Source organism: Chenopodium album, chromosome 22 (assembly GCF_948465745.1).
Source record: "Chenopodium album chromosome 22, dcCheAlbu1.1, whole genome shotgun sequence".
NCBI lineage: Eukaryota > Viridiplantae > Streptophyta > Magnoliopsida > Caryophyllales > Amaranthaceae > Chenopodium > Chenopodium album.
Window position 1 is genome coordinate 35,582,869 of NC_137855.1, and position 70,744 is coordinate 35,653,612.

The 70,744-nt window shown below is 34.8% G+C and overlaps 7 protein-coding genes across 14 annotated transcripts in view; 4 read left to right on the plus strand and 3 right to left on the minus strand.

Annotated features, from left to right (window-relative positions):
• Nucleotides 1-4,401: 4,401 nt before the first annotated feature.
• On the minus strand, nucleotides 4,402-14,373 carry LOC145604777 (peptidyl-prolyl cis-trans isomerase CYP37, chloroplastic-like). 2 transcript variants are annotated; one of them, XM_081660728.1, is made up of 12 exons: nucleotides 14,147-14,373; nucleotides 12,504-12,752; nucleotides 12,303-12,392; nucleotides 10,867-10,962; nucleotides 8,803-8,910; nucleotides 8,077-8,126; nucleotides 7,767-7,869; nucleotides 7,229-7,282; nucleotides 5,887-6,045; nucleotides 5,678-5,800; nucleotides 4,930-4,979; nucleotides 4,402-4,812 (listed from the first exon to the last, which is right to left on the minus strand). In XM_081660728.1, exons 1-12 carry the CDS (start codon nucleotides 14,318-14,320, stop codon nucleotides 4,692-4,694), a joined length of 1,377 nt encoding a protein of 458 aa, XP_081516854.1. In that variant the 5' UTR covers nucleotides 14,321-14,373; the 3' UTR covers nucleotides 4,402-4,691. The 2 variants fall into 2 exon arrangements, with proteins under 2 accessions (XP_081516854.1, XP_081516855.1); XM_081660729.1 differs by having other exon boundaries at nucleotides 12,504-12,760; nucleotides 14,147-14,281.
• A 4,512-nt stretch (nucleotides 14,374-18,885) lies between these two features.
• Nucleotides 18,886-44,708, plus strand: LOC145603754 (trafficking protein particle complex II-specific subunit 130 homolog). 2 transcript variants are annotated; one of them, XM_081659733.1, is made up of 21 exons: nucleotides 18,886-19,031; nucleotides 20,261-20,490; nucleotides 21,593-21,774; nucleotides 23,015-23,198; nucleotides 23,564-23,654; nucleotides 24,203-24,363; nucleotides 32,478-32,567; nucleotides 32,657-32,818; nucleotides 33,129-33,190; nucleotides 33,297-33,387; nucleotides 34,288-34,451; nucleotides 34,613-34,820; nucleotides 36,375-36,920; nucleotides 37,002-37,214; nucleotides 37,351-37,726; nucleotides 38,030-38,120; nucleotides 38,184-38,268; nucleotides 41,111-41,300; nucleotides 42,383-42,678; nucleotides 43,950-44,043; nucleotides 44,146-44,708. In XM_081659733.1, exons 1-21 carry the CDS (start codon nucleotides 18,968-18,970, stop codon nucleotides 44,319-44,321), a joined length of 3,756 nt encoding a protein of 1,251 aa, XP_081515859.1. In that variant the 5' UTR covers nucleotides 18,886-18,967; the 3' UTR covers nucleotides 44,322-44,708. The 2 variants fall into 2 exon arrangements, with proteins under 2 accessions (XP_081515859.1, XP_081515860.1); XM_081659734.1 differs by having other exon boundaries at nucleotides 43,953-44,043; nucleotides 44,146-44,706.
• Nucleotides 44,709-49,317: 4,609 nt separating this feature from the next.
• LOC145605173 (norajmaline N-methyltransferase-like) lies at nucleotides 49,318-51,561 on the minus strand. The gene is made up of 2 exons (XM_081661208.1): nucleotides 50,911-51,561; nucleotides 49,318-50,142 (listed from the first exon to the last, which is right to left on the minus strand). Exons 1-2 carry the CDS (start codon nucleotides 51,284-51,286, stop codon nucleotides 49,628-49,630), a joined length of 891 nt encoding a protein of 296 aa, XP_081517334.1. The 5' UTR covers nucleotides 51,287-51,561; the 3' UTR covers nucleotides 49,318-49,627.
• Nucleotides 51,562-61,513: 9,952 nt separating this feature from the next.
• LOC145605862 (upstream activation factor subunit UAF30-like) lies at nucleotides 61,514-64,198 on the plus strand. Its single transcript, XM_081661925.1, has 3 exons — nucleotides 61,514-61,631; nucleotides 61,744-62,028; nucleotides 63,835-64,198. Exons 2-3 carry the CDS (start codon nucleotides 61,762-61,764, stop codon nucleotides 63,958-63,960), a joined length of 393 nt encoding a protein of 130 aa, XP_081518051.1. The 5' UTR covers nucleotides 61,514-61,631; nucleotides 61,744-61,761; the 3' UTR covers nucleotides 63,961-64,198.
• Nucleotides 64,199-64,584: 386 nt separating this feature from the next.
• Nucleotides 64,585-67,007, plus strand: LOC145605171 (putative disease resistance protein At1g12290). Of its 5 annotated transcripts, none has more exons than XM_081661203.1 (3): nucleotides 64,585-64,752; nucleotides 65,027-65,089; nucleotides 65,710-67,007. In XM_081661203.1, the coding sequence occupies exon 3, from the start codon at nucleotides 65,730-65,732 to the stop codon at nucleotides 66,882-66,884; it is 1,155 nt and encodes a 384-aa protein (XP_081517329.1). In that variant the 5' UTR covers nucleotides 64,585-64,752; nucleotides 65,027-65,089; nucleotides 65,710-65,729; the 3' UTR covers nucleotides 66,885-67,007. The 5 variants fall into 5 exon arrangements, with proteins under 5 accessions (XP_081517329.1, XP_081517331.1, XP_081517330.1 ...); XM_081661205.1 differs by having other exon boundaries at nucleotides 65,722-67,007; XM_081661204.1 differs by lacking the exon at nucleotides 65,027-65,089.
• Nucleotides 67,008-67,513: 506 nt separating this feature from the next.
• On the plus strand, nucleotides 67,514-69,808 carry LOC145605490 (putative disease resistance protein At5g05400). Its single transcript, XM_081661553.1, has 2 exons — nucleotides 67,514-67,665; nucleotides 68,412-69,808. Exons 1-2 carry the CDS (start codon nucleotides 67,653-67,655, stop codon nucleotides 69,572-69,574), a joined length of 1,176 nt encoding a protein of 391 aa, XP_081517679.1. The 5' UTR covers nucleotides 67,514-67,652; the 3' UTR covers nucleotides 69,575-69,808.
• A 108-nt stretch (nucleotides 69,809-69,916) lies between these two features.
• Nucleotides 69,917-70,744, minus strand: part of LOC145605028 (3',5'-bisphosphate nucleotidase AHL-like) — a 4,049-nt gene continuing 3,221 nt past the window's right edge. Inside the window, exons 3-4 of one of the 2 annotated variants that reach the window (XM_081661035.1) lie at nucleotide 70,744; nucleotides 69,917-70,262 (exon numbers count right to left, since the gene is read on the minus strand). The exon at nucleotide 70,744 is cut by the window's right edge and continues 331 nt beyond it. The gene's annotated coding sequence lies outside the window, so the exon portion shown is untranslated. The remainder of the gene's footprint in view (nucleotides 70,263-70,743) is intronic. The other variant, XM_081661036.1, reaches the window with a different exon arrangement.

The window sequence follows — 70,744 nt, forward strand, 5'->3', positions numbered from 1 at the left end:
AGGGATAATAATAATAATGTAAGTTAAAGGTTTTACTTGATAGAGTAGTTGATAAACGTTAATACGTATCTTACTTTGATCGGCTTGTTTTTCACATTCTCAAATAAGTAAGTTTAATCTATATAAATTATATTAGATAACTTAATTTTTTTGAGTTAATTTCACTTGACTACGAAGGCAAGACGTTTTTTAAACCTTTAACTGCCGACTTGATAACTAGTTTGATTTCAAAATTTGTCTTACAATATTTGTGGGCATCAAAAAGGCAAATGCCACGTAAAACATCTTCCACCAAATTCTAGAGGAGCACCTAAGTAGATGCTGACTTGGTTGATTATGTCACATTCATTTAAAACTAAATTCTTGATTTTTCGAGTCATTTGATTTTTTTTTTTTTTTTTTTTTTTTTTTTTTTTTTTGTTGTCAAGTCATTTGATTGGTTGGGGATGAAAAAAGGTTTGATGTGTAAAAGTTTCAATAGGGTGTACTTCTTTCTTCATTCCAATTTTCTTAAATTTTTGAAAAAGAACTTAGATTCGATGAAAGAAATGTATGGTTGATAATTACACACATCATGCCATGTAGAATTGGCCGTCATTGTCGAGAGCTAGCTAACTAATCAATTTAAACAATGAAAATGAGTTTTGTTTGTCTAGACAAACACCGTATACAAAGAATTAGTTATAAAATTTTGAAAACAATTCATCCATGTATAATGTTCATAATACTCTTCTTTTTAAAGACTCTTTTTATTACTTCTTTGTGTTTTGATGGTTTCTTCATTGAAAATTGATAATATGTATATGAACATTAATCAACATTTTAATACTTTGGAGATTTATTCCGATTTGTTAAGACAATTATTTTATATTTCTAGATAGAGTGTACAATTGTCAGAATAATTGTTCAGCTCTCTACGATAGTAAATGTGTAGAATATTCCATCGTGATGATATTATTGTGTTATAATGTAAGTTAAGATTATCATTATAATAAATAAATAAATAAATAATTAAATAAAGTGTGTAACATCTTCTATAGTTCACCTTATTTAGGACTTTCCAATTAGGGGTGCAAGTTAAGAGACGCATGAAAATTCGTGCGTGTTCATATAAGTAATCTATCAAAATCATTTCTCTGTTTTTTTGTCAAAAGGAATTTTTTTAGATGGTGGTTTTTTTTAATGATGGTAGTTTTTTTAAGGATGGTAGTTGTTTTCTAGATAAAAAAAATGAAAGGGGTAGTTATGAATAATTGTAAAATAGTTTTTTTTATTATTTTTTTTAATTGCACTTATTTTTGGTAAAAATGTAATTTTTAAAATGTAGAAGGGTATTTTAGGAAAAGCAAAATTTATCAACCAAAAGGTTCTTTCTCTTTATATACTACTATAGACAAGTTAAGAGACGCACGAAAATTCGTGCGTGTTCATATAAGTAATCTATTAAAATCAATTCTTTGTTTGTTTTTTTTTTTTTGATCAAAAGGAATTTTTTTAGATGGTGGTTTTTTTTTTTTAAAGATGGTAGTTTTTTTGAAAGATGGCTAGTTGTTTTCTAGACAAAAAATGAGAGGGGTAGTTATGAATAATTATAGGATAGTTTTTTTTTTTTTTTTTTTTTTTTTTTTTTTTGGTAAAAATGTAATTTTTAAAATGTTGAAGGGTATTTTAGGAAAAGCAAAATTTTTCAACCAAAAGGTCCTTTCACTTTATATAGTACTATAGATATATTCCGTTTGTACATGTGTGTTAGTATAAAACACTACCGAGTACATGTTATGTATATGTTGTACACAGGAATGCCATTGAGTCATCGAATATTAACCTATTCGAGCTAGGCTTGATAAAAAAAATTCAAGTTTGGTGAGAAGCTTAAGTAGAAATTTAAATTGCTTGTTTAACTTTTGTTTGTTGAATTATTTTGTAGTTCAATCTTGGATCACAAGTATACTACAAGAAAACACGGTATTTCCGATGGATAGTATAAATTCAAGCTTAAGCCCTATTGATTCAAAATAAACAAGCTAAGCTTGAGATCCTTCATAAACAAACAAGATCAAATTTAAAGGAATGACCGATATGAATTGAGAGAGATATTAATTGTCATCTTCCTAAATAATGTCTTGACAAAATTATGTAACTATTGAGGAACAAGTCAAACAACAAAGAGAAGCTACAATTTGGTACTTCTGCTTCTTGGGCTTCTTGAAAAGTGTTTTCTATTTTATGAATTTCCCTCATTTGGCCCAGCTTCTATTTTTTAACTTGAGAAACAGTTTCAAAAATTAGGCCTAACACTACCTAACAAACAAGGGAAGAATGTACTTCGTATTTGGGTATTCCTGTGATTTTTTGAGCTTGTTCAGTGTATTGGCTCAATGGAATCCCTAATTTTGTATTGCACGAAATAATTGATTTTATGTATAACATATTAATACACTTTCCAAACCAAATGCTAACCATTTATTTATTTTTTATTTTTTTGGTATAATGTACAAGTGATGTGTACATATGAAGTATTCCACATTGAACAATCAATCTTGTTAAGAGCAAATCTAGAGAAGCCTAAGTTTGAACCTTAGGAATGCCGGTCAAGAGACAGCGACACCAGCTACATACCAAACACCGGCGAAGATTATCTGATAAAAACACCGAGCTTTCACCGCTGTAGGCAGGCACTCATATGATGTTATAGTTGCAGTCGTAGCCTTGTACTCTTGTAGGTAGTCCAAAACATAGTTGTTCAATATTTAACCAGAAAAGACACACATTTGGGATCCAAATGAAATGTTTACTTAAATTCCCACTATACCACAAAACAAACTAGACAGAAAAAAGTCATGAAATTAACACCAGTAAAAAGTAATTAACAATACATTATACATAGAGTAGTATAAAATAAAGTTCACATGCATGTAAATTGGATATAACAATTTCCAAAATCCACAACTTGATCATCATCAACCCCAACATGAGAACAGAAATCAACCTAATCTGCAACGGTCATAAATCACACAGTACATGCATCCAATAAGCATATAACCAAATTTAATCATACTTTATTTTCATAAATTAGTATCAAAATCAAGAATTACCATCTATAAATACCCCTTAACTTCTATCACCAAATCACATAATTAACATACAAATTAAAACAAGTTGTATTTCATTTTCACACATCATAATGGCAATAAGTTTGATTAGCAAAAATAATCATGTTTTCGTTTTCGCTATGATTTTCGGTCTAATTGGAGCTTATTATGGAAACATTAAGGTAGGAAATGGGCAATGCAATGGTGATTTGCAAGGGCTAATAACACAATGTGCAGTGTTTGTTCAAAAACCAGGTCCACCAATGGATCCATCTTCAGCATGTTGTAATGTGTTAAAAAATATTGATGTTGCATGCATGTGTACGCATATTACTTCACAGGTTGAGCAGCTCATTAGCATGCCTAAAGCTATGCATTGTCTTCAGAGTTGTGGCAAGTCCATGGCTCATGGCGCCAAGTGCGGAAGTAAGTTTTTAATTCATCACGTACTTTACCTCCGTTCAGATTTAGTTGTCATGTTACTGGTTCAAATTATATGTTCAATTTGATTAATGGTTTTGAATAAAATATAAGTGGTGTTAAATTAACACGTGGTAACTTTGTTCTGATTTAGGTGTCACGTCACAATTGAAAGTTAGTTTGAACATAACTGCTAATTAATGTTGTTTTTTTTTTGCTTGTTTTTGGCAGGTTATACAGTTCCATAAGCAGGAAATGAAGGGCAACTAGCTGATTCATCTATGACAGTTTGCTGTTGTAGCATCTTTCCACATGGTTTAGGCTTGTTATGGTTTACTTAACTAGTTTGTCGTAAGTTTGAGTAGTTACCCTAGTTAATTTTTCTTAGCACTTTAGATTTTTTTTTCACCCTTTAGGTGTTAGTGTTAGTTTGTTACTTCAGAATTTCAGATGTATGAACTTCCATTATCTCTTGTGTTGTTGAGTTGGTTTTTATTACATCTTCAACTAACGTCATTTCACAAAATGCGTATTAATTAGACGAATACGGATTAATGGGTTTCTAACAATGAATTATCAGTTGAGGTACTTCCATAAAAGAATCAGATGAGGTGGTTTTATAGAGCTGGTTAGATTATCTTAAGTTTGAGTTTGGCTACATTGTCAAGTGAAAAACTTTCATGCCTACTAAATTTTTGTTAGTAGGATTGTTTTGACTTAAACTATCTCATCTCATGGCTTTTAGTATTTGGACGATACAATTTGCTATTCTAAGCATTCGATATAGCAGTGTCTATGAAAGAACTGGCCACACCTGACTGAAGAGCTCACACAGGCCAAGTGGACATTACAAACGATTTACGCCATACTTGACAAATAAGAGCCTGGATTAGGAATCTGAAACCCATGCTCAATTCAACAGTCTTGGATACATAATTCAAACAATTAACCTAGACACTATACATAAGCCAGGTTGCTAAAATATGAGTTTTCCACCAGCTATGCCAGAAAGAATATGACCTTGAAGCGGAATATTGAGGTAATATCATTGTACACAGATCTGGAATAATGAGCTAGGAAGCTGTAAGCGTTTATAGTTCTCTATCAAGGTAAAAGAACAAATAGCATGCCGCAATTTTAAGAAATGCCATCAGAGCAGAGTCTAATGAGAGAGCACTTTCAAGTTGAATTTGGGTTACTTGGCAGTATGAGGCGATCTTGGCCTTCCACTAGCTTTGCAGATCTAATGATATCACCAGTTTTGATTTGAGGAAGAATATCTCGACCCACTATCGTGTAACTACAGCATAAAATACCAGTGATGAAAATCCACAATCACATGATAATGTTGAATGTAAAACAGCGATATAAAAGAAAAATATTATATTCAGAGTACAATAAAGCTTAGAAGACATACCCAAACACAGAGAATTGACCTTCATCAAATGACAGTCCTCCTAAGCCGGCCTGAAAAAGTGAAAGGGTCATAACGTATTCACATTATCATATTCTCTGTACCACTTGAATGATTATTGTATAATAATAGGTTATATATTCAAGAGGACATGCCCAAGGGAGAATCCCTATCAAAAGAGCTAAAGAAAATTCCTATACTAAATTATTGGAAAAAGTTCCCTACTTCGGGTATATGCTACCACCAAAACTACTTAATTATGTAAGTACAACGCCCTCTAACAAAGCACCTAAATTCAACCTACTCCACCCCCAACCCCCTGCCCTGAATGAGCTTTGAGCATGAGGCCTCAAATTCTAGAGTGGAAGCTCTAACCAACAGAGCTTCCCTCACATGGTTGAAGATCAAATCTTACAATGGGAACAAAAGAACTTTTTTCAAATGCTGAGTGATAATTTTGGGTCAGCAATGTGTTGTAGAAATCATCAATAGAATAGAAGTATGATATATTTTCTCAGCCTTACTGGAAACAAAAATGCTATCTTGATCCAAATAAAAAGATGCTCTGCTAATTTAAGATAATGCCCACTTTTGTTTAGAAAACTACTGTGAGTCCTGTGACATTATTACTCGCATTATTAATTGTTCCAAATTAACATTAAGCAGAGATTATTGTAATACTAGTAGCCATCATTTAGTAATACAGCAATGTAATATTAAGGTAAGTTCAACAAGGTTGGGGTAGACTTACATTTCTCTTGTCATACAAATAAAAGAAAAACTGATTCGGTGATGAGTATTCCTCAGAAGAATCACTGTGAGCCATAACAACCGCCCCATAAACAGATAATGGCAAAACTGGCAGCTCACCATCCTGTAATGCAAAGAGAGATTATACATTGCAAAATGACATCAGCAGGCTTGGCAAGTTCTCAGATGGGAATGAAAATGAACACCAACCTGTACACTCAAAGTTGTCTTGTAGAGTGGCTCAAATTGCCCAGATGGCATTAATTCTAGAGGAACACTATAACCTTTGTTTGCATCAAGTTTGTTATCAGAAAGAACAGCTTGAGTGGTGCAATTTAGCTTTGTACCATCATATGTTCCATCCATTACCTGATAATTTTGTGTTAGTATGCCATTTTATACAGAAGAGTTAATCAACATAACTTGATCTTGTATAGAATGAAGAAAAGTTGACAACCTCTTGATTCATTAACCACAGTTGAATGTCAATGGTTTGCCACGTATTTTCATCAGGAAATCATTGGTGATTTAATGACAGCAGTATAATTATGTAGACATGAGGCCATTACTTAATAATTTATTGCTCATCGAGGGTTAGCCAATGCAGTCTATGATACATATAAACCATTTGAGCCATTCAAAGAACAAAGAACAAAAGTAATCAAAACCACTCTATTTCACAAGATCAAAATGTTCTTCCACCTCACAATACCATTCAATTTCTTCAGGTAGAAAACTCAGAGGTTTCAGCAGATCAAGCACCTCACCAGCCTTTTTCAAAATACTCAGAGCCATGCTAACAACAACCCAATTAACCCTTTCCTAGGCAGCATCTTGGACCAAGCTCTCTCCAAGTAAGCCTTGATGCTTCTCTCTGTCAGAACTCTCACTATGTAGGTATGGTGAATAGCACAGAAGTTCAACGGACCATTGGATACATAGTTTCCAGAAGAAATCCAGATTTCCCAGTGCTGAGTTGGAAGAACTCCCGTGCCTAATTGCAGTAATTCTAAAGGATGGCGCAGTGCCATCCTTGATTCAAATTGTAAAATCTTGGTGGAATAAAAAAATGACTACTTAGATCGGTGGAGCCATGAAGTTATCTAACTATCCAAAATGAAAATCCTTTGCAAATCTTGGTTACCAAAGTGGAAATATACAAATATAGGATTATAGGTCACAAAAGTAAAATTTAGCCTAACATCTAGAGCCGTAAGTGGAACTTCTTCCAAAAGCTTCTTTTAGAGAAGGCTTGGTTCTACTAAGCAGCGGAGAGGCTGGCCTGACTACCTAGCAAGCGTCATTCCGTTAGGACTTAGCCTTTAATCAGCTCTTCGAATAATTTCCTCCTAAGCTTCTCTAACTTTTAGGTGACCTACTTTCCTCCAGGAAATGTAAAATTAATTTGTGTCCATACATCAAAGTGATGCAATAATGAGATTTGAACACTGAGAATCTAGTTCTCAAATTAGTGATTTTGAACAGATGATGAAATCAATGTGCATAACAGTATTGAAATTTATCAAGGAAAAGATCTGTTCAAGTACCTTACCAATTTAGCGAAATTCCCAGCAGTCAATGGTGCCGAATATCCATCTATTACAACCTGAATGCATGCATCATTGATACGCTAAGTATGATAGTAACAAAAAGAAACAACTCATAAGCAAATAATTTATTTACATGGCATAGAAGTCAAATTCTCAACTATTCAAATTGAAATCCTACAGTTCCTAATTCAACAATCCATATGATAATAGCCCCTTAAAAAGAGGCAGATAATTATACAGAAGGCATTATAAGTTGGATCCCTCAGCAAGAAAGAGCACCGGGAGTTTCAAACTTTAATAGATGCTTTCACCCTATATAAGTTGATAGTTCCTTTCACTGATCAAAAATTGCGGGTTTCAAGAAGTTCAAAGGAAACAGTTTGGAGTGTACTAAATTGTTGATCAATTGTCTGACTTTTAGGCGCACACAAGTCCAAAAATGTTAAATGAGCAGAATACACGAACTGAACTAGATAATCAGGTTGCATTATTGGATTCTTATTAGTGCTTTACAAGAGAGATTTAGTCCAGAGTTAGTACCTGAATGGTAGCTGTATTTTTGGCTTCACCTCCAGCTTGAGGAGTAAACGTAGAACCATCTCCTTTCTCAATAGTAAATTCAACTGTCCCTCGCCCATTTAGCCTAAAGACCAAATAAGCACAGATATAATACAGAAGAGAATGTAAAATGCCAACTATAAATCCATTGCTTCAAAAGCAGCGGATCAAATTCAATTGTAAAAAACTGAGTTTATTAATTAAGTAGGAGGAGCACTAATCAATAAAAATTCTTCCTCTTTCCTTCCACCAACAATGAAAAAGGCAAAAAGCTGACAAATAGAAAACATGCCTTGGATACTGTGAATATTGTTGAGGTAATAAAAACGATATTCCTGGAGCCTGTTGCAATTGAAACATGTTAAATTTTTGCCATCTAGTTGTTGAAGCCTCCCCATGGAGTATAGAATACAGCTCACAATCAAGTAAAATCAGAAGAAATATAATATACAGTCATTTTATGTGACGGAATGAGAACAGCACAGATAGCATGAATGCATGATGAGATCTCGCTCACTAAAGGCTATGGCATGCTTTTAATAGAATCTGTTGCACAATGAAACTACAAAGGTTGGTACTAGAACCCAAGCAGTGAAAGAGGTGGCAACTAGCAGAAGAGCTTCTTCAAGTCTTAAAAAGCATTTGATCTTGAAGCATTCAGATAATCATGGATATTATGATTGATTTGAATTGCAATCTCCCAAGAGGCCAAGAAACAGAATAGAACAAAAGCTGTTTCTCTCTGTATCATCAAAATCATAAGCTTAGATCTCTAAATATCTGAGCAAATTAATTAGTCCCTTGTGGCTTCTCTCATGAATTTTAGATGACTAAGTTTTTGGAATGCATTCAAGAGTATACAGCAGCTTTATTTACAGAAGTGACCTTTCCAGCCAAACACTATTATTTCTCACTTTCAAAGTTCTATGAAATATAAAAGAGCAAATGGAAAAACTTAAAAATGCATTCCAAGATGTTTCGACTTTTCAGTAGAATAACTATCAAAACTCAATGATACCTGTAGCAGCTCCAATTCTGCAACTGTATCCAATGAAGATGCGAGGCCCACTGATACTCTATCAGCATCCTTTTCTTTTATGCAATCGAGAAGTGATCGCAAGCCCCCCTACAAGAAAAAGCTGAAGAAAGTTGTAAACTAGTATTTTCATGACATAAACTAGAAGAAGAAGCCAGCTACAGAGCAGCGGTTAGAGCATGGCCGTGCACCCCTATTTGGACTGTGAGGCCAAGCAACACAAATGCTCAACTTCGGTGGAACAATAAAGGAACAGCCATTCCTGATGTTGTGCATACTGGCCAAACACAACTATGCTCAGGAGGAGCAATTGTGCCTTATCTACAATTGGTTGGAGTCTTAAGGCATGAACAAACTGTGATGAATCTGGCACGACAACCCTCCCCCCAGCCCACCCCACCCCCCCTCCCCCCTGCTCTAACAAGTGACAACTATTTTTAAGTATTTGGGAATTTCCTCTTCATATATTAAGCCTTGCCACCATTCAATTGAAAACAAATTATTATTTTTTTTTTTTACTTTTCTAGGTTAGCCAAAAGATATTTTCATCTTTTGTAGCCATTTTTTAGATAGAAGAAAGTTTTCTTCTCTATAATCTAGTTTTTCAAGTACTTTAAGTTGCTTAGTCTACTCTCAACACTAGCACACTTACTCTTGGAATTTTTTTTTACTTTTCTAGGTTAGCCAAAAGATATTTTCATCTTTTGTAGCCATTTTTTAGATAGAAGAAAGTTTTCTTCTCTATAATCTAGTTTTTCAAGTACTTTAAGTTGCTTAGTCTACTCTCAACACTAGCACACTTACTCTTGGAAATTATTAATTTCTTCTTTCACTTCCTCTTCCAAAGGGTTATAATTTCTAATCTCTCTCTCCCCATTACAGTTAGTGTGCATGATTGACTCCTTAGTCCTTACGTTCTTGTTATTAATTATTCTTCTCTCTTATTATTTCTTTTAGCATCACAAGATTCATGTCTATTAGTTCTTCATGTTTAGTAGAGTTTTTTTTTACCAGTGATCGCGTTTTGCTAGTTTGTTTTTCCCAGAAATCAGGTAATTTTAACAGACAGTTCGGGGGGGGGGGGGGGGGATATGTGAAACTTGTTTATGTGGCTGTGAATATAGGAGGATTGTTTTGTAGAATAGGACTTGTTTGTCATAGGTTTGTTCTTCATTACTTGAAAAAAAAATCCATGATGCAATCCAAGGAGGATTTGAATATATGATAGGCATCTTCACTTGCTCTAGGGGGTTAGATCTCATACTATAATAACAATGTGAGTCAGGGTTAATTAGGGTTTCAAGCCACACTACAGATTTTAATTCATTAGCCTGGATGGGAATGGGCTAGGTTTTATCCCTACTTATTCACATTGGTAAACTAGTCATAGGTGTGAATGAAGGGTGGTCATTACAAGTTTACAACTCACAAGTCATAACATGCTAGTGGAGAGCCAATGCCCCTAGATCTCTTTTATTATATTATTTATCCTAAACCTCATTCTTAGCTCTATCAACCAAAAGTGAAACTGACAGCAAAGACACATACTCTCATAGGATGCTTAATTATAGGTTGATCCAACCCTTACTTGCCTAATACTAGTTGGAGGCCCGAGATAGGTTTCTACTTCTTAGATAGGAGTGTAGACAAGCCTAATACCAGTTAGGAGGCCCAAGATAGGTTTCTACTTCTTAGATAGGAGTGGAGACATGCCTATCACTCTCATGATTATAAAATCCCTTGAAATTTTGGAATAATACTCACACACACACACACACACACACACACATTGTTTTCTTCTCTATATTCTTCTAGGAGCTCGGGAAAGAGTAAACACAACATATTTTTAAACTGAAGAAAAAGCATTTAATTGGATTTAGTGTAGGATACAGACTACAGAGGTGTTATAATATACTATATATGCCGGCCAAATAATGCTGAATCAAGCACAAAGGTCAATAGAAACATAGAGCCAGCTTCAAGGTAGTAAGGAAGAAGAAAGCTGCTTATTAACATTGGAAAATATCCTCAACATATATGACATACCTTCCCATCAATCAAAGATGCATACAGAAGAGAGCCCTTTTCCTTCGAATCAGCGGGCACACTTGCCAAAATTGATTCCTTTTCATCTAGTGCTATCTGGCATGAAAGGTTAACAGGCTAAAAAGATCAAAGACAATTCTATTTCTTTAACAAATATGAGATAAACTTGAAGGTAAAGCGAGTATAAATACAAAATTAATACCATACTCATAATAGAAGCCTAATTTTCACTGATAAAGATGCCAAGAGTTGATGGCAGTTGATGCAATTGAGCAGAAACATAAACGTACAGTGCACTATAAAGGCAACAAAATATACTTAAAATGAGGCATAAATATCAGAGACCAAAACTGTATTATGTTTTATATCAGAGAATTTTGCATAATGTGAGTTAAATCTTTTCCTACTAGCTCAATGGGGAAATACTAGGACCAAAAAAAAAAATACATGCATAATTTTTTTTTTTTTTTTCTTTTTAACATAGAGGTGAATAGATCAAAAACCAAGTGGAAGAAAATCACTGTATTTTGTCATCACAGATGAAGAAATATCATTATACTTCGTATATAATTGTAATTGTGTTAAACTTCAGTTATTATGGACATATAATTACCTGATGCCACAATAAAGGAAACAAATATTAAAACTTCAGACTGAATGAAAAAAGTACAGAGTTTCAAGTGTCAAATTGAGTTATGTTATTACTGCTTGCTATTGTATTAATACATTTCATCTTTTGATTAGACCATGGATGCTAGCAAAATGAATAATATATACTTTGACATATACAATTCTACAATTTTACATCATTTAAGACTTGATCCTGATAATTATAGAGTTTGCATAGATGCCTGTCAGTTGAATTTTAAAATATTTTAATACTTCAACCCTAGAGTTTTCAACGGAGGAGGTCATGTTGGAGTACATAAACTGATAAACATCACCAAGTATGGAGTTCAATGAGCATTGTTGCATTAATCACAAATACTGTTGAATTCAATTAGTATTCAGTGAGAATAAGAGTTGTTATTATAATAAATTGCAACATAGTAGTTAGCCTCAGTTACAGAAAGCAAAATGCCACTAAAGAAAATCAGTTGTACTAGTAAGTGAGCTAGCTAATAATAGCCTGAAATTTAAATTTGTGATGCACGTAGTTCAGGATCCATTTAAGAAGACAGATATTGAAGGTTTCTCTCTAATCAAATAAATTTTTAATTTCTTCTACAATTATCTACAGAACTCTGGAAACGAAATTCCAGATTCAAATGTTTGAATTAAATCCTTGAGCAGGTCGATACTGACAACAGATCGGTATAGACAGCAGACATAACCATAACTCTGCTTCATGTAATTATACTTCAGTAGTTTAGTGCATGTAAATTGTAAACGATACACTACATAAATATTGTAGCTGCAAGGCATAGAAAACAAACCTTTAATGCCTTTTTTACATTTCCCTCCATTGTCCCATATGGTTTTCTTTGAGGGATTCTAAGCAAGTATGAGAGCTCCTCTAGAGATTCCTGGACAAGATAACAGAAATAAATAGACAAAAGGGGGGGCAAAAAGACTAGTCAGAGAAAGAAAACAAGATTATCCCTCAGAGAATCATGTGAAAGAATGTAAAGAACAACCTGTATTGTTTTCATGTTTGAGTTTGCTGGTATTGCCCTTCTTAGTGCAAGTTCCCCAGTTCTAGGAACTTTGGTATCTGGAGAATAAAGCACAGCCTTCGCGGGAGGGACAGAGTAACCCCAATCAATAATAGGTAGAGGAGTTGAAATCTGAATGACAAGAAGAACTGCAGCCAGGGTCCTTTCGAGTCCTTTCAGCCCATTCTTAATCATGGGGGTATAAGATGTACCATGCTGATCTGTTGATTCCTGCATAACTGAAGTTCCATTTATGAATTGGGATAACCATGAACAGAATTGAACTCACTGTACTACATGAAAGTTGATAGGAATCTGTAAAGCAGCAAATTAAAGATATACAGAACCAGCAAAGTTATATCAAATTATATTATCTTACTCATTCATTCAAACAATTGGCAAATTGGCATTGTCTTGCTCAAACAATATATCACATAGTACTAAAAAAAGCCACCCACAACATGTAATTTCATACTAAATTCAATGAACGGACCAACTAGGCTATATGATAAAAGAACGCGCAACTATGCTATAAAGCCTTTAATGAACATTGATCGGAGCATAATGCACATCATTCTCCCACATATATAGCCTAGAGAAACATTTGTGTAAGACAACCTTACCATCATAAGATCACTTTTGCGAAGCAAGCATGTTACCCTATCCCAATTTCCAACTCCCCTTAGCCCAAGCCACCCTACAAGACGATCTTATGATGGTAAGACAGTCTTATTTAAAAATTTGTATACAATCTAGCAGTCTAGCTAGTACTCTCTTTGTCCACAAATAATCTCTTCTCGCAATCCATTGTAGAATGGCCACAAAAAACCTTTTTATCAATTAAAATAGAAATCTTCCCCACTCAATCTATGTAAAATAGAATCCTCTACTTCCTCTCTTTCTTTCACACTCTTATCTCACTATACTTAATTCATCAATTTGCGTCTCCAAACCTAACAAAACGATTATTAAGATGAAAGAAAAACATCACGTCATTCTATAAACATTTATCGCAGCATAATGCAAGTCATTCTCCCACATATATAATCTAGAGAATCATTTGTGAAAGATAGCCTTACCATCATAAGACCACTTTTGTAAGTCGAAGCAAGCATATTATCTTATCCCAATTTCTAACTCCCCTTAGCCCAACCCACCCTACAAAGTGATCTTATGATGATAAGACGGTCCTTTTAAAAATTCTAGCTTGTACTCTCTTTGTCCACAAATAATCTTCCTCCACTCAATTCAATCCATGTGAAATAGAACTCAATTGTAAGATGGCCTCAAAAAACCTTATCAATTAAAATAAAAATTTCTCAATTCAATTCATTGAAATAGAACTCTCCACTAACTCTTTTTATCACACTCTTATCTCACTATACTAAATTCAATAATTTGCGTCTCTAAACCTAACAAAAAGATTATTAAGACGAAGAAAATAACACAGAAATGCACAGCATCATGCACCCATATGCATATTTCAATAGTGCACATCATGCTTCGGATGTATTTGTGCAGTAACAACATTAACAAATTGAAAATAAGGTATACAAGTGGGAATTGAATGTACATTGATAAATTGAACTCGAAAAAAGGGGATTATCAGAAAGAACTCAACCAACCTTTAAGGAGAAGTGGGTAGTTACGCGTCGAATAGTGGAATGCTGGATTGTTTGAATTCGGGAGGGAGGAGGGAAGAAGAATTGGCGGTGAAGGGGTGAAGTGAATTGGGAATTCATTGAAATTTTGGGAGATGAAGAGAGGAAGATTGGAGAAGATGATAACTGTGACGCCATTGAAGAACTGAGTTGGGGAAGAAGAGGAGAGATATGGCGCGTTACACCTATAGCCTCATCTACTCAACGTTATCTCATCAACACCTAGTTGCTCCGACTTTAGGAGATTTTGAGATTGATTCTCACATCGCCTTTGTGGCTCTAAACACCCCAAAAAAAAATCAAATCATACAAGGGTAAAGCTAAACCTAGCAAATTGCTAGGTTTGTTTTCCCAGCAAAAGTGGGATCCACTTATGTATGTTGGCGTATAAACGTATTCGACCCAGCTGTGAAACAAATACGTATTGGCGCACTTCCCTATACCGTTACATTCAAAAAAAAAATAAAAAAAATGGAGAAGTTAGAGGGAATGGAATGGATGGTTATTTTCTTATTAGTGATTAAATTTTTAATTTGAGGATTTGATTTTTTTTTTTAAAATAGCAAAATTATCAATATTATTATTAAAACTCAAAGGTAAGGAGTGTTATATCGCCACGTGTCACTATTTTTTTTTCTTATTTAGCCACGTCATCAATCAAATTGCCACATAATCAATTACATGTACATGTTAAATATGTGTCAATAAATTGTATGATAAATTAATTAATTGTATTATAGTATTGATTGTATAATAATCAATTAAATCAGTTGTTACAAAAAAACAATTAAATTAATTTTCATCACCCAAAATAAGTTTTGTAACCGGTGTATTTATTTTGAGCTCAATTAAAACGATGAATAATTTCAATAATTACAATGTATTTAAATTGCTTTGACCCACTTAATTTGTAACGGTATGTATTAATGTGATTTATTTATTAAAAGTTTTCCTATCAAAGTTTAAATATTTTTCAGTTGCAAAAATGTATTATACCGATGTAAAAAAGAATAATTAAGTAATATCCACAATCTTCCATAACAAAAAAAAAGAGAGAGAGAAGAAAGAAACCCGGGGCATCGCCCGGGTTACTAACTAGTTTCATTAATTAAAAGTTATACGACATCTACAAGTTAACAAATACATAAGATATTGAATCAAATAGAATTTTCCTTCATAAAAACTACGATCGTCGAGTAGATCTTGCACTACGGAGCATCTGCCGCTTATATCGCTGAAAATTACAGCCTTGTTGGAGAAACAATCTAACGATCCTTTGTAGCCGTGAGGATGTTTTCCTTCTGATTCATCTGTTCGTATTCGAAAACTTGATAACTTTTTCACCAACGAAATAATTTCACGACAATTCATTAGATCTGCTACCATAGATTCAAAATTAAGAAAATTCTCCCTCGAAAAGAGGAGATAAACCTTGTCTTTCGAAGGAGGTCGAAAAACCCTTGTCTTTCGAAGGAGATCGGAAACCCTTTCTTTTGAGGGAGAAAAGTTCCTCCCAAAAGGAGGACACATTATTATAAACCTAAAAAAACAATAAAGAAACAAGGATTGGAGCCTTCCACCGATTAAAATCGATGGAAGCCCCTTCAAAATTCAACAATGGAGGCTAAGGTTTTGGAGAGAAAAAGGAGGTGAGAGAGCAGAGAGAGAACATTTGAGGACTTGATAATGTTAGGTGCAACATGCTCAAAATTGACTTTGAAATTATTTTTTTTTTTTTTTTTTTTTGGTGAAATGATAATACGGAGTATAAATGGATGGATTATCAAACAAACAAACTTGAAATATATCATGAGCCTTGATTAATGAAGGATTGTTATGGCATGGTTCTAAATCATCAATTAATAACTACTTCGTATATATTAAAAGATACACTAGCAATGACACGTGTCATCACCTGGTGTATTCTTAGTATTTTGTTTTTTAATTAATTTTAAAAAAAATATTTAAGGAACGAAGTTATTTTTTAAAAAAAAAAGATCCTTTTTACAATCAAATAAACAAGCAATATTATTTACCTTTCTTATGTGAAATATAATTTATTATACAAAGATATTAACATTTTACTTTTTTATGCCATAAATTAACTTATAAAAAGATAATATGGAGTAATTAAAATAACCGTGCATGACACCGACCTAACCCAGTTGTAAGGATTATTCTCCTCACCTTATTTTCAACCATATCTTGTCAAAAAAAGTATGGATAATATAAGACACAACTGATATAAGAATAGATAAGATAGGGGCTATTAAGCTTCAATAAAGTCTAATAAAATCTTATAATAAGATGTTAAATCCTAATAAGGTGTAATAAGATTTATTAAGACACCATAAAATAGATTATTGTATCCTTTGTAAAAAAGAAAAAAAAGATTATTGTAAGAAAAAGGACCGCCAAGTTCGTAACTGATAAGACATAAGGGAGGTGGTGGGGGTGGTTGCTAGGGTTTGTTATCATAAAAGCATAAAAATGATTAATTATCTCATTTCAATTATCACAAAGGCTCCTATCACAGGAAACCTAGCTGGCAATGCCCTAGAGGGGTAGGAGGTGGGATTTGTTGATAGTGAGGATCGAACCTCACACCTCGAGGATGTGAGGTGACCAGGGCCGTTTCTGAGATTTCGGGGGCCCATGGGCAAAAGAATAAACCGGAGCCCTATTATATTTAGAATTTTTTTGGTTAATATAGAAGAGGTATTTTTTTTCTATATATGTACTTTAATATGAACAGATTATCATTCTTACAAAAAAACACTTATAACAAATTAAACTCGATGTAAAAAAAAATACTTCTATATACTACTACAACTATATGATTTGTAAAAAAAAAAAATGAAACATTACGATTGATTCTCTCTTACGAATAAAATTAATCATTCTTCACTAACAAAAGAAATATGATGCATGACAAAATGGAAAGTGTAAAAAAAAAAAAAAAAAAGCTTAACCAAGAAAAATATAGCATGTTAGCTCACTCGGAGCTTTTTATTTTTTTGGAAGGAAAGATAGAGTATTGCTCAGTAGCTCACTTGTTGCTTGTTTAATCATTTTATCAATTTTGGAAAAAAAATACTTAATCAAAATCCATATATATATTTTTTGTAGGAACATAACAACACATATTTTTATCATAATAAGATTAATAAGAAGAATTTAGGCTATAGTGGTTTATATATATACTACACATATAGCTAGTAAATTTATTTAAAAAAACAAAAAGGAAAAAAAAGAGAGAATTGGAGCTCTATGGGTAGTCGAATTGCTGACTTAGGAGTACAACAAGTACTCACAAACCATTCCTTACCACCAAGTTATAGAGATAATGATGTTGACAAAAAGCATCTCTAAACTAAATAAACTATACTCTTAGACTCAAAGCTGCTGGAAATGAGGCCCTTTCTATCCGTGGGCCCTGGGCGGGTGCCCCCGCTGCCCTGGGTCAGCGACGGGCGGTGACCTCTTAGGCCGCTGCACCAAGAAGTCTCCCTCATTTCAATTATATATATGCATTAGATATTATGTCAATCGAATTCATTAATCAAAACAAATATTCACGGTTTGTAGATATAAGACAAATTGAATTTTGAGTTTCAATATTTTTGGCTATAAATTTTTTTTTTAATTGACTGGTCTTCAAATTGGGTTAATTCAATAGTTTTTAGTATAATTTTGCCCAAAGACATGTGAAAACAAGGTGAAACTATAAAATATACTTGATATAGTCATATGTATCATGTAAAAATTTGCACAACTTTTAATTAAAAAGAGATCAATTAAAGTTCCATAACTACTTTCATAAGAGGATTGAATCAACTATGATCATTGTCATTATTACACTTAATAAGTGATAAATTTGTGATACAACTACAAGTCTACGAGTGATTTTATAAAACTCGTGAATGTACTAGTATAACAATTTTTTTAGACCATACAACCTTTGACTTTGAATTAGCGTTTTACAATAATATGTTAAATATAATCGAGTTGAGAGTATTAGCATATTTGAAGATAGATAAGAAGGTAACAATTTTATATTATTTGTTACTATCAAATTCGCAAATTTACCAAAATGCCTCTTACATACCTTTGTTCGATTAATCCATAGTAAAAACTACACAAGGTTGGTCCAAGAAAACAAGTGTATTGTTGAGAAACATGCAAACATGCATGATTGAATTAAAGTTCACATGTAGTAACTGAGGTCAATGAAGATTTTACTAAGTACAATTATTTGTATGATGTACAATAATGTATGTTATTATATTGATTTATTTTGGCTATATAAGTGAAAGTTCACGTATTGTGAACCAAGGTTGGAAAATAAGAAAGAGTTTTCCTACCATACTACTACTTGCTTCTTATCTTCATACCTTCACTGATTTTTATTCGAACAATCTCCAATTTAAACCAACTCATATACTAAGTCCGATTGACATATGAGAGATTTTGACCCGATAAGACAATTCTTCTACCGAGTGAAAAAAAACACACACTAAACAATCTCACTACACCGAAGAAGAAGAGGAGAGAAAGAGAGAAGCCACAAAGGTGGGAGAAGGGTGAATAACAACAACATTTGAACCAACACAACAGCAGCAGCTAAGTCGATGCTCCATTTTTTCTACTCCCTTAAACACCATAATTTCAATCCACATTCAAATCAAAAACCCTGGATTTTCTTCTTCTTCTTCTTCTTCTTCTTCCTGATTAAATCTTGCGCGATTAGCGCATGATTCCTTCGTCTTCATCTTCAGATCAATCATGGCGAATTACTTAGCGCAGTTCCAAGCTATCAAAAACACCTGCGATCATCTCGTCATTGCTGGTACTCACTCTCTCTCTCTCCTCTCGCAAACTTCAATTATTGTTTTTGCTGAACAATTGCTCAATTCAGAAGACTAGCATTTTGATTTCATTTTTATTTTTTTTGATTGATCCAATAAAATCTGTATGTTGCTTGATTTGCATGGATTTGATTTCGCAATTACATTGTTTGATTTAGTTTTGTGATGTTTGAGAGTGTAAGATTACTAATACAATGCAGAACTTAGTTCTAGGGTGCAATTATTGATATGGAATTATTGGGATTTTATATAACTTGGTTTCCTATAATGTGGGCAATATAGAGTATTTTGTAAATCCATAATTGTGCTGATTCAATGAAGCTATCGGCTCGCTAGTAAGTGTAGTAATTTGAGGAATAGGGTATCAATCTTGCACAATATGAATCTACTAAGGAATTGGATTTTGGACTGTATTATAAGTTGATGCTCACTTACTAGATGAACTTGACCAAGGTATATAAGAAATCATACCTCATACATTTTAATTAATATAATCGCTTTTAGTGAGACATAGGGGAGTCTTTTTTCAAATAGGTTGCACCATGAGTTTTAGAAAGCACAAGTCATACCAGGATGAGTGGATATTCGTAGGCGAGGTGTAAGGTTCGAGTGAAGCCTTGCGCATGAGGCACACGAGGTGCATATTTTAGCTAAATTTTGATAACTTCTCTATACCTAACTTTTGGGAAAGCTGTTAACTACTTTCCTAATATTAAGGAAGAGTGAATTTAAGGAGTATAAGCAAGAAATAACTGGAGAGGGGGGGGGGGTTGGGGTGGGGTCGATGGTAGGATTGATTACAGATAGGGGGGGCGAGAGAGGGGGGGGGGGTAACTTCTTGAGATAAACATAGAAAAGCTCCTCGCTTTTAACTAACACATTAAGTCATTAATTGGAAAATTGTCAAATGGTTAGCGATCATTGGTCATTTGAGTAAACTATGTTCTAGTATTGTGGTATGGATCTTTTAAAGTTGTAATACCATGTCATGACTTCAGCCTGGAAGACACAACAGTTACCAATGTTAGAAGCCTCACAATGGGGAGGTATAGCCAAGGTCTTTTTTTTTTAAAACCCTTTTTTTTTTTCCTTTCTATTTGAACCCTTGTGCATATTTATATTGATCCATTTGTTCTTGTTCTTTTATGCTGCATTTACATTTGTTTGTTTGTCAACATTCATTGCTAATGCACATACAACTATGTTTCAGTCGAAGATGTGAGTGATTTGTGGCCAAATGTCAAAAATTTATTTGAGGAGCGGCTTCCATTTAAGAAGGCTTGTTTAAATAACAAGACTCGAAATCCTGTGTTTCTGGAGAAACTGCCAGCTGAATATATATTGACCACAGATTCAAGGCTTCGCAGCCGCTTCCCACAGGAGCAGTCACTATTTTGGTTTCGGGAGCAGTATGCTACCGTGGTACTTGTTACATGTGAGGTAAAAAAATTAAATCTTCTCTCACTTTCTACCTTTCTCCCTATTCATTCAATTTAAAATTACAAGTGTTTCTCATGCGTTTTCTGTGAAAATTGATAATATTCTTCTTGTGTAGTTTTTTCAATTTTAAATCATGCACCCTATAAAGTCCCTTCTTTTGTGACCCCAAATGCCATGGCTGTTCTGAAATTTATACATATCTTTCTTGAATTAGAAAGTTCTTGATTTTTCATTTTCTTAATGATTGAGTGTCGAAGTGTTTTGCAGCCTTCTTGGTCATTATTTATTTTACATTTACATGGTCTTTAAGATGTATCTATGATCATTAGTATCTTTAGTCACTAAATTACAAATAATTATAAAAAGTTATGCACCGAAAGGTTTCCAACAATATATCACAAGCGTGTTTTTTTGTATATAATAATGATACTTTTTGGTGAAAGTTTTTAAAGATTGATCATGAAAAGAGGGCGGAGGGAGTATTAGCAAGGGTAATACAAAAGGAGGACAAGGTGTCCTTACAAAGAAACTCTAAAAAACTACAAATTTGTCTAATTCCTCTTCATCTCTCCTAGAGAATGATTTGGGAAAGGCCCAGCTGCTATAGCGCCTAATGAGGCTAGTGAAGTCTTATTGTCCAATATCAAATCACGTGGGATAGACTCATGCTTAAAAATTCAACTATTTCTTTCACCCTACAAAACCAAGTCAAAACTGTAATCTCTCTTGAATGTATTTGATTAGAATATATTACTGATATTTTTCCTAGAGCCACATCATTGCCTGATTTGGAATACCGTAACTTGCTTTACTTCCTTTTCTTACCTTTATATTCTCATTTCTTTGCTTATATGAAATTATGAATAATGTATCTTGTATAAAATTGGTCTGCAGTTTCTGTCTTGAAATTTGGTGTGGCAGTTATCATTTGTATAGGTTTCCAAAGCTTTGGTAGTTATGTTTTCTTTTGTTATTGAGCATAATTATGAGTGAATTACAGGCATACTCAATGTTCTTGTTTAGCCTTATTCTCATTGTTTGGTTGCAGTTTTTCTTTGCTTCGTGTTTACTTGCTTCAATTCCCTTGATATATGTGCTGCAGGATCTTGATGAGTTTAAATCCATCCTCAAACCTAGAGTGAAATTGCTAACACAAAATGATGAGAAGGAGTGGTTCATTGTGTTTGTGAATAGAGCTCATCCCACCAATGATCAAGCTACCAAGATGGCGAAAAGGGTATATGCCAAGGTGGAAGTGGAATTCAGCTCGAAGAAGAGAGAAAGGTATTTTTAGTGCAACAAGGAGCTTGTGGTTCCTGCATTATGATTCTGCATAATATATGTCATTCCTAGAGCTTGTGTAACCTGCTGAGTTGACTTAGGTGCAGCTTCCAAAGTTTAAAGTTTTTAACTACTCTTTTCCAAGTATATTAAACTGCAATTTAAATAGGGAGAGGGTTTCATCGACTTGTGATATGATGTTACAACCGTCCTATAAAATTTTGTTGCTTACTACTCCCTCCTTTTTTTTTTCTACTGGTTCCACTTTCTACCAGTTCATTTGTATATGTTATTTATACACTTTAATTACCATCTTACGCACATGTAACACTCTTTTTCCTAATTTTTCTTACACAGAAGCCGCTTACAAGTTACAAGCTTACAACACTTTATTTTCTAATTTAAAACATAAAATCACTTCAAACACTCTCTCCTAATTGTACTTTTACATGCTCCACTTGCTACTCTTTCTCTTACTCTCTTTGGTTTATGTTGCTAATAATTTTAACCAACAAAAAGAACGAAGGATGTTTTTATTGAGTGTTTTAATTGTATAACTCTTGGTGTATCTCTTGATACATAGGGTTTTTTTATTGATGTGTAATACTTATCACTGGGTGGTGTGAGTAGTTGAGTACTAATCATATAATTTTTTTCATACTTGTCACCAATGATTATGAACCAAGTGATCTTTTGGAAGATCAGTTGGTTTTGAGTTGGATATCTATACTTGTGGTCGTGCATACATTCTTTATATTTTTGGTTTTTTATTACGGCCTCAGATATCTGACAATGATTTAGGCAGTGGTATATCAAAACCGGCATGTCATGTTGCCTTTTAAGATTGGGGACCTCCTCACCTTTAGCTAGGTGTGTTTGTGCTTAACTGTCTACTGTCAAATATCAGGTTAGCTATGTAATTGGGACCTTTTTGGCTGTTCATGCTAGGGGTTCTCTAAAAGTTAGAGGAAGGAGTATACAAGATTTCTTTTAGGTTCTGGTGGTGATTAATTGTGCCCTGCAAATTGAGTGTAATAATTCCTAGTGTTTTTTATTGGTTCCATTCTGATTATCCATGCCTTTTCTCCTTCGAGTTTGGATTATATAATGGCCTAAGATGTGCTGTATTCAACCTACAAAAGAGAAATGTGGCATAATTTGAGTGGAATACTTCACACCAAAATGAGCTCTCTTGGAACTTTTGCTGAATTTGCTTAATGCTGGGAATTTCCCTCTCTCTCAGGTGTTGCAAACTAGACTTACATGGACCAGAAGCGAATTTTTGGGAGGACTTTGAGTCTAAGATCATGGAGTGCATTCGTAATACATTGGATAGGCGAGTTCAGTTTTACGAGGAAGAGATTCGGAAGCTGAGTGAGCAACGATTTATGCCAATCTGGAACTTTTGTAACTTCTTTATACTGAAGGTTTTGAATTTCTGTCTTAATTATAATAGCAGCTGTTGATAGATGCTTCAGCTAGCTGTACCTTATAATTTTTGCTTATTTTTAGACTACTTCTTCATGGTGACCCCTCATTATTAGTTTTTTTTATAGACACTGAATTTCCTGAATTAAAATTAGCTAATGCCTATGGTTTGCCTTTAGTTGTGGAGTCACTTAATTGTTTTTGAAATGGATTTATAACCTTTTTTCTGTTGTCTTTGGCTCCTTGTTTGGATATAGGAAGTACTATTATAATTATTTATAATCTTGTTTCATCTAATAAATTTGGTATCCGTAACTTTATTACTTTTTCTCTTTTTGGCCTGAAATTGTCTAATTTGCTTCAGGAAAGCTTGGCTTTTATGTTTGAAATGGCTCATCTTCATGAAGATTCATTACGCGAGTATGATGAGCTTGAACTTTGTTATTTGGAAACAGGTAATTTGTTCATTGCTTACTTTATGTGATTGACTTCATCTGCAAATTAGAATTCTTGTAGCTTTTGAGAAGTGAGAACTATAATGTTTTCTTGTAGCTTGAAATCAACTGTAGACTTAGGTTTGGCTATAGTTATATGAACTTTGGATTGTTGAACTTCATGACTTTGAAAAGTTTCAGGAATCTTTTTTATCATCAAATTTGTGTTTTTTTAGTGTATCGTTTCACTTTTCTTGGGAAGCTCCGCATGGAGAAGGGCAATTTTGTATGAATAGGATAATTGGATGAAGAACCTTACCGCTTCGGTGTTTAAAGTATTATTTTTTCAGCTTCTTGTCTGTCATGTTCCTACAATGTTATTGGAGGATGTTTTGCTAGGGGTAGAAGGTTCAGTTGATCAAATTTGTATTACTACTGTATTTGCTAAAGTTTTTCAGCCTGTTTGCATTTTTGTGTTTGTTAACACAAATCACAACTCTTTCCTCGTTCTACGGAATAAAGATACATGTTTAACAAAAAATACTATGTTAACACTAAATTTTATGCAGTAAATGTGAGTGGAAAGAGGAAGGATTTTGGTGGAATGGACCAAGGTGATGATCAAGCTGCACTGCTAAATCCTGGAATCAAACCACTGGCACAAATAGTTCAGGATGATTCTTTCAGAGAGTTTGAATTCCGTCAGTATCTGTTTGCATGTCAAGCAAAGGTATGAAAGCGATTTTTTAATTTGTTAGCTGTATCAGATGGACACTGTTATAGGGTGAAATTTCCTTGTTGAAAGATGGGTTTGATACTTGAAAACTTTAATTCTGGAAAAATATGCAAAGTTTCTGCTAGGCCTGTGCTAGGACTCAGATCAGAAAACAGAGCACACACACACACAAGCACAGAAAAATGTAAGTAGCTAATTGATATGATGTATTGATAATCAGTGTAATTATGCAATACAACTCTCCTTCTTTTGAGAGGAAGGAATCTCTCCAACAAACTCAATCTTAAACAATATTCAGCATAATTTCTTTTATTACAAAACTCCTATATATAATCAGTTGCAAGCATCTTCTACAGCTAAGAAGAATAACAAACTTATTTCCCAAAATTACCACATTACCCTAAACCCCATAACAAACTCATAACTGAATTCTTCCAACTCAGCATCAAGTTGCTGGGGAATTCATCTTGGGCTTCCTTCTAGCATATGTGATCAAAGGCCTAGGCTGACCCCTTGCAATACCCCCTTCCCAAACTTGCACCTTGTCCTCAAGGTGGAAAGAGGGAAACCTTGCATCAATCTCAGAAAAGTGCTCCCAAGTGGACTCAAACTCCTGCAACCCCTTCCACTTGATTAAAACTTCTGTAGCTTGCTGAGAAGTCCTCACACCCAGCACTGCCTCAGGTTCGACATCAAGAACCAAAGCTGAAGTAAGCTGAGAGGGAAGCTGTGAAGGGAAGTGTCCTGTTCCAATAGCTCTTTTCAGCTGGGATATGTGAAAAACGGGGTGAATTCTAGCAGAGTCAGGAAGCTGCAACCTGTAAGCCACCTTCCCTACCCTTTGCAGCACTGTAAATGGCCCATAGAACCTAGGAGATAGCTTCTCATTCCTCCTCTTTGCCAAAGATTGCTGTCTATATGGCTGTAATTTCAAATACACCATATCTCCCACCTGAAATTCTCCCTCTCTTCTACTTTTGTCTTCATTCTGCTTCATGTAGCACTGAGCTTGAACCAAGTGAAACTGCATTTCATCCAGTATTGCATCTCTCTCCAGCAGCTGGTCTTCAACAGAAGAAACAGAAGTACTCCCTGGGGTGAATCGCACTAGCTGAGGAGGGTCCCTCCCATAAAGTGCCTTGAATGGAGTGCAATGTGTGGCTGTATGATAGGCTGTATTGTACCGATATTCTGCCCAAGGCAGCCATGATGCCCAGCACTTAGGCTTACCATTAACAAAGCAACGTAAGTAAGACTCAACTCCCTTGTTTAGAACCTCGGTCTGCCCATCTGTCTCGGGGTGGTAGGAAGTGCTTCTACGCAACTGAGTACCCTGAAGTTTGAACAGCTCAGACCAGAAAACACTCAAGAACACCTTGTCTCGATCTGAGACAATGGAAGAAGGGACACCATGGAGTCTAACGACCTCCTTCACGAAGCAATGAGCCACTCCTTGAGCTGTGAAAGGGTGTTTTAATGGAATGAAGTGGCCGTATTTTGTGAGGCGATCAACCACCACTAAAATTGAATCCCAACCGCCCGACTTAGGTAATCCTTCCACAAAGTCCATGGATATGTCTTCCCACACCTTGTCCGGAATAGGCAAGGGTTGAAGCAATCCTAAGGGAGAGAGAGTCGAGGTCTTGCTTTGCTGACAAACATGGCATCTTTTGACATAACTTGCAACATCTCTCCTCATGCCTGACCAATACCACTCGGCTGCCAAACGCTGATAAGTTTTCAAGTCACCCGCATGCCCTCCAACTGGTGAATTATGGTACTCTCTGAGTAACCTTGCTGTAAGCTCAGAATTGGCAGGAATTACTATCCTTCCCTTGTATCTAAGCACCCCATTTTCAACAGAAAACCATTTACGAGCAGAACCTCCCTCTTGTAACTGAGAAGTCAGTTTTAGCAGCCCCAAATCCTTGTCAATGAAGGACTTAACATACTCCCAACTCACCTCACAAGCTGCCACCAGGTTAGTACACTCCACCTCTGGTTGGTGTTGCCTTGATAGAGCAACGGCTACCCGGTTGGTAGGGCCCGGCTTGTAGTGAATATGAAAAGTATAACCAAGAAGCTTGCTCACCCACTTTTGATAAGCATGCCCCACTTCTCTTTGTTCCAATAAGAACCTCAAACTCTTTTGATCAGTGCGCACTATGAGTTGCCTACCTAGCAAATAATGTCTCCACTTCTCTATAGCAAACACCATTGCCATGAGCTCTTTTTCATAAATAGGCTTTGCTCTAGCATGAACTCCCAAGACCTTGCTGTAATATGCTATTGGATGAATTCCTTGCAACAAAACTGCCCCCAACCCGAAGCCTGAGGCATCAGTTTCAATAACAAAAGGCAAAGAAAAATTAGGCATAGCCAGAATAGGAGCTCTGGTCATAGCTAATTTCAGAGCTTCAAACGCATGAGAGGCTTCAGCAGTCCAACCCCAACAGTCTTTGCGCAACTGGTCAGTTAAGGGCCTGGCAATTTCAGCATACCCCTGGATGAACTTCCTGTAATAGCCTGTAAGGCCTAGGAATCCACGCAAGTCTTTAAGATTCAAGGGTACAGGCCAATTCACCATAGCATGAATTTTCGAGGCATCAACCTCCACACCCCCTGCTGAAATGACATGGCCGAGATACGCCACCTTTTCTTTCCCAATCTCACACTTCTTCATATTTGCATAGAGTTGATGAGAGGCCAAAGTTTGCAGAACTTGCTGCAAATGATGATAATGCTCATCCATGGACTGACTATAGACGAGTATATCGTCAAAGAAAACCAACACGAACTTCTGGAGAAAAGGTCTAAACACCTCGTTCATAAGAGACTGAAAGGTGGCAGGGGCATTGGTGAGGCCAAAGGGCATTACGAGAAATTCGTAATGTCCCTCATGAGTGCGAAAGGCAGTCTTGGGCACATCCTCCGGTTTAACTCGAATCTGGTGATATCCTGATTTGAGATCCAACTTCGTGAACACACGAGCACCATTGAGTTCATCAAGCAACTCATCGATCACCGGGATGGGAAATTTATCGGGAACTGTCTCTTTATTTAAGGCTCTATAATCGACACAGAACCTCCACAAGCCGTCTTTCTTTTTAACGAGAAGAACCGGGCTAGAGTAGGCACTAGAGGAAGGTTGAATAATTCCAGCTTTGAGCATGTCTTGTACCAGCTTCTCTATCTCATCCGGGTATCTATACGGCCGAACACTAATGGGGTCAGTCCCATTCTTTAAGATTATGGCATGCTCAATGTCTCTGGTAGGAGGCAGCCCTTCAGGCATGTGAAACACCTGCTGGAATTGGTCAGTGAGAGGTCGGAGAGGGGCAGGAACATAAGTGTCACTCTCCTGCTGCCCACCCATCTGATTAAATTCTACCAAGAAGCCATGTCCTTCCCTTTGCAAGGTCTTAACCATGGCCTTCAAGGAAATGCAAGTCCTAGCCAAATGTGGTTCCCCCTTGAGGGTCACCATTTCTCCCCCAACTTGAAATTTCAGAGTCTGGTGCTTCCAATTTGAGGCAATTGTGCCCAATTTCTCAAGCCATTGGATGCCTAAAATCACATCCGAGTTGCCAAGAGGTAGGATGAGAAAATCCTCAACAATGGAGATTCCCTGTAACTGCAATAATACCCCTCTACTTATTCCTTCTCCCTGAACAGTTTCTCCGGTTCCCAGAGTCACCCCAAATTGCTTCGAATCGGAGATGGGTATTTTCAAGTGAGTTGCTGCCGTGGTTGATATGAAGTTGTGCGTAGCTCCTGGGTCGACCATCACAACCACCTTGCCCTCGTTGATGGTGCCCACTAATCGCATCGTCTTAGGGCTAGTTATGCCCATAACAGAACAGAGAGAGACCCCTGGTTGCGGGTCAAGAGAGAGAGAAGAGGCAGGGGTTGCGGGGTAGATCGGAGTTGCGGGAAGAACAGGGCTAGTAGGAGAAACAGGGGAAATAGGGGATGAGGGAGCTATGTATTCTACCATGGCAAGTTCTCCTGACGCGCCACCATCTTCCTCGTCTTCCTCAACAGTCAGGAGAACGCTAAGTTCCCGGCGACGGCACCGATGGTTCAAGTTCCACTTCTCATCACATCGGAAACAAAGTCCTTGTTCGCGTTTGTGCTGCACCTCCTTCTCCGACAACCTCCTTATTCCTCCGGTGTTGTTTTGGTGGTAGGTGAGGCGGTTTGAGTGGGTCTGGGTGGACGAACTTAGGTTAGGGCTTGTGTTTGGGCTCGGGTTCGTGTTTAGGTGTGGGTTCGTGTTTTGGGTAGAGGAGTTAGGATAGGGACGTTGGATAGGGGAGGGTGTTTTCCACGTGGGAAGATTCCCACCATATCTGGGTTTCGGGTTGACCCGGATCTTCTCTTCAACCCGCATTGACAGCTCCATGGCTTGATCCAAAGTAACCGGATCCAAGATCCGAACCTCCACGCGGATCCTCTCCTCCAACCCGTTTATATATTGCCCTTTAGCAATATCTTCTGGAACACCTTCGAGTGGAGCTAATAATTCAATGAATCGTCTCCGATAGTCCGCCACCGTGCCGGTTTGCTGGTGAGCCAACCACTGCTCATGCAGCGTTCCCGTTGCGGTGGTGCGAAATTGGCGGAGGAGCAATATCTTCAAAGAATCCCAAGTCAGTAGCGGATGGCGACGATGCTCCCATTGATACCAAAGCAAGGCATCGCCGTCCAAAGCCAACACCGCCGCCTCTAGGCGATCTTCCTCGCTGAGCCGATAGAAGTGGAAGAATCGCTCAACCCTGAGAATCCAGCCATCGGGGTTAGTTCCATCAAAATTCGGTAGATCCAGCTTCCTCAACCTCCAGTTCGACTGACCACCTTGAACACCACCAGCTCCAACCTCGGCGCTCCGGCGAATGGATTATCCCACTGATAAGGAGATCCATTCACTCCAGATCCTCGATTCTCCGAGCGAATCTCCGATCGATTCTTCTCCGCACTAGCAGCAAACTGACTCGTGAGATCAGCCTTAAATGCAGCCAAGGCTGATGCAATTTCTTCAGCGACTCGACCCGGAACACCAGCAATCTCCTGTTCGAGCAAGTCCAAACGCTGAGCATGGGTAAGGCGAGCCATCCTACACTCCGATGAGGATCAAGGTTGCTCTGATACCAAGTTGCTAGGACTCAAATGAGAAAACAGAGCACACACACACACAAGCACAGAAAAATGTAAGTAGCTAATTGATATGATGTATTGATAATCAGTGTAATTATGCAATACAACTCTCCTTCTTTTGAGAGGAAGGAATCTCTCCAACAAACTCAATCTTAATCAATATTCAGCATAATTTCTTCTATTACAAAACTCCTATATATAATCAGTTGCAAGCATCTTCTACAGCTAAGAAGAATAACAAACTTATTTCCCAAAATTACCACATTACCCTAAACCCCATAACAAACTCATAACTGAATTCTTCCAACTCAGCATCAAGTTGCTGGGGAATTCATCTTGGGCTTCCTTCTAGCATATGTGATCAAAGGCCTAGGCTGACCCCTTGCAGCCTGATACTTAGGTCACACATACCCTGGCTTGATAATCCATGTAACATAATATCTTCGTTTTTGGAACCCTTTGCTAATTGCTAGGTTGTTCTGAATTCGCTGTACAAAGCCGCATATGTCAATGCAGTAATTATGTGATTTTTTGTTGTTTTGTTTGTTATCTAAGTTGATGGCTTAATGCTGCCATCTAGACCTTTAGTGATGGTCTTCATTGAAGCCAAATGTCTAGTAAGCTATTCTAATTGTGGCTGAGATTGTCTAGGTTCTGGTCATAAAATGATTAATATGCTGGCTGTTATCATTTCTGCATCCTTTTCTATTCTCTTTCCATTGGGATCATTTTTTTATTTTTGTTCTGCTGCTCTTAGAAGCCCCACGGCATAAATTTTTTGGTAAATCTGCTCTGAGAAAGAAAGCAATTTACCCCCTTCTGTGCTATAAATATATACTGATATCTAAAAATCATCAGCAATGTATTTTATTACTCATTACATATCAAAAAGAGAGGGGGGGGGGTATATCATCAGCTAAGAAGTCCTAGACGTTAAACACTATGTTGGGATAGCAATTATGAAGGGAAAGCAAGGTTAGGGGAGTATAAAGAAGGGGAAGGAAAGGAAGAGGAGGAGAGAGTGAGCTTCTATTTTCTTTCCAAATCTTTCTAATTTTGGAAGGATTTGATTTATTAAAGGATAAGGAAAATAAAACCTTCCAATCCCCTCCCCTTCCCTTCTCCATATGTATCCAAATAAGGGATGACAATTCCCTCACTTCTCTTTTCTTCCTTTCCTTCCATTCCTCTCTATCCAGTCATTTTGTAAAAGATATAAGCAATCAAATTAGTAGTAATACATAAATACATACTCAATCAGCCTTTTATCACTTGTTATTTATTGAGGCTTATCTTACCCTTACACAATGTGTATCCCTTAGGTTTCTAAAGTTTGCTCGTACCTTCTAAATTCCACCCTTTTAAATCTTTTTTCAGTTAAAGTCTAAACTTTTGATAATGCAGTATATGTGATGCCATCCTTCATTGGATTTGTTTTTTTAGTTTTTTTAGTTTGGTTCCCCCTTAATATTTTGGCTGTATCTGTAGAGTGCATCAATTCAGGAGACGTGATATTAACAATGTTTTGTATACTCAAGGGAGGTGTGAAGGAACACTTAGATGAACAAGTTTTGTGTTCATTTATCATTTCATTTTCTTACTCCACAAGGAGAGGGTTGGGGCTCTGTTATGATGCATAGAAGTTAAGAAGTTGGAGAGTGATGTTAAAGAGTATGTCAAGAGCTTTTATTTTGCATGTTTATAAAGTGTGTTTTGGGTGAATTACTGAATTGATAAGTTCTTAGTATCTAGTAAGCTGGAATTATTCCTTAGTCTTGATGTAACTCATGCATTGATGCATGTAATGTGTGTACTTCATATGGAGCACAAACATTATTTTATGTTTTCAGCCTTCTCGCTAATGTAAGATAAATGGCATAATAACACCATAAACATAAAATTTACTGATGTCGACTCAACATGAACACAGCCCATTTTGACATTTTTGTTGTATTACACAGTTATTAGCTTCTGAATTTTTTTGGTGAACATTCTGAACAAGAGACCAAACACAAACACACCACTCATATGGAAACATTATCTCTCTCTATTATAATTTAATGTCGTGCACTTGTTTTTCCCCCATATGGTGTTTGTGAATCATAGAGTATCTGTTGACAACTTCACACAGTGAAAATACAACTTTTATAAATATCCTAGATGACAGCAATTAATGCTTCTCTAAGAGTTGCCCATTTGATTCCTTGGTATTTGTAAACCATTCAACATTTGTAGAAACCATGTATTCTCTTTAGTAAGTCAAAATAACTCCTCCGAGGATTGAGAATTCAAGAGGTGGGAGCTCACGAATTTGAGTTTCTGGATTTGTTGCCAATTCTCAGTCTCTTGGACGCCCGACTACCAGAGGTTGGCATATTGACTCATAGGGGGTGTTTCTTGTAATTTTTTCTACGTACCTGCAAGCTGCATAATTTTAAGAAATGATTATATATTTTAGCATAGATTAGTGTACATTAGAGGACAAGCTGTTCTGAAACTTAATCAGAAAATTAAATTTGTATCTTTATGATAGTTAACTCTTAAAATTCCCTGGTTTGCCAATAAGGAGAGGTAGGCTCTTTGGGGGTACACTTAAATTAATTCGTTGTGGACTTGTGGGTATCATGGTTTGAGGGGATCGATAGAATCTATAGAAACTGGTGTTGGGCTTCTTTGCGTGGTATTACTGTATAATTGTTGTCTTTTGAGCATATGCTTTGGGCTTACTCGTGATTCTCTCATTCTGTTATTGAATGTGACTGGATAGCGTTTGTGATACCATGCAACTAGTATGCTGAGTGGCATCATCCATATATTTTTATTTAATTTAAATTCTCATCCTTGAAATTGTTTTATACAAGACCATTCAATCTTTGGTTTTACTTATTTTCTTTTTGTCATTGTCATGTAATATTGATAGCTTATGCAGAGATTTATGCTGACATTTGCAGCTTCTCTTCAAGTTAAGTCGTCCTTTTGAGGTAGCATCTAGGGGCTATTCATTTATTATAAGCTTCTCTAAGGCACTGGCACTTTATGAGGTACAAAGTTTCATCTAGTTTATTGTTAAGCTTTCAAGCAAGTCTTAAATTATTCTCAATTCATTACTGAACCTTTTGTTTTCTGTCAGAGCATGTTGCCATTCTGTTTGCGTGAAGTTTGGGTAATAACTGCTTGCTTGGCTTTGCTCAATGCCACTGCTGCAAATTACAAAGATGGACTAGTAGCCCCTGATGTAGAAAAGGAGTTCTACCGACTTCAGGGTGATCTCTTTTCATTGTGCCGGGTCAAGGTAGATATTCTAAAGTCTTATGGGTATGGTTACTCTATCTGGAAATTGTTGGGGTTGTATCATTTGATGATCTTAGTATATTTGGTTGAGGATTAAAATCTATTTTCATAAAAGAGTTACTGTTTAACAGATAAGGGAGTTATCGAATCACATCACCTATGTAAAGTATGTTTTTTTTTTCATTTGCTTATTCAAATGCATAAATATATGCCTGTATTCATGTCTGTGGATGTGGATCAGTTCCTCACCAATTTTCCCCTTCCTAACAAAAATTACTTCTCTATCTGACATGGGTATATTATTGTGGCAGTTTATGAGGCTTGCGTACTTAGTAGGATATGGGACAGATATTGAGAGAAGTCCTGCAAATAGGTAAGTTGCTAAGTTTTTTTCCAAGATGCATTGAATTATTTCTGGATGGCATCATGCCTTCTAACTGTCTTCTGCTGCTTAACTTGTTTTGGTTGCCACCAAATAGTGCTTCCCTCAGCATGTTGCCTTGGCCCAAACCAGCAGTTTGGCCTTTGGTTCCACCTGATGCTGCTTCGGAAGTTCTTGAGAAAGAAAAGGTAATATTTCTGTTGCTACTATTGACAGTCAGTTATTATTTTATAACTTATAATTACTCAGGGGTTTATTAGTGACTATTTTATTTGTGTGAAGAGCTTCTGCAATCCCATGGTCTACTCCCTTTTTTTTTTTTTTTGAAAGATGGTCTACTCCTTTTGAGTTCTAAAGAGTGGGTTATTACATATTAAATGATGTGAAGTACTTCTTTCATTTTTTTTTTTTTTTTTGAAATTAAAATTCCTTGTTGCTGATGATAAAATAAAAAATAAATAAATAATGATGAAGGTAGATGGGAAGAAGACTAATATTCTGTGTTCAAGGTTTAAATCTTGAAAAGTAAGTAAATCTAAAGTTTGACCACTTTTTTTTTTTTTTTTTTTTTTTTGAGGAATATTATTTTAATTTTAGTAAGTTGAACTTTTGTAAGATAGTGTCATAACGACAAGGCTGTACAATAACAATTTACGATGTCCAGAGTAACTGAACAAAGAATGATAAAACTAAAATGCAATGGCAGCAAACTTATAAGATAGAAACAAAGTCAAGGTAATCCTTAGACAGCAGATTCAGGAAATGGCTGATCTTACTGGAGTTCTTTCCTGGTTGGCTGGGTATCCATGTTCATGTGATGTCATTATTGTTTCCAGGGAAACAATGAATGGCTCTATGTAGCATTTACCTGTTTACTTGTAGTTGCTTTTTCTTTTTTCTTTTTAGAACAAAATGTTATTAATGTTCTGTTTGTTATGCTTATTATTTTTATTTGTTCTGAATCATTTTTAGATTTTAGTGAAGTATCTTGGTCTATTCTGAAAGAAAATACTTTCTTGAAGGTCTTCTTTGTTATTTCTTGAGATAGAATTGACAAGAATATTTGACTTTTTTTTTTGTATGTCCAGATGATTCTTCAATCAGGTCCAAAAGTGAAGCACTTTGGTATTCAAAGGAAGCAATTGCCTATTGAGCCCTGTGTTCTTCTACGTGAAGCTAATAGAAGGAGGGCTTCTCTATCTGCTGGAAATATGTTTGAAATGTTCGGCTCGCAGCTTAATTTGAATGAAGGGTGGGTAAATGAATGCAGTTAAATACTTAAATTTTGTCTACGTTGCTTGTTACCTTATTGAACTATATGTATAGCTTAAATTAGTTAACATTCTTATCTATCTGCTGAAGTCTTTTTCATTCTTCCTGTTTTTCTAAGTAAAACCTTATGCATATCTACAGCTTAGATGTTTCAGGAGGTGCAAGTCCTCCTAGCAAATCACCTGCACCATCCATGTCACGTAATTATTCGACTCCAGGAAACTTTGAAGGGTCTATTGATAGACCTATGAGGCTGGCAGAAATCCATGTCGCTGCAGAACATGCATTGCGAAAAACAATCTCTGACCCGGATCTATGGAAATCTCTATCATCTATTCAGGATTTTGAGGTATCATATTACATACTCCATGTCATTGCAACGATCATTGGTTTAGTTCTGTTTTATAACTGAAGATAGTAAAATATCCAGTCTTGAGGTATTGTGAACTGAATCACTTTCTATTATTATCTGCTCCATCCTTTGTATAAAAAATCTGATTATTTGAGCAAAACTTGTATGGGATATTAGGATCCATTATTCAAAATGATAGAAATTTGAATGGAAGTGTTGCTCATAGAAACAAAGCTGGTTGGTTGAAGTGGAAGAGTGCTACAATGTTTTTACGTGATCCTGCCCCATATTAAAGGGAAATTTTACCGCCAAGACAAATTAGGCTAGCATTATTATATGGTACGGAATGTTAGGCTATGAAGCATTGTCACAGTCATAAAATGAATGTGGTGAAGATGCATATAGTGGGTATCTGTGGCTATACAAGAAAGGATTAATTGGGCAATACAGTGATTAGGACGAAAGTAGGGGTTACATCTGTTGAGATACTTGATAACTAGATGAGGGAGAATCGCTTAAGGTGGTTTGGCCATTTAAGTCAAAGATTGATTGACAGTAAGGAGGCTTGAAGAGTGGCAAAGTGATAGGGCAAGAAGGGTTAGGGGAAGACCTAGGAAACTTGGAGGGTGATTGAGAGTGAAATGAGTCTTTTGGGGATTGAGGAAAATATGGCGTTTGATAGAGCGGAGTGGAGGGAAGATATGCGTCGAGGACATGTCATGACTTTAAATATGTACACTTTTTTGTGGTATCCATCGTGTGTTGCAAACTCTTTTCTGCCCTTAATCTCTCAGTTCTCATAACTAATTTAGGTAGATTTATAGCAGCGTTGGTGGAAAAGGGGAAGAATATAGAGCGACAAATAGGGGCAGAAGAGGGCCTTGACCTTTCCTTCTGAAACTTTACTTTTGGCATAACTCTTGGTATGATGGCTGTCGAATTGTCTGTATGAACAAGCGGTTAATGATAACTACGAGTCATGGTTCAAAATCTTAGTAACTTTTTTTTTTAAAAAAAAATGATTTCTTTTGTCAGCATTTATAATTTGTTTATGATTTGGGTACATGGAGATTACCTATTGTCGCCCCCTTCCCTCCAAGAAATAATGTGTGGCTTCGTCCGGGACTGACAAATTAGAAAAAATGGGTGATGATAGAAAAGAGAGAATGGAGAAAGGTAGAAGGACCTTAGAACTAGTGGGTAATTATTTCCCTCCTTTTTGAGGTATACATTTCTCCATTAACTTATAGCCTCAATTCATATAGACAAAAAAAACTCAGAATTGTTGTTCCCTAAAATTTTCTCACCCATCTCCCATTCCAGGTGACCCCCAAGGCCCCAAGAAACTTTAATTACTAGCATTCAGACATAGGTCAACTTTTAACACATAAAACTTATAATAATTGGTTACTTTTGTATTTAATATACATTTCATGAAAATATAAAAGAACACTAGTTTTGGCTTATTAGAAACTCTTAAATAGTTGAGACTGTCAATTTGAGTTTTTCTCTATATACTGGGTAAATTTATCCATTATTCATTCATGGCAGCAAAAGTACTTGGAACTAACAAAGGGAGCTGCTGAAAATTACCATCTTTCCTGGTGGAGAAGACATGGAGTTGTCCTTGATGGTGAAATTGCTGCTGTGTGTCATAAACATGGAAAGTATGACCTAGCCGCAAATTCTTATGAGAAGGTTTGTGCTCTTTATGCTGGTGAAGGTTGGCAAGATCTTTTGGCTGAAGTGCTTCCAAACTTGGCCGAGTGTCAGAAGATTCTCAAGGATGAAGCTGGTTATTTGCAATCTTGTATAAGGCTATTGTCTCTGGATAAAAGCCTCTTCTCAACCAAAGAAAGACAAGCATTTCAGGCAGAAGTCATTGGCCTTGCACATAGTGAAATGAAGCACCCAGTTCCACTTGATGTGTCATCTTTAATTACGTTTTCCGGGAATGCTGGGAGACCACTACAGCTATGTGATGGTGATCCTGGTACTTTGTCGGTGACTGTGTGGAGTGGCTTTCCAGATGACATTACCCTAGAATCACTAAATCTTACTCTGATGGAAACTCACAATGCTGATGAAGGTGCTAAGGTAGGCTTGGTCAACTCTTTTTGTAGCAGTAGTTGAATTTATACAGTGAAGGATTCACTTGTTAGTTTTATGAATTTTCAGGCTACGAGTATCTCTTCTGACACAATATTGAAGCCTGGAAGGAACACTATTACACTTACCCTGCTGCCACAAAAACCAGGTTCATATGTCTTAGGAGTCCTTACTGGTCAGATTGGACACTTGAGATTTAGATCTCATAGTTTCTCCAAAGGCGCTCCTGCAGATAGTGATGATTTCATGAGTTATGAAAAACCAACCAGACCTATCTTAAAGGTATACACAATACACCTTCTCAGTTAATATGGATCTCAAGATGATTCTGCTTCATGCTCCTAACCTATGCTGACCATGGACTCAGCTCTGATCATGAATATATTTGAGCATTCTGATGAGTTCTCTTATCATGTAGGTGTTCAAACCCAGAGCTCTGGTTGATCTTACTCCTGCTGTTTCATCACCTCTGCTGATAAATGAAGTACAGTGGGTTGGAATAATAGTAAGACCAATAGATTACCCCCTTAAAGGGGGTGTCTTGCACATTGACACTGGCCCAGGTTTAGAAGTTGAAGAATCTCATGTTATTGAGATGGATAGATACACAACTACTCATAAAAGCATAACTGACATGGGAGAATCGGGGGAACAAAATTCTCCTTCCTCTCTTGCCAAAGATGTTACACAATTAAACCTGCAGGATGGCAAGATTCAATTGCCTGATTGGGCAAGTGATCTAACTTCTGTCTTGTGGATTCCAGTTCGTGCTGTAAGTGATGGAATTACCAGAGGTATGATGTTAACTACTCCATCTACCTCAATTTACTTGCTCCATTTGACCAATTTTTGTGAGAAATTTTGGGTCAAATGGGGCAAGTAAAATGAGACCAAGAGAATATATTCTTGCACCTTTCTAACTTCCATTCTTGCCCTTTGCCCCCCACCCCCCACCCCCCCCCCCCCCCACCCCCCAAAAAAAAAAAAAACAAAACCTATGTTTAATATGTGGGGCCAGAAAATTTGAAGTGCTGTCAAATATGTTTATCTTTCTTAATTCTGTTGTTTTTAACTTTCCTTCTTAATTAATTGTTCAGCGGCATCGCAGAGGCTGAGCATTGTGGATATGATGAGGACAATGGCTCTTAAACTTGAATTTGGAATGTCCCACAACCAAACGTTTGATAGGTACTGTTGTAGGTGTTTTGCATCTTTTTGTGATACAAGACTTAACAAAATTGTTTTATGCAGGACTCTTGCTGTCCATTTTACTGATCCCTTTCATGTGAGCACACGTGTAATTGACAAATGCAATGATGGTACTCTGCTTCTCCAGGTATTTACTGTTGATTTTAATCTATCTCTAGACAAATTGCCAAGCTTATTCATGAATCGTTGAAAATGTTGCTGAAAAGTGCATGCTGTATATGTAGTTAAGTGGTTTTACATAGTTCTGATGCTACTCTAGCAATGGGGTACTTTTAATCATTCTAATGACAAGCTACAAATAAATGGACATAAATGTACTGCCGTAATGTTGTTATTTGTGTTAAAGTTAATTTTATATTTTGCTCCTACATGTAAATTTTTACTGTAAATCTTGTCAATGTTGACCATCATTTTTTCTACATCTCTATTAGAGTAAATGTGATGTTTAACTCAGAATTGACAAGCGATTTGTCACATTATAAACAATAAAAAATTACAAAGATGAGCCGCCCTGGTGTACCTGAGAGTAAGGAAAGGAGTGGTGTAGTGGGTGGTGGATGCCTAACTTTGGTACTTTTGGTTGTTAATTCTTTGACGATATAATACATGTGTTTAAACTCAGGAATCAGAACAATGAAGCGAACTTTCACATTAGTCCAATCGATGTTGTGACTTGTAATGGATTGCTACTGAAATTGTGACATTTCCTCTATGTTTTGTGTTAATGAGTGAATTGTGGTATACTGGTATGTATAAGATGTTGAAAAGTTGGAATGTGCATTTTTTTTTTTTTTGGTGATGTTGTGAAGAAGGGAGGGATTGAGGGATTCTTAACAAGATGAAAACATCAGATATGCAGGATAGTGTTTATGGTCTTGTGGAGGAGAAGCTGTGGAGGAATGCATAGTGGAAGGTTATGGAGGAATGGTTGGAAAATGAGTTGGTGATGTGAGAAAATGAAGGCTGAAGAGGTGGCCACTGGGTTGAATTTGGTTTTTAAGGTGTTGAATATTAAAAGATGTGTTTATATGTACAAGTGAGAAGGGTAAGAAGCTATAGTCTGTGAGGATCCGCTATGCTATTGCTCTTTAAAATTCTGAATATTTATCAGAAGATTGTCCAATAATTTTAGCCTTGATGTGGAGTCATACATCTCATGCTGATAGTAAATGTTTAGAGCATCCTTTTAGGGAGCAGATTAAGAAAGCAGTGTTTGGTATGGACATGATTAATAAGTTTTGGATTTCTTTTAAAGATCCTCTGAAAATGTTCAAGGACTTCTTTGAGACAGATAGTGAGAAAGAGTTTGAATTTAACTTCATCTCTTTTGTTCCTAGAAGGTTAGTCTATTATCGCAAGGGACTATTGAGTATTATCTATGTGTTTATTTATGGGATGCTTAGAAGTTGGTTTGTTTGGTTTGGGGCATCGCAGGGCCTTACTCAAGGCATCTTCACATCTCCTTTCTTGTTGGCTGTTGATTATGTTCTTAGTAGAATGCTTTTGCCAAGCAAGGGTAGTGCTTTGTAAGATGGAGGGTCTTAAGGTAGGGAGGGGTGGGCTGTTTTTATCTAATCTCTTGAGTATATTTTGCTTAAGAAGATAGTGAAATATACGATGATAGTGCTACTTCAGTATCGTTGACTAATAAAACACTGGTTGGTAGCTTTGAATAAAAAGTACTTCTTATTATAAAATAGATACTATTTTATCATACGATTTTAGAGAAAATAACGGTGAAAAAATTCGAGCTTTGGAAAGTTAGGTGTCTTGTATTTTCGAAGGGAGTGAGTATATATTAAACTTAATTTTCAGGATATACTAACTCCGTTAACAGTTATTTGCAACAAAGGGGGTAGCACGGACTCCTAGACAAAAGTTTTAAACATGATTATTGAAATATAAGGGCAATACCTAATTAAGTATTAATCCAATTAAAAAAATAACAAAACACTAAACCACCAAACCCAGAATCACCGCCACTACCACCACCGAACACACCGAAAACCACCAACACCCACGAATCAACTGCAAAACCACCACCAAAACCCACTGAAATCCACCAAAATCCATCGAAAACAACCACCAAAATCACGAAAGCCCCAATCAAACCACTACCACCACGAATTGAATTAATCCCAATCAAACCACCGCCCAGAACACCAACACCCACAAACCAACCACGAACCACCAACACTCACCCACGAACCACCAACACCCATGAACCACCAACACCCACCCACGAACTAGAAAAATCACCCACAACCGTAGCCACTAGCGACCCACAAACCACTAACAACCACTCACGAACCAAATGAGAGATAAGAAATGAAGAAGGAGATGGAAGATGAGAAATGAAAAAGGAGATGTGAAATGGGAAATTAGAGATGAGAAAGGAGATGTGAAATGGGAAATTAGAGATGAGAGATGAAGAAGATGATGAAGTGAGGGGTGAAGATGGAGGAGAGAGATGGTGGATTGGTGGGGAGATGAAGATGAATCAGATATTTTGGGGGAAAAAACTTAGATAAATAAGTTAGATTAGGATTATAATAAGTTGTAATTAAGTGTAGTATTATGTGTTAAAGATTTTTAAATGAGGGTATTTTGGTCATTTTACCAGTAAAAAAAGTTACTACATTAGGATAGAAATAGTTTGTTTGCAAATAATAGTTAGCACCCTTTTTTTAGTAAAATGTTGCAAATAACTTTCAGCGGAGGTAGTAGATCAAATCTTCTTTTTATCCTTCCAACTTATCCACAAGAAGACTATTCGACTTGCATTCAAGAACCAATGATATTGAGCACTGTTTCTAGATTATCTCTGTTAAGTCTAGGGAATGCAAGATAACATTCATATTCCACTTCAGTAGCACTTTTTTTTTTTTTTTATTTATAATACTTTGATAAAATTATGCATGTAGCTGACAAATAGACAAATATTTTACATTGCTTTTGTATCTATTCAGGTTACTCTGCACTCACAAGTTAAGGCTACTTTGAGTGTTCATGATGCTTGGCTGGATCTTCAAGATGGATTTGTCCACAATTGTCAGAATAATGGGCGACCAGCTTCAGTTTTCTTTCCTCTCACTGTTTCCCCTTCTTCAAAAGCTAGCATGTTGTTCAGCATATGCTTTGGTAACATGAATCTCGAAGGTATTATGAGAATTTTTATGCTTGATATTGATGGTAATGCATGACTTGTTACTTGCTGTGCTACAAAATCTATATAAAGGGCTTGAGTTCAAATTCTTCAATTGGTGCCTCCGTCCACTTGTTAGGATGTTTGATTTGTCTTTTTTCAAGGAGTAGGTGGAATTGGTTATAAAAGGCTAATCTTGGGGTTTTGTCTTGTCTATCAAAGGGAAAAAGCTAGCATACAGGTTTTTACAAACAGACACACAAAGTGACTAACAGACAGTTTGGCATCTACCTTTCACTTTTTCTCATACTGAGGAGAGTGGATGAAAGAGTCAAAACTAATAATTTGTGCCTACATATGCTTAGAGTCAGTTGGTCAAGAAGCCAGAATTTACCTTTTTTGGGTTTATGGAGAATATTGGGATCATCAAAGTTTAAATATAGGGAAGGGATTTCTTTCATTCCATTGTAGTTTGTGTCCTAAGGAGGAAGAGTTTTTTAATCATCTTTTACTCTTCTGTCCTTGAGTTATTTTCTTTGGCACTGATCATCAAGTTGGGTCCAATCTTGTTTTGAGAAGAATGTTCTTATGGCTTGGAAAAATAAGGCATGAGAAAGGTAGGCTTGCTGAAGTGTTGAAGATGGTTCCATTGGCCATTTGGCAGTGCTTATGGAAAGGAATAAACCAACAGAGGTTGTAGCTTCCCCTTGTTTAGGTTACAAATTCCTTTTTTTTTTTTAAAGGTTTCTGTATAACTAGAGTCTTTTATTAGGTTCTAAGTGATACTTGCGTTTGTAGATAAACTGTGTCATGATAGCTCAAGGGCACGTATTTTTTGTTCTTAGCCCTCGTTCTTGGTGTTTTTTTTTTTTTTTTCTTCTTTTTTCATTATAAAAACTTATGTCTGCAATTGGAAATATGCTTCAATAATGGGAAGTCCCCACCCTCGTTTTCTGCTTGCATTGAAGAACAGCATTTGCAAACACGGTTAATTGGATTACTTTTGAACCATCACTATACAGTTGACTGCTTTCTTAATAATTCATGTTCTTCGTCAATAATTCGATAAATTGTTTGTTATTTCCTCCTGCTGCAGGTGAAACTGGGGCATCCGGTGCAGAAAGTATATTAAATATCAGTTACAAAATTAATGGAGATAGAATCATGGGAGCACATATGCCTGTCATAATCAAGTCTTCCGCAAATGAGAGTGTAGGACAGGACTTGATCTTTAAGAGTGCTCTTGTTTTACAAAGACCTGTGCTGGACCCATGCCTGGCAGTTGGCTTTCTCCCATTTCCGTCAGATAGCCTTAGGGTTGGCCAGCTTGTTACTGTGAATTGGAGGATTGAGAGGTTAAAGGATGCAGAAGACATGATTCCTCAAAGCAATGTGAGTAATTAAGTGCTTTGTTGGTATGCTGTATCTTACATAACAAACATAGTAGTAGTATACAATGCAGGATAATACATCACTTTTTTTCATAGTTCCCTGATTGAATATTTGGGAGAGTTTGGCTATGAGAGCCAACTGCACCTGCCATCAACTTTTATGTCAGCACTATTCTAGCTCATGCTTCCCCACTGTGGCCATGCATGCTTTCGTGACTTATTTTCTCTAGTTTATAGCATTCTTAATTGTATTCTCTAGCTGTGTGCCAGTGTCCACATGAAGTATGGATGGCTTGATTGTCACTTTTTTTTTTTAAATCTTTATTTTCTTAAAAAAAAATCTTAAAAATTTTGTGATAAAAGTATTTTCACTTTTGTTGATATCCTGTAAGTGTTACTTTTCATTCACAAACATAGGCCTATTCCTGTGTGCTTGGTGTCTTGATCTGCTGATATTTAGCTTTAAGCTTTCTCTAACTACTGGGAAATTTTTCCACATAAACCTTTCCCTCTGTATCACTTGGCAACCTTGTTAGTCTAGCTCTTTACTACTTTGAACCTAGGTATTCCAAGTTTCACAACTCTCCTTTTCTAGGGGCAACCCTGGCCCATTTTCTTACCTCTTACTAGCTTTTATAAATTTATATGCATGGGATGCATGCTATAAATTTCAAAAAAATGTGCAATGTTTTTTAAGAGTATGCAAATAATAAGGGTGATTTAGATAATCTCAAGTGAACTCCAAACTCCTGGAGTTGGCTTATGTAGTAGAGATGATTTTATCAAAGCTTAGGGTGTCTTGTTTTATATTCTAATCCCTTAATTATGCTGTTGAGTGAGAATGTTAGCTGCTATTGGATGTCCAAATGAGGAAAGCTATACACCTTATTAGCTTTCTCAACGTTTATGAGGAACTTACATGTAAGGAAAGGGTGTTGTGACCTCATGTAGTAATGTGTTTAAGTGCATGTGAAGAAGGGAGATAAACAACCACTGTATATGTGTAGGGAGTAACTGTTATTGCCAAGTGGTATTGCGATAACACCTTCCTTAGACTTGTAAGTTGCTTGAGTCTCCTCTCTGGATATGCCTGGGCTCGTTTTCTCTAATTTAGCTGGCTATGAATAGCTTAGGTAATTGATACTGCAACTGTAATTGTTTGCTCGTCTTTTCTCCGCACATGTTACTGAAACTTGCGTGAATGAAGGATGACAAATTTGTTATTTCGAGTTCTGTTTCTTAAATTAATAGTGTTACCATTCTTGTCTTAAGCAGGAGGAAGTATTATACGAAGTTGATGCGAATTCAGAAAACTGGATGATTGCTGGCAGAAAGCGCGGGCATATCTCTCTTTCTACTAAGCAAGGTAATGGCAGTCGAAAGTTCAAACTCTATGCTTAATTGAACTTTATATAATTTGGAATTGATATTTATTTTTAAGGAACTAATATGCTTGTAATATATTCAGGATCAAGAATTATCATCTCAATCTTGTGTATACCCTTAGTGGCTGGGTATGTACGCCCCCCTCATCTTGGGTTACCAGATATTGACGAGGCAAATATAAGTAGTAATCCACCTGCACCGCATTTGGTCTGTGTCTTCCCTCCTGCTCTAAGCTCCTCGTACTGTATACCAGCGTAACTATGCAAAGGGTGTTTATCTTTGTACTATTGATTGATTTTTGTAGTTTAAGTCAGTAGATTGTAATTCTTACACAGCAGTATTGATCACTAGGCACTAGGAAATTTTCAGCATTGTGAGTACCCTGTCTGTACAATCTGTAATTACCACCACAGTAGGATGAGGAACATTTTTGTAACTTGCATTGTAATCTCTCTTCAAGTCAGTTTAAAAGAAACAAGGGGATTTTAAATTTTTTTTTTTTTTTTTTTTTTTAATATAGTATGAAAAAAACAGTCAATAATGGAGTCTTGTTACTCTTCTAGATACGAAGTACTTGAAATGTATAGATATAAGGTGGAGGTGGTAAAATCTTAATAGTTATTTCATTCTCTTAAAATTGCATTCACGTTGACTTTCATGCTTGTCAATCCACAACTTTGATCGTTAATATTAGGCTTGTACAAACTATCCGAAAATCCGATTCGCAACCGATCCGAATTTTAGGATATCCAATTTTCGGATCGGATATCCGGTCCAAAAAGGCGGATATCAGATGCGGATTTGGATATTAATTTTCAAAGTTTCCGATATCCGAAAGATATTCAAAATATAAAGCTTAGCTAGTGAAACATATATAAATTTCTAATTATTCATATAAAACCAATCCTGTATTATTAACTTATTATAATATTTTTAATATATTTGATGATAGTATTTATTGTAAATGGTACTATTTTTGCTAAAATATGTTGTACAACTTAGCGATAAAAAAATTAGTGAAATTTAGAAAATAATCATAACAATTTTACTTAATATTGGATAATGGGTATCTGAAGCATCCAATCCGAAAATTTTGGATATCCAAATATCGGATACCCGAAATTTTCAAACCGGATTTGGATATTAATTTTTGATATCCGAGTATTTGGATATCCGATCCGTGAACAGGCCTAGTTAATATATTTAACTTTTAATAAGATTATAAAAACTTGATATTGTGAAAGTACAAATTAAGACAATTTTAATAAGATCTCTCATGATAATTTATTATATTACTCATTACATATAAGTCACAATATATAGTTAAAGGAAAGCATATGATTAGTGTATAAGTCATATAGTGAAATACTTCATACTTCGTATCTATTTAACTTCAGAGAATATACAAGTTTATCAATATGATAAACAAAATTTGTTTATCAACTGGTAAAATTGTAAATAAATCAAAAACTTCTTATTAAATATGGATCCCACTTTTATTAATATATTTACGAAAATGACATGATAATTGAGCATTTATGTTGTTTTATTACCATTTTACCATTTGTTAAACAAATTTTGTTTATCAAATTAATTAACGGGAGCTTCCTCTTAACTTCATACTTCTATTTACTTCCAATATAAAGAGAGATTCTTAATACTACGTACTAGTAATTATTCTTCTTACTTTTAAAACAAGAAAACAAAATAGTTTCCCTCAGCTCCAAAGAATTAGCAACGTAGCAGTCCTAGATTTGATGAATGTATAAGACACTATACTGATGTCCCATGTTCACATGATTGTATTAAATGAACATGAAAAGCTTTCTTCAAAATTCTATTTTTATTTGTTTTTGTTTTTTTAATGGAGATCTTTGGAGTGATTAAAGCAAAGGGCAGATGGCAAATTTTGCTGAGTTCCCTAGAAATCATGTGAATTCATGCGTGGAATAATTGTGGCTATATAAAATAGTCGTAGTATATACCCATGTTAGTGATGATGTTCCTCATTTATTATAACTTGCTAGACGTTAGTTGTTGCTCTTTTTAAAGCTTCTACCAACGATCAACTTTTTTTATTTGCCTTTACTTTTACATTATTTCATATGCCTTTGACGTATACTTTCTTTACATAATTAGTATGATTCTAAATACATTTGTTGCACAAAATGATCATTTTGATTAGATGGTAAAATTATGAAGGTTATCGGTGTATCATGTATGAATACAACTCTGATCTACAAGGCTCCGATAATCATTGTGTTCGATTATAAAAAAACAAAGATAATCGTTGTGTTACGTTATTATTTGTAAACATTGTAAGTTTGTATCATTATAAATCAAGTATTAAGGTTGTGTAAGTTGTATTAATAATCATTAAGTTTATGCATGTTAATATATGTAATCTCAAATAAAAAAATTTAAAACAAAAAAATTTGTATGATAAAGAAAAAACTCTTAATGAAATGAAAATTATTAATAGCGTAAATCATTGAGAATCTGTTCTTCATACATAGATTATCCTTCGGTATAAACTTATAAGGAATCTGTTTTCACAAAGCATGCATGTTATTTTCGTAAAAGTTACTCTTACATATGATTCATATCTTTTACAATACTATCTTGTTGTATTGTGAGGGTTTGTGACAAAACAAATTTGTTTATAGTGGAATATATATGACAAACACAATAGACTAAAAAGAAAACGTGAAATTGATTACAATATTGCACCTAGCAAGAACTAATTAACATGCTATTGTACTATTTTGTTTTCTCAAAGTCAGTGGAGTATTAAGAGATTGATCAATCTACAAAATTAATTTTTTCTTAATTTCATGATGGCTTTTTTTTTTTTCTTTTTCTTTTTCTTTCCTGTTGGAGAAATTGATTTTCAACTAGTTACCTCTTATTTATAAATCATACTAGTCAAAGGCATATCAACGTTATTTAATAGTGATGTAACCATAATATTTTGACATGGCCAATGGAACTTTTAAATATTTTGAACGTCAAGATATAGTGTTTGAGTGTGACTTCGTACATATAATATAAAAATGACTAAACGGTGATTTATGTCACTAGTTTAATAATTACAGTGTAACACTCTCACTTAAGGCGAGTTATTAATGAAAATGACATTAATAAAGTAGGATTATTTTGTGCCATAATTTACGGATTTGGATGGCCGGTGAATGACATAACATATATACAGTTCTTGCTAACAGTGACACTCTAGTAACAAGAGAAGAATGGTGACCAATAAACATTAAATGCTGAAACCAACAATTTTCTAATTTTATTTTCCGCATTCAAATAAACACAATTTGGATAACGACTTCACTATCAATAATTCAATACCCCACTTCCTTCACTATCATCAAATTAAGGCCTCTTAAGTCTTAATTAACATCCAATAAAACCCCCAAAAGTCCAACATCAATATTTCAAAATTTATTATTAAAGTTATGCAAAACAAGCCTCTTTTAAACCCTTTATTTATATTATCAAGGGATATTGTTTGTTTTTTTTTTTTTTGTTTGTTTTTTTTTTAAAAAAAAACAAAATTGTTTGTTTATATAATAAGTTTGATTCAAAATTTCAAAGGGAAAAGTGACACTAAAGTAGAAATTTATAGTATATTAAGCGCGAAATATTTCAAATTAAAATTCAAACAAACTCTATACATATAAACTTTGATTTTCTCAACTTTAATTCATAATTGTACGTGATCATCATCTCAAATAATTTTTAACTCGACCTTGTCAAACAATTTATCTAAATTAGTTTCAAAGATATCCCCTGAAAAAGTCCATTTTGTAGCACATATATTGAGCTACCAAATTTTGGGTCGACAATAGTTCTTTTTCTATTCTATTATATTTCCCACAAATTAAGGCCAAGACTTCCAAAATCAATATTGTGTCAAATGTTGACAAGTATTGGTCAACTAATTGGGGGATTTTTTTTATTTTTTTTTTAATTTCCATAAAAATTAGATAAATAGCAATAAGAAATAGAAGTGGCAATTTTTCATACGGAGTAGGTTTTTGTTTTTTTTTTTTTTTTTTTTTTTTTTTTTTTTTTTTTTTTGAGGGATCATAGTATTTAATTTAGAGAAGAAAAAAAATGTTGTGATTTACTGCATTTTTTTTTATCGAAATTCATAGCCAAACTATGAGATCTATGCATTCAATAATAATTATAATTATCATTAAAGCAATATAAAAGCCGTCAATAAGACATGCTCAATCATGTCAATTTTATTAAGTGTCAATCAAAGAATTCTAAACCAAGGAGTGTATGAAGGTGCTATCCAATTAACAAAACCTATGAATTATTAAAAGGGATAATTATTCACCAATAGTTATTTTCAGAAAAGACGTGATAAATATTGTCTTGAGAAATTAATAGCTAGTCCATTTAGTACTAACTAAACTTTATAAACTATATACGTAACTTAATTTTTATGTGGCAAAACAAATCTACTAGTCCTGATCTTAATAGCTTTGTACTTATTAATTTATTATCCTTATTAGTTGTGAAATTATCTCATTAGATGTTAGTATGTTACGGAATATTATAGTTTATCTTATTAGATGTTACAGAATATTATAGTTTATCGATATACAAAGATTGTTGCTAATAACAAATGTAAAATATTGTTGTAATAGACGTAACACGGAGAAGCATACAAATTTACCAATAAAATCAACATACTTTAATTTCTAATTAATTGGATCAATGAAATCAACAAAGATTAGCATATGCCTCTTTCCTATAACAATTACATACTTCGTATATTGTTTTCATTTTTTTTCAAAGCATTTTCATATGATCAAACTTACATAGTTTTAGAGAAATAAGTGTTTTTGTACATGTCAAATTGTCAAGTGTATTAAGGTGCTCAAATCGTCTATGTCACCGTGTGGATGTGTGAAAGATTAAACTATTTAAACTAGCATAAATAAGTAATACTTCTTCGTAAGTTAATAAGTTATTATTGGTAGAATTGATTTTAAGGAAAGATTATTGGAGCAAAACTTGTATTTTTATAGGTGCAACATCATGTGCTATTTTGCTTGATTTGTTTATTTTAGAATACATGTTCATTGAATCATTGGTCGGAAACCGCAACGAGGTTTTGAAGTTAGCATCCAATCATGCAAAGTTGTATAATTGATCAAATAAATTAATGTATTGTGCAAGTTCTAAGAGTAAAATTAACTTATCTAAGAAATTTAGAATACTCGGAGATTCGAGTGATAAATATTTATATACTATCTAATAGCATATATACTTTCAAGTTTCAATATTCACAATCCCTTTTGTTAAGAGCATTATAATATATTCTCCCCATTTCTCCTCACCCTAATATCTCACTCATTAATCTTGGTTTGGCTTCGCCTCCCCAAAATCCTAAAAAGAAAAGAAAAAAAAAACTCCGTAACACTTTCTTCGTTCATCTTTAGTTACAAGAGTTTGATGAGAAAAGCTTGCACACATTGAATCAAACTAATGCAACTAAAAGTGAACGACGAAAGTACTAATACTTGATTAGGGAAAAATTAACACAAATTGTGGCATCTCCAGTCAAGTCTGACTTCCCCAGCATAAGAATAAACAGGGCCCACCATATTCTGTAATTGCTGATAACAAGGCTTCCGAAACGACACTATATGACTACTAACCATATATGCAGTGACGCGTTCCGATACCCGAATCTCTTCCATCCGCAATTCTTGCAATTTCCTCACGTACTCCGGCACGTGCTGTAGGTCCCACACTACTCCTACCCCACCTGGCTTCAACACCCTAACCATCTCTCCTACCACCCTCTCACGCTCCTCCTTTGCCCCGGCCCGCCTTATCGCTGCCCCCGAGACAACCACGTCAAAGTAGTCGTCTCGGAAGGGCAGCCTCCTTACGTCACCTTCTCGACAGGTGACGTATTCTTGGACCCCTTCTAGACTAGCGGTCCGTAACGTTCGTAACGTTATGGACCGCTTTTGGTCTAGCCCTACTACTCGGCCGGATGATCCTTGCTTCTTTAGTTGTAAAGCGACCGCGTTTAGGAGAATACCTGTAAAAATTTAAACTTTTTTCCGTGACTTTTGTTCTGATTTAAAGTAAAAGGGAATTTGTATGCATTAATTAAATCTCCTTTTGTCCCATAATTATGGTTCTAGCGTAACACTTTCTATCAAGTATTAATCACTTTTATCAATTAATCTACCTTTACAAATTACAATCACACCGTTACTACTGCTTAAATTTAATTACTATTAACAGGATTATCAATTACTAAATTCACTATTTATTTGGAGTAATTAAAAAAATATATTTTTGTTAATTAGTAACGCAAATTTTTTAAAGAAAAATAGAGTACTTCGAAATAAAGTGAGATTAAATCATCCATTATTTTTTTTTTCATCCGTCATATTTTGACTTTAATACCATGGTACTATTCACATACTAGTACTACATTTAATGATTGAATGAAGATGAGAAAACAATAAATGAATTTCTGAATTATTTGAATTAAACATTGTATACTGTTTTTTCCTAAATTTCAAATAAGAATACTGTATATTCAGTAAAAACATTTCCAGTATTTCTTTTTGTAAACAACAAAGGCACCCCCACTAAAGAATTGTTACCCTAAACCATACCATTATTAGTAAAAATCAAATAATTATCAGTTATATAAACATTAAATTCAGTTAAGACTCCATAACATAACAATTAGCAAAAGTATACTCCCTCCGTCTCTTTATTAATGTCCACTTTCTCGACATTAATAAAGAGACGAAGGGAGTACTAAGCTAAAGTAGAGAGTGAGTGAGCCTACCTCTGCCACAGCCAACATCAAGAGCAGTCTTAACATTAGACCAATCAGTAACAGCGGAGATCATCCGTTGAGAGATCTCCCACCGCAGCGGCACAGCCGAGTACAAGAAATTCGCCGCCGCAAACAGCAGACACACCGCGATCAAAGCCGTAACCGACCCAATCAACCCCGCGACAAACCTCGCAGATCCCGGCGGCAGAAGATTGAACACCCGAAGAGCGGAGAGGACACTAGTAAAAGGAGCAAAGAAATGAAGGATGAATACGGAACATGAAGAGAAAATCAAGGCATGGAAGAATAGAAACAAGAATGTTTGCCATTCATCCATGCCGTAGATTGCATAGATCTGTGACCAATCTCGACTTCCTTTTCCCATTATTATTCGAGTCGAGTGTATTGTAATTTGTTAATTTATAAATAATTTTATTAAACTTATGCTCCGAGCTATTGGATAAAAAGAGTCCAGAGTTCGGAGCAATAAGTAAGGAGGGGAGGTGGGGGTTCAAACTATGATGATTCTGGAAGACAGCTTTTGCGCAGAATTAAAAGCGGGTGATATGGGAAAGGACGTACTAAGAGGTAAGACGACGCGTTTCGGTTGATTCTAGGAGGAATGAAAAGAGAGAGAAAAGAGGGAATAATGGAAGGGAAGTGATTGATGGGAGGGAAGGATTATATACGTGTTAAGAGGCTGCAATTTATGAGGAGATTGTTTGGAAGGGTTACCGGGAAAAGAGGTTCGGATTTTTTGGGAACTTTGTTTTTCGTTTTAATTTGTTTGTTTTCTGACTTTTAAATTCAAGGTTTACTCCGTATGAGTTAAGGGTTGTCTCAACTTAACTCTCAAGTTAGTCAAGTATGTGCAAAAAGAGGGCCTATGAAAATAAGGGTTTCAAAATTTGGAAATTTATCACTATACACAATAAAAAAATAAAAAAATTAAAAAAAAAAAAAGTATTATGTGGATTAGTGTTTAGATACCGTAGTTAGGTTTATCGTATACTTTTAATTTTAAATAATAGTTTATTGTTTACTTTATCAAAAAATTGTTAATTTAATAAGACAAATTTTAATATGTGTCTGGCTACACTGCATGATCGGGGTTGTTTGGCCGATCAAGGGTTATTTGATTAGAGATTTCTTACTGAGGGGTTATTCGATTAGAGATTACTTACTCAGGGTTACACTCATATAGAAAACGTGTTAACCGACTGAGTAACCCTAAAATAAGTAACCTTGACTGACTAAGTAACCCTAACCCTTAAATAAATAGCTTCTGAATCATTAACCCTGGCTACACGGTCGGTGTGGCCAGACCCACAAATTAAGTACGGATTTAGTAAAGTTGTTTTTTGGAAAAATTAAATCAAACCATTAATAAAAAAATATTTATGACATCTATATAATACATTCGAATGTAACTGATATATTACTCGTAGATAACATATTGAATCCAATAAAAATGATATTTTAGAGCAACTCTAGTGGCAAGCTAGTTATCAATTGTCAAATTAGTATGTCATGTCACATAAGCTTTTAATCTAATTATCCTTCTAGCTAGTTTAATTTGAGTCTTACCCTTTGTTTATATAGCAAATTAGGATGGAAAGGGAAGGGAGGGAAATAGGAAGAAGGGAAGGGGGTAGGAAGGGAGGGGGAGGTAAACTAGTAAACTCTATTTTCCCTCCAAATCTCTCCAATTTTGAAGGGATTATGCTTATTAAAGAGAGAGGGAATATGGATCCTTCCTTCTCCTTTCCCTTCCTTCCCTCAATCATTAACCCAAACAAGAGAGTTTATCCCCCTCCCTTTCCCCTTCCTTCTTTTCCTTCCATTTTCTTCATACCAAACAAAAGTCTTAGGGCCATATATTGAACTGAACTGAACTGAATAGAGTTGAAATATATATTTTACGAGAGAAGAAAATTAGGAGCTGATTGAATTGATTGGAGCTGAGCTGAACTGAACTGATTGGAGCTGAACTGAACTGAAACTAAGCTGAAGTGAACAAACCCTTAATGTTTATCGATTACTCGTAGCTTACTACTTCAAATTATTAGTTTATTGTATTCATCTTAATTACGAATTTACTTCTAGCATTATTGGTAAGTTTTTTCAAGCAAATTAGTTTGGCCAGCCTAATTGCATATATATTCTAACTATAATGGCTAAACACCATTCGAAATCACAAACAAATTCTTAGACACAACCATTAAAGTTCCTCTTATTCAATGAATTGAGGGTCTAAATTTAAAATGTTGCACAAAATAATTGGCATTACTGAGTACTCGTTGCATTTTTAAACTTGCCTATGTTATCCGCAATTGAATTGAAAAAAAATAGAGGGAAGAGTTTGTTAGAATGGTGGGGCAGAAAGTCAATCAAAATGAAGTGGAAGTGTGTGGAATAAATCTGAGTTCCGGTAATTTCGCATTATCACTCTCCTAGTAATTACTGGAGTACTATACTTGATGCTGCTGCGCCGACAATATGTTGCCCCTAACTTAATTTTTAAAATGTGATTTTGGGACACTTTCTTTAAATATTTTCTTATTCTACTTAAAAATAGTTTTATCTAATATCTTCACCTAAATTCACATATTTTATTTTATCTAAAATAATTAGCCTGAAATTTAGGGGGTATTCTAAATTTCTAATAATGATTTAGACCTATAAAATGGATTGTATCAAAGATCGAAAAGCACTTATATACACACTGTGCACCTATGAGCATTTTGTTCTAATTTTAATGATTGTTTTTCATTTAATAATCAAATAAGAGCAAAAACTAACCTTAGGTGTATGGTATATAACAAATTCTATCGTTTTATAAAAAGAAATTATTTGAATTTGCCTTCTAAAGAATTTTTGAAAACAATTTTGTATTAGCCATTTTGTGAGTGGCTGATTATGCCATGTGGCTAGTTGTAAGAAAAACAGTGTAACCCATATATACTGACTAAGTAAACCTTATCGCATTGACGAAGTAATCTTTGTCATCCCACATCCACATATAAGAATTTGTAGGTTTTTTTCTATTTTTTTTTTCTATTTTTTTATTTTTTGAAGAGAAAGTATTTGTAGTTTTTGATATATGGGAATGACTTTTAGTTTAAAATTATGCATAAAAGCTTTTAATATGATTTATTTCATGTTTAATATAATTTTTTTGTTATTGTAAAAGAATTTGAGGGTGCATTTTATTTACCTTTTCTTATTGAAATTATTTGAGCACATTATAGCCTATTTTATGAATTTGATTAGTATTTGACTACTTGATAACACTAATATGAACTTATCTTTTGTAAACTTCATTTACTTAATATGCGAAAAAATAAGGTGACTTAGAAGAATGCCTAAATATTCTAATTTCATACTTCGTATAGCATAAATGTCAACCAATAAAATTCGAGATCAAACTCACTAAATATTGAAACGTGTCATTATATATATTTTAGGACGATCTAGGCTAGCTAGAAACCGACAAAATACGAATCAAACACATTAAAGGGATGCACATCACTACATGTAGAGAAAGGCAGACAATCCAGGAATTGTATGATAAATCGCCAATTCTTCAACAAGAAGCTAGATCTAGAATCAACATTTAGCCTAATTAAAATGTTAATTGATGTTCCATTAAAAGAGAGCTTTCGCATAATTGGAAATATGCATTATGCTCAAGGAAATGAAGTAGTTGGTACTATAATAAGAGAAGTGTTGAAGAATTCTGGTATAGATCAATTAAGTGTGATTGTTAAGCTCTATTTTATTTTATGTGAGACAGATACCACAATTAAAGCCTAAGGAATCATATCACATCTAATAAATAAATATACACTTTATGCAAAAATATATGAATTAATAAAGATTGAGTTATGAGTGTCTTTAATTCAATAGTTACGAGTTTAAATCGGTTGCCTTCAAATAGAAGTGGACGTTTCTCTAACTCAATTAAATACTACGTACTATTCACATTTTTGTACCATTGCATGGCCACTTTACTTCATTCCAAAAAAATCTATCGTACATTCGTACATTCACCTAACTACCCTTGACTTTTTTTTTATAAAATGAACAAAACTAACTAGTGGGCTTGCTAGTTTATTGGAGTACTAATAAGGGTACTACATTGTTTGAGTTTCAAATATGGCATTGTTAGCTATTGATGGTTGTATGTTCGATATTGGTTGGTTTGATTGACTGGTTTGATTAATTATATTATATAATTGGCTTGTTTAGTTAGCTGTTTAACTTTTGATTTGTATGAGCATATTCGGTGAAAATTGATAATGGGATGTTATTATTACGAAGTAATAACTTAGGTACCGAAAAGTTATAAGCCAAAAGCTATTCCAAAAAGCCTTTTCGTTTAGCTTTACAATCAGCTTTTGGTCAGATTGGCTAGCAAAATCAATTATCAAACTAAAGTTTAAGAAATGTGCCCAAATGAAAAAGTCAAAACACAATAAAAAGTCATTTACCAAACAAGGTCTAGCTACATATGTAAGTAAAAATTGCCATAGCGCGAACTAGACATGTTTTAGAATAAGTTTAGTATAGATTGAGTTTGATCATAGACAAGTCATTAGTTTAAGGTTCAATTTCAGTAAAAACAAAATATTATTATTTTGATTGATTGGATATGTTGCTGAAGAAACTATTATGATATACAATTAGTCCTATATATTTTGGTTTAAGTCTAATCATGTCGAATTCATATCAAAATCAGGTTGGATAGTTGTTAGGAAAAGAACAAATACGTGAGTTAAGCTTAGTCTTCTCATACTAAATAAACTGGAAAAAAGGATCGCCAACTTATAAGACTTACGAGCTACTACTTTGATTAATAAAGGATGACCAACATATAAGACTGGTGAGCTACGCACTACTATTGTTATTATAATTGATTTTAGAATGGAATCCTACTTATTGAACCTGTATAGTCGAGTAATTTTGTTTATAAACCGGTTTACTGATTGATGAACTTACTAATTGTTGGTGCTTAGTCATCGTCATTGCTGTTAAGTCGCTTGTTTCTAAAGATTTGGATGCCCCTACCGAGTTACATAGTTGATGACTTAAGTACTTGCAATAATGATCGTGACTTCGAGAGGATATAAATATGTTGTTCATTTCGATTTAATATCTTGTTATTAATCACCAAAATTTTTAAATCAATGTTACACCTATAGTCCTATCATCATATGGAAGCCACATTTTCTAGCTCCTATACGTAGTATATAGCATTGTGTCTATGCCAATAATACCCCATTTGGTCTATCTTTTGATATTAGATACAAGCAAGTAGATTATTCTCGTTTTGGTAGGTAAGAAGAACTGTCATATCCGAGTGGAGCCCTGCATTGCATGAGTCAATCTTCTAACCCACAAGCAAGGCCATTTGGAGGTATAGTAGAAGAAGTGTTAAAAATTTATGAGAAGATTTTATGTGAGTTCGGACTCAAAGCGAGACATATACGAAGTATAAGTTATTGAACATTTTATTAGACATATACAAGCTAAGTAATGCAACAATTTAAAAAATCTTTGATATCTCCTATACAAACTTTTTTTAGAAGAAAATCTCCTACATATACAAATATTGTGCAATTTAATCACTTAATTTGTGAAACATAAAGATTTGACTCCAATATACTAAGCTAAATATCTACTCCGTAGTAGACAAAGCTCATGACATTCCCAATTTACTAATTTAGTGATTAAATAGCTAGTGCCTCTAATTATATTGTTCAACCTTTAGGAGGCACTACATAATTAATTCAACTGCTCTTCAAATCTAGATAAGTAGTGCCCTGATAGTTTAAGATTTCGTTAAACACTTAAATGATTAGATATTGAAATGATATAAACGGAAGAATATTGCTTCTCAATCTAATTTAATTAATCTCTTACCCGTTTCAAACTCAATCTAAATTTAAACAAGATAGCCACGAATCATGACCCAACCAATCGATAAAGATCAACATTTATTTTGTACCAATCCTACTATCGATAAAGATCAACATTTATTTTATACCAATCCATCTAAGAAAGATCAACATTTCGAAATAGCTTAGCTAAATTGAAACATTTGTTCCTTTTGCTTCGATCAACATTTCGAAATAGCTTAGCTAAATTGAAACATTTGTTCCTTTTGCTTCTTCATATATACACCAAAAATTTAAAATAAAGATGCAAATAAAGAAATAATTTGGATAATCACCGTCAATGAACCGTTATTAGTTAACACCCTTTTAGAAATAGTGTTGCATTCACATTAATCACATACATATAAAAAGGTGGGTCATATAAATGGCCAAAAAACGCGGTAATAGGCTTTAAAGTTTGCAAATTAAGGGTGAGTAAAGGGAAGCAGGTTGCAAATAATTTACCAAAAGTAAATAAAATTATCTGGCACCAAAAAAAGGAAGATATTTTATCAACTGTTTAGATAATAGAGTACCATTTATATTCTTGCTTTTATATGGTTAGTTGGATTCTAAAAAGTACACTAATATAGTAACAACTCAGTAGTGTATCTTCATTCTTTTTGCTGCTTTAATTTTGCCTCCATTATCTTTGATTCTTTTCATACTGTTTGGAGTACTTTCTTTGTATCTTTAAATCCTCAACTTTGAGTGTATGTATGTTCAGATCAACCAAATTCATCTACGATGGGATATATGCAACTTTTATCTACAACGTGATAATATATAAGTGATTCGTGTTACTACTCTTTAGATAATAACCGTTTGTGTAAAGTATATGTTACGTGACACGTGACACCCTTCTTATATATGCGCTAAAAACATGTCTTATTATTCACTCAAATATATACATTTTTTATGAGATAAAAACGCTTATTATAGAGATTAAACTCATTAAACATATGAAGTAATTAAATAAGTAGAGAAATCTTACCATCTTATCTACATTTCAATTATGCTTGCCATCCTAACTCAACTACGAAGTACATTTTACTTGTTTTGGATTGCCTTTATTTTGTGTTCAAATAAACAAACTAAAACATCACCTGTTAAGAATCCAATGTGTATCACTTGTGAGTGTCCCACATTGGAGAAAGAGGAGAGGTAGTTCCACTTTATAAGGTAGAGGAGTAGCTCCTACTATTGCCAATTGGTTTTAGTATGGAAGCTCCAAAGCCTTGTTTGTGGACCTAACTCTCCTCCTCCTTGTTCGGGTTGCCCAGGCCCATTTCATATTGTTCCGAAATTTAACATGGTATCAGAGCCCGGGTTGCGGGTCTCTTCTAAACTGGGTATTTAATCGCTACTGGATAAGGATTTACCTCGACAGGATGTCCAGCCCCTAAGAGGATTATTGATCTGGCCTTATCTAGTTAGCTCTAAAGTTCTAAGGACACTCACAAGTGAGGGGGAGTGTTAAGAATCCAATGTGTATCACTTGTGAGTGTCCCACATTGGAGAAAGAGGAGAGGTAGTTCCACTTTATAAGGTAGAGGAGTAGCTCCTACTATTACCAATTGGTTTTAGTATGGAAGCTCCAAAGCCTTGTTTGTGGACCTAACTCTCCTCCTCCTTGTTCGGGTTGCCCAGGCCCATTTCATATTGTTCCGAAATTTAACATCACCCGAGCCACAAATCAATCATCATAGTTTTTTTTAAGGGTAACTTATAAGTTATAACCAAGTAGTTTGGGATGAAATCTTAATTATGTAAGTTTTTCAGTATTAGTAGTCTTAGGGCCTGTTCTGATTTATTTAACTGAGCTGAACTAAATTAAACTTAACTTATTGAAGCTGAACTAAACTGAACTGAATATTTTATGAGAGCAGGAAGTTAAGAATTGAACTGAACTTATTAGACCTGAGCTGAACAGAACCGAACTGAAAAAAATAATCTGAAGAGAACATCCCTTATTCTTCTCCTCCTTCCGGCATGTATTACAAATATTGTTTTTTTTTTTTTTTTTTTTTTACTTTTCTTTATTCAAAGTCAACATCTGATTATAAATTATAAATTCCTGGTTTGCCTAACTCCTTGATTGAATAATAATTAATCAATCAGTTGTATTCTAATTCTTAAAGCTTACAAGAATTGAAAGTGTACCTACTTGTTGCATTTTACCTAACTCACAAAATTCCAAGTTTAAAGCATTATTTAGATTACAAAAACATTTCATTAGCCGTTGTTCAAACTATTTAAATTATAATAAAATTGTAGCTCTTAAGTACTAATCCATACAGTCTATAGATCATAATATCACAGACATTATCATACATGTTAGATTAGGTGAATACTGTAAAATGTTAAAACATTTTGTTTACAAAAAATCACACTACGGGCTTGTTCTCTTCAGCTTATTTTCAGTTCAGTTACAATCAGTTCAGTTCAGTTCATTTCCTAATTTCCTAATCTTACAAAATATTCAGTTCAGTTCACTTCAGCTCCAATCATTTCAGTTCAGCTCAATTCAGTTCAGCTTAGTTTAGTAAATGAGAACGTACAGTCCCTAAGTTATTATTTTTTTTTTGAAAGTATTTTTAAGGTTCAATGCAAGTTGATTTATTCAACTTTCAAACATAAGTTTAGCAGAATGGGGTGTTCTCTATTTAATTAATTTTTGTTTCAATCTTGGCTCAGGTTTGACTTTGTTTGAAATTATAAAGTATATACTGTCACTAAATTCCAAAAATTTGAATAGATTCATGAGACCAAAAACATGGCGACAAATTTAACAAATTGACAACAAAGTCACCTATAGAAACATACAAAGTCCTAACAAAAAGATAAACACTAAATTACCAAGGCCTATCCCATTTGTTGATGGAAAACTTTAGGACATTATGGCTGTACTTGTCACACTACCGTGAAATTTTCTTTTTGGCCAACTTATTTTACAACTTGCTTATAATTTAACCTTAATATCATAATGGAAAACTTTATATAGGGAGTAGGTAACAAGAATTTTATGACAACAAATACTAAACAAATAAAAAAATGTATTGTAAATATCTGCATACAAAGAATTTTCTGTAATCATAGATCAAATAAACATTTGTAGTCCGAATAAGCTTTTTGTATACACATAAAAAGCCAATGACAATAAACATTAAACTCTAGGGATCAAATTCATTTGTCACGAATCAAACATTTTATGAATGTTGAAATCAAGTGCTTAACCGAATTAGATCAAAACTAGTCTCATAAAGTCCATAAGCTTACAATTTTGTTCATGAACTTTACAGTGTTGGTTAGCCTTCAAAACAAGCATTGTATTGATATATCGCAAGCCCAATTTCGAGGTGTAACGAAGGAGATGTAAGCAATTTACTAAGACATTTCAATTAGGAAAACCGGAAAAACATTATTTGTCGACACATAATTAAGAAGTACGATAAAAGCCAATTTCAATATCGAAAAATAATAATCCCTCTACCACTTCCAATCACTGTTAGATGATGGTTTGCATCCTACAAGGCTACAAGTATTGAAGTATTTGTCCTTGAACAGTTGCGTTAATCAGCCATAATGGATCCAAAGAACTAACAACCCACTTCAACTTTTAGTCTTCTGGGTTGCCTTCTCCATAAGCCCAGCTACATACACAAATATACCTTACTATGTATGGACCGTCCTCATCAGCCCACAATGCAACACAATCCACTCCACAATCATCATTCATCAACCCGAAACACTTACCTTGTTCTGGTCCTTCTAGATGCTCTAACATTACTAATATAGTAATATGGGATGATATAACTAATAAGTAGTCATACGACACTTACAAACTTACAGTGATTATACGACTACAGATAAAAAAATAAAAAATAAATAACCTTTAAATTCAATACAATCACTATTTCGCATTCTCAATATAGCTCACTCATACACTACCGCTTCAAGCTTGATGCGAGCAGTGATTTCGATGTCTTCACATCTTTTTAAGTAGAAACTTTCACAATATGTGTCAATGTTCAACTAAAGAGTTGATGACAAGACCTAAACTCCAATGAATTCAAATCACTCCACTACTCCCAAACGCCTCTTTTCTTTTTCAATTAAGTACAGACTAATATTTTGAATTAGAAAACCCACTTTTGCTAAAAAAAACTACCCTTAAATGCACCATTGTACCTTCCTTTATATATACCCGGGTGTAGGCGTGTAGCACGGCCTTATTTAGGACATGTTTGGTGGTAGCTATTGAAGTAGCGGGTAGCGTTTTGACTAGTCAAAACACTACTAGAAAAAAATTTGAAAGTGTTTGGCAAGGTAGCGATTTAAGTAGCAGTTAGCGATAGAGGTAGCGTTTAGGTAGCTTTTCTCAAACGTTAAAAATAGTAGCGTTTAGAAGTAGCGGGTAGCGTTTGATAAATTTTTATTACTTTTTAAATAATATATATACGAATTTTTATATAATTATTATTGCAACCGCTACTTTTTCCAAACACTCATACTATCAACCGTTACTTTGGTAGCTAACCTCTACCCACCACTAATTGACAGCTACTCGCTACTCGACCGCTAAAAGCTACCCGCTACCGCTACTTTTGCCAAACAGGACCTTATTTGTATAATAGGAATTCTAAATGGGCCATTAGCCCACATTTGAAGCCATTACCGTTACAATCTACACTATTTTTTTTGAAACTCAACAGTTAAACCCCAGTTCTGAGTTACTCAGTTTCCGTTTCCACAACTCTGCCGTTCATCTTTACCTGCTTACTATTCAAGGTACCATTTTCTCTCTCCTCTATTTTTCTTCTTCTTCCCTTCAAAACTCATCTTTCATTTCATCATTTCCCACCATTTTTACATCTGCAAATTTTTGTATTTTTTTTCTCAGCATTTTAGTTCTTCATCAATGGCGACTTTGAGAGCAATCGGAGGTAAATGCAGAGCTCTAATGGCGGCCGCGAAGGCTTCTACTGCTGCTTCCGTTGAATCTTCAGCTACCAAGACGACTGCTGCTAAAAAATCGAAGCCCGTTTCTGCTGCTAGCGCTACTAAGGGTATTTTGAAGCCTGTTCCTGTTTCTCCTACTCTCAGTCAATTCATTGGTTCTAACGAAGCTTCTAGAACTGAAGTTGTTAAGAAGGTTTGGGATTACATCAAGCTTCACAATCTTCAGGTATTTTCATTGATTTAGCTTTGTTTTAGGGTTTAGGGTTTAAGGTTTAGGGTTTTAGGGCTGCTTGTCTGAAATTAGTCACGTTTTGATTAATTGGTCTAGGGTTTTCTTTGATGGTTAATATGTTGATTTGGAAGATTATGCATTTTGTTATGGTTATGATTACATTGTTACTGTATAATGGAGGCCATTTGTTCTTCTGGTTGTGATGTTTGATAATTAGGGTTTTTGTGTTGATTTCAAATTTTTTTGTTGGTATATTTGAGTATTAATTTGTTAATTGAGGAGAATGTGAGGGTTTATAGTTTAGTTTACTGGAGAAGTGTTGAGGTGTTTTTTAGCTGCTTTTGATTGTGGTTTGTGAAATTCTTCATTAGATATGTATGTATGTACTCCATTCCAAAATGGGTTGATTTAAGCTTGTCGTCCTCGTGAATACTAGCTGTTGCATCGATATTGAACATTGGCTTCGTAGTGCAATTAAGAATGGTATATTTCGGTTTGAAATTTATATTGTCTTCTGTTATTACATTCTACGATCGATTGGTTATTCAGTATTTGTTGTTGAAGAATATCGTTTTTGCTGGTCAAAATAGCTACAGACTGTACGAGACATTGTCTTGTATCATGTTTTGAAAAATGTAATGAATTTGAAATTTTGTATATTCTCTTTTCCTTTCCAGTTCTTTGCTTGTCATTTTATGCAAGTATTGGATCATACGATTTATCTGTAGCCAGTCTAAAGATGAAGGTGTTCACATAAGTATCTGAATTTAAACATCGGCTTTAACTTAAGAGGCTAATACAATCTCCTTACCTTTATGGCATATCTTCCTTAGCTTACTATCATTTGGAGCACCTGTTAACTTTAAGTTCTGTAACTTCCCCTTATTTCTGTTGGATGTATCATGTGTATCAGTGTTTTGAAATTATTTGAGTGTAACAGCTTTTTGAGTGTGGCCTATGCTAATAGCGATAATGTAGCTCTCTGAAGGATTGAAACACTCTGCTGTTTTGTGGTTGCTGATTGAAATTCATTCAAACAAATTCATGTTGAATCAATATAGAGACATATATTTTACTTTACATGAACGTTTATCTATGTGCATATGATACGCATTAGCTAAATAAATAGTTGATGGAGGACTAAGCTTGGTTTTGCATTTTTAGGATTCTGATGAGAAATACAGTTTAGTTAACCAGAAATTTATCAAGATTTTGTGTGTATATAGTGTCATATAGCTGACCAATTTAGATGCATTCTTAAGTATGAAAATGTAATAGATTGAACTTAACTTCTCTTTGCAACATCCTCTTTTGTGTTTCAGTCTGGTTTGTGAATGCGTTTTTCTGACAATATGTAACAATTATCTGTTACTAAACTCTGAAAATAAAGTTGTCTGCTTTTAGACATTCAATAAGCTTCAGAATAATCCATGTAGTTACTTGTTCAGAATGTATTGATGCTTGTATTTCCCTTTAACTTTTTGTGCCCTGTTTGCTTGATCTCCATCTGCTTTTGCATTTGTTTTGATTTGTAGGTTAATGAAAGCACCTGAAATGCATGTAGTTTTCCATTATTGATTGTTGGAAGTGAATGTCTGTCTTAGGAACTCTCCTCATTATTTTCAACGAACATTGATGTATATATTCTTCATTGTTACTGCCACAGGGAAACCCTGTGTTTATGATTATAGGTTTTAGAAAGGTTAATTAAACTAAGATTTGAGTATCTGGTACTCTGTACTCGATCTTTTCATGGTCTCTGCTTTACACGGGCTTATATTGTCAAATTGTTTTGCGCAGAATCCTGAGAATAAGAAGGAAATAATATGCGATGAGAAGCTGAAAGTGTTGTTTAGCGGAAAGGATAGAGTTGGTTTCCTGGAGATTGCAAAATTGCTGTCTGTGCACTTTGTTAAGACTGGTTGACCCCTTGACCATGCATCTGGATGGAGGAAAAGTCAGTTATCTATTGATGGAATATGCTAGGTTTTTAAGTTTTAGGGGGTCGATATTGGAGCCTGTAATGTAGGTTTTTGTGCATCACTTTAGTTGTCCAGTTTGATGTACTAGATTGCCTTTTTTTTATTCCACATTTCAATCCAAGGGGCTTCACTTTTGAATGAACTGTGTAATATGCAAGCTTAAGCAACTTGATTGCCTTTGGAATCCTCCTGAATGTATGCAAGTCTGGTTGTATATTAAATACGAAGTATTTGCTAAATCTTGATCAAATCATTTGACAATCAGTTTAGGATAAAATGGATGTATGACTCGACAAGAGTGACTCAACAAACTAAAGCACATAAGTAAAAATCATGGTATGTCTTATATGCAACGGGTGTATTGTATACAATAAGTTCAGCCATTCCAAATCATGTAAAGACTTGTCTTTTTTGAAATTGACTTTATACGGTATACTATATAAAATGAAATGACTAAACTTATTGTATACAAAACACGCATTCCATATACGAGTACATTTTTACAAAACCCCCTCGTTGGCATGGGATATAAACTAAAAAGTAACTCTACTTGACCTTTCTAATTGGCTGGGGCAGCCCACTAGTAGTAACTGGGACGAAATTTCCACCCAACACAAAGAACAGCTTCAAAGTCAACTTCAACTTCATTAATCTTTACTTCTGCTAAATCTTAGCCAGAAATTGTTTTTGTTCTCTTGCCAAGCTACCATTCTTAACTTCTTCAACACTAGATCTTGTAAGCATTATTAATTATTTTATTTTGTTTTCTGCTCATTTATCCTTTCCTAATTTAATTTCTTGTATATAATCTATGGCTTTTACTTTACCTTTTAATGCTTATAATTACTGAGTTTTGTTTCTGATAATTATTTGTTTTTCTTTGACTATTGTGAATTATAATACAGTACTTTGTTTTAGTGGTTTGAATTTCTCTAAGATTTGGTTGTTCTTGTGAAAATGATAATGTTTTTGCTTAATTCTGCTAAAAAATTTTATGTGATCTTCTACAGTTGCTTTCTACATTTAGCAAAGGCTTTTGGGAATTCTCTTCACAAAATTATTTGGTTATTCTGGTAATTTAATACTCCGTAAATTATATTTACTGCTTTTATACTTCATCATTATTTGTGTAGTTCATTACATAAGCTAGTTAATAGGTTGATCTTTATGAAATAAGAACCAAATTCGAGTGTATCAGCTTGTGTACTACTAATCCCCAATTGGTAAAAAAAGTTGTGAAATTTTATGTGATTCACAACCTAGAAAATGGATGACTGAGGATGGTCTCTGAGAGACTGATGTTGCTGTAGTTTAGCTGAGTTAATTGGTTGTTAAGTACTGGTTTTTGATAAATGAAGGGTTGGAGGCGTGGAGTCAAGAGGAGATTATGGAATAATACTTGAATTTTTGTCTGAAAATAGTATCAGTCGATATAATATACTTCATGTAACATTGTAACCTTCGATGATTGTTAGGGAAGGAAGACAATGTAGAAATTTCTGTATTGTTGTGTGTTAAATTTCTGTAGTTGGACTAAAGTTGTTTTGAATTTATTTCAAGTCATTCCACAAGTTTTTTGCATGAATATGAAGAACTATAGTGTATCGTTTATATGATTATGATTATGAGAACAAAATTTTCTATCAATATCAAAATTTAATCCATGTAGACTTATCGTCCTGAATTTTGACAGACTGTCTTGTAGGTGCTGCAATGGCAAGAGAATTGTCCACATTGTTATTAGCAGGAACTGCTACTGGGACAATACAGCCTGTGACTGTATGGAAAGGTATCAAAGCCGGGAAGAAAATAATAGAATTCATTAGTGAAGTTCCGGAGTGGATTAACTATAATCAGAACCTTGAATATCATCTCCAACTTCTTAGGAGGAAAATGGAATGCTTAGAGAGTAGAGAAGCTGATGTTGTAATAGAGCTTGAAAACACCGAGCATCAGAGTGGCAGGAAGCGAAAAGGGGAAGTTAACCATTGGCTGAGGAGGGTAAGGACTAAAGTTACTGATGTAAGAAAAGTTGAAGATGATATTAACACGGTGAGTTATTTGCCTAGATTCCTCTTTCGTGCATGGTTAGGGAGTTGTATAGGAAAGGAAATCGATCAAGTAAACGATCTTGTACAGCAAGGTTCATTTACTACGGGGCTTCTACTTGATGCACCCCGAGATTGTGGGGGACCTTTAGTCACAACTGAGTTAAAGGGGGCAGTTGTGGTTCAAAAGTTGGATGAAATTTGGGGGCATCTCATCAGCCCTTTAACTGTAAGGATTGGTGTTCAGGGACCTGCAGGAATTGGGAAAACTGCTGTCATGGCTCATATCTTTAACCGATTATGCTCATCTTGTTGTGTTTTTTATGTTAATGTACCTCAAGACTTCAGCATTTATCGGCTTCAAGCTTGCATTGCGGAAGAATTGAAGGTGGACCACCTACCACAAACAGAAGGAAGTGAAATCAGGAGGGCAGCTAGGTTATGCCAAGCATTCAAATCAAAGAAAGAATGCGTTCTTATCTTAGACGGATTACCCAAAGACTTTGCTCTCAAGGAGGTAGGCATCCCTTTGGAGGAAAATAAAGGGAAATTAATTGTGACATCTCAATGTCCTAATGTTTGTAAAAGAATGTTGTGTCAAGAAACTGTTGTGTTGGAATCCCTGTCCCAAGAGGACTCAGAGAATTTGTTCATGGAGAAACTAGCAGCAGATAGTCCTGTTTCTGAAGACATTAGGAATGTTGCTCGCGATATAATTCAGAAATGTAATGGCATACCATCGAAAATCATCGATATGGCTGTCCAATTAAGAGGAGCTCCTGATGTAAATGAGTGGCTGGACACATCATCTGATATGTGAATTCACTCTTGACAATATAGATGAGTAATGGAATGTAATTGATACAGAATTTTAATGTAAGTCTGTAAGAGATCATTAATTGAAAAATTTGTGTCCTGGTTGATTGACAAAAAAATTATCAATTTATGCTCTTATTAGTATTAAACAAGGTCCAACAAACCTAACACATATCAGTTACTTGAAGTGAATTTCTCATTCCAAACCCAAGAAATCTTTACCTGTAATCCAGTTTTTCAACCTAAACTTTCCTGAATTTTATTCTTAGTTCTCTTTTAAAACTTCCTTAGATTTTCTTGAATACTCTTTTGTTTGCTCACTTTACTCACCGTTTTCAAACTCTTTCAAATGTTTATCTAACTCTTTCAAATGTTTATTTTTATATGTCCCTTTTCTTTATACCGTACGATTGCTTATGACGATTCATGTTAGCTAACCCCAAATCATTTTGGGACTAAGGCTTTGTTGTTGTTATTGTATTAACCGAATATTATAGGAGCTTAATCATCAAAAACACGCAAAATTCAATCATATCCAAACGACTAGATTGTAACCTTTAATCGCTAGCTACCCATTTCCCTAAAGTTAATAGTTGATGTAACTTCCAGGAAATATGTAGTACTAAATACTTGGTACTAAATAGTATAGGCAAGTTGGGAAAGAAGACTTTAAAGGTTGACTCTCCCAACAAAGTATAAGACTCAAATATTCTGCCTCTGTTCTTTCTCTCTCTTCCTCATCAACCCTTTGGGAAGAAACAGATTGCTTACAATGATTGAATATCGTAAGTACTTCACCATTTTATTTTTTTGCATTTAAATTTCTTATTAATTGTTAGTTATTTATTGTATTTTGTTCATTTTATATTTCTGGAGTTTGAGATTTGCTTTCAATGATTTCCCATTTAAATTCTCTGCTTTTTATGTATGTCTATTAAGGAGTAACAGGCAATAACTTTTAATTTTGCAACTTAAGCAAATGTTGATTATTGCAACAGTTACAGGGAAACCAAAATGTTATGAGATAGCCGATATATATAGCTAGTTTAGTTGGTAAAGTTTTCGGACATTTTCTCATAAAAGTAATACGGAGTAATAAATTACCCAAGTCTTACAGAAATATATTTGATGAGGCTAAACCCATCTAGATTATAGTTTACAAGATGCTGGTTTTTGGAAGTTAATACATTGATTGTGTCTTTAATTTAGCTGATTGTGAAATATGAACATAAAATTCAATAAAAGGAACTGCAATTTAAAACAATAGGGTGGGTCACTTGTCTAAACACAAGAATTAGTCACGTATACTATCAAATGTCCGTGATAGTTGTAAGTTTGTAACGTTTATAGTTGTCACATCTCCTAAGATGGTATTTGGATTTCTGTATGCGCCACTATATGAAATGAATCACGAGGATTTCTCTAAATTTGGGATTATGAAATCTGATCAAATCTGGACGAAGTAATTATGTTCAGGCAAATCCAGAGCATAGACTAGGGAATTTTTAATGTGTGCTCCTTTCTTCTGCAGTGAATGCAGTATATACGGCGCTACTGCTGATAATTACAGCAGTCTGTTTGCTAAGAACAGAACGGTTGGACTTGCAAAAAATCTCAGGTGGGATTGATTCGTTTAAGGATGCATTGGACTTCATTGGCAGTTTACCACGGTGGATCCACTTCTACAACAATCTCAACGCCAACGTGCAAACACTGCGTGAAAGAAGGGGCAGGTTGCAGGTAAGACTAGATGATATGATAATGCAAGTTGAAGATCAAGAGTATCGGACAGGAAGGCGGAGAAAAAGAGAAGTTGATAATTGGATATCTTCTGCTGGAACCAAATGCAGTGAGTTAGAAACGTTGTTGCTACAAGATATGTTGAGAGAAACTAGTTATTTCTGGAAGTTCTTATATCGAGCTTGGTTAGGTAATCTTGTTGAGAGACTGATTCCAGAGGTGGATGATCTTTACAGTTCGGGAGTCTTTGAAGAGGTACTATCTCCTGTCAGAGAACAAGTGGAATTTCCGGGAACACTGCTGGTGGGCAAGGCTGCAGATGAGAATACCAAGAGAATTACTACGTGGTTACGATATGGAGTTACTAGAATTGGGGTGCATGGAATCAAAGGAATAGGAAAAACTGCTGTAATGACGCACATTCATAATCAGCTGTTAAGATGTTATGAACATGTTTACTTCATTACAGTACCTGAAGTTCAAAATGAATATAATCTGCAGGCTGCTATAGCGAACGATTTAGGAATTGATTTGAAGGAAGAGGACTTACCCAAAAGGGCAGCGTTTTTGCATCGAGCATTGCGACAAAGGAACTTTGTGCTGATATTAGATGGCTTGAAGAATTATTTATCGGAAGATAAGGTAGGAATTCCTCTTGGTGCAGGAACAGGGAAAATGATCATCACTTCACGATCTCCTGATGTGTGTCGAAAAACTGGGTGCCAGAAAAATATTATAGCAATTGATCCACTTCCGGAAGATGAAGCTTTGGATCTATTTAAGCAGGTGCTACAAGCATTCGAGCTTAAGCCTCCAATAGAAAGCGTAGCCCAGAGAATTGTTAAGCAATGTAGGGGTGTGCCTCTCAAAATTGTCGAACAGGCAACCAATCTAAGAGGAGAAGATGACATTGATGCCTGGGAGAATAGTCTCAAAGAGATGTTAAAAGGATAATACTTGAAAAAATTTGGTCAAGTTTGTATCCTAATGACCCCTTTGGCATGCAGTAACATGGATGTCGATTCGTTAATGAAATTGTATGTGAAGTTGAAAGGAAAGTTCATGCTAATGTTGATAGTAATAACACTGTACTCTGATTCTCTGAAGGAAAGTTCATTTCTATTTAAGAACAATTGTGACAGAAATTTATGAAATATTAAGGGGGTGAGGTTGCAGTTATTTTATGCATCTCTATCTCATGTTCTCTTCTTTATCCATGTTCATTCAGTTGCCGTAAAAATCCAAACTAGATAATAGTCAAACATTTTTGATATTATGAGAGTTTTCTTATTCAATGTATGTATCTGAATACATCCTCAAATAGAGCATTGGTTTAGAACAGGTAACAACTGCAAAGAGAATTAAAGCATTAACTGTAGATAAATCATAAATCTGTTCTTTTAGCCAGCCAAATTCAACAAGTGCAACTCGATGCCAAGGAAAAAATATCAAGCAATTCCACAAAATTAGATGCTTGTTTGAAGCGAAAAAATGGAAAAGCAAGTGCACTGGTTGCTGGGGCTGTCTTTGCAGGAAATTTTTTTTTTTTGTCTTTGCAGGAAGTTATTACTGGTTCTTCATGGGCATCCCTCCTGAGTTCACTGGAAGAAGCAGCAGCAGAAAGTTCAAAAATGCAGTTCAGCTGTAAGTAAGAAAGGCATTGAAAGATGGTCTCAGACTCTCAGCTGCTAACACCCATTACAATAGAAACTATAGCAACTGAAATGTGCATGTATATTTCTAGGAGGTGATAATAATCAAGCAAAGGATGTGGAATTGAAGCCTATCTACGCCATAAGAATGAACAAAGCACAATATTATTATTATTACATCAACCTTTGAGGAAACACTAAAACTTATGATTAGTCACAAGAGTGTAAAGAATTAATTTAGCAGTTTCTCTTTTTTAATCACTCACAAGGATTGGTAATTGTTATGGTCATTATGAAAGGTAAGGGACTGTCAGATTCTCAACACTCCAACAAATGGTAAAATGAATGCGTCACTGGTATAAAATCTTTGTTTATATATATAAAAAAATAGCCATAACTCTCTTGTTGAGGATAAAAGATGAACCAAAGTAGCAAGAAACAAGAGAGAAGGATTCAACTATGACATAATACC

What these genes read in the sequence shown, in the direction of transcription:
- LOC145605862 (XM_081661925.1), top strand. Translation starts at nt 61,762, where the DNA reads ATGGCGACTTTGAGAGCAATCGGAGGTAAATGCAGAGCTCTAATGGCG. An exon ending in TCAAGCTTCACAATCTTCAG is followed by an intron (nt 62,029 to 63,834) that starts GTATTTTCATTG and finishes TGTTTTGCGCAG; the next exon opens with AATCCTGAGAATAAGAAGGA.
- LOC145604777 (XM_081660728.1), bottom strand. Translation starts at nt 14,320, where the DNA reads ATGGCGTCACAGTTATCATCTTCTCCAATCTTCCTCTCTTCATCTCCC. An exon ending in CATCTTTGATTGATGGGAAG is followed by an intron (nt 8,911 to 10,866) that starts GTATGTCATATA and finishes TTTTTCTTGTAG; the next exon opens with GGGGGCTTGCGATCACTTCT. An exon ending in GGTCAATTCTCTGTGTTTGG is followed by an intron (nt 4,813 to 4,929) that starts GTATGTCTTCTA and finishes TTTATGCTGTAG; the next exon opens with TTACACGATAGTGGGTCGAG.
- LOC145603754 (XM_081659733.1), top strand. Translation starts at nt 18,968, where the DNA reads ATGGCGAATTACTTAGCGCAGTTCCAAGCTATCAAAAACACCTGCGAT. An exon ending in TGTTTGCATGTCAAGCAAAG is followed by an intron (nt 24,364 to 32,477) that starts GTATGAAAGCGA and finishes TGACATTTGCAG; the next exon opens with CTTCTCTTCAAGTTAAGTCG. An exon ending in CAACCAGACCTATCTTAAAG is followed by an intron (nt 37,215 to 37,350) that starts GTATACACAATA and finishes CTTATCATGTAG; the next exon opens with GTGTTCAAACCCAGAGCTCT.
- LOC145605173 (XM_081661208.1), bottom strand. Translation starts at nt 51,286, where the DNA reads ATGGGAAAAGGAAGTCGAGATTGGTCACAGATCTATGCAATCTACGGC. An exon ending in TGATGTTGGCTGTGGCAGAG is followed by an intron (nt 50,143 to 50,910) that starts GTAGGCTCACTC and finishes AAATTTTTACAG; the next exon opens with GTATTCTCCTAAACGCGGTC.
- LOC145605171 (XM_081661203.1), top strand. Translation starts at nt 65,730, where the DNA reads ATGGCAAGAGAATTGTCCACATTGTTATTAGCAGGAACTGCTACTGGG.